Consider the following 72,016-nt stretch of genomic DNA (forward strand, 5'->3'; position numbering starts at 1 on the left):
TCTACGTCAAATACTTTTGGAGCTAGGCACGACATTCCCGAAAGGACGGACAAGAACAAATCTATATGCCCCTACCACTCATGGGGGGCACAAAAAGGACAAAATTATATGTCTCCCATGATGGCCTGTCCGTGGTGACTGGGCACGTAACTTGCATTTATTTTCAGTATGGTTTAAATTTAAACTTTGACCTATTTGCCAAACACTATAGTGGTCATCTACTGAACATGGGTATTCATGCTATAATGCTAGATGATCATAATAAGTGAAAGTGTTCTCAAGCTTATATAACCTGAATCACTCTTTATCTAATTGTCAGTGACCATTAACTTCGATCTATTGACCCCAAATTATTCATCTGTTATGATTTAAAGCCTGATGACCATGGGCAAAATTATCATTCAGCTTTCCATAATAAAATACTTCAGTCTTAGGATCACTGTGATATTGACATTTCACCTACCAGTCCCTTAAAGAAAGAGATCATCTACTAAACTACAGTGAATTTTGACAATCATAAGCTAAAGCATTCAGCTATTATTGATCAGTTACTGCTTTCAGTCTTCTGTGGTGCATAATCATAAATTCCATTTATTGCCTTGCCTTTCCAGTCAGTCATTGAAGGCCAAATATGAGATATGACAAAATGCTTACTATTACTTTAGAAAATAAATGCAGTGCATTTTCAGTTGTGTACACAACTGACATTAGAATTACCTGGCTATCTTACATGAAGTTAAAGAAAGGAAATATGGAGCTAGTTCCAGTCATAATTATGCAGCTTACTAGAAGACTCTAGACTGTATATATCAGCTTTTTTTCTCATAACAAATCACCATTCAAAAAATATATGTTTATCATATAGCTGCATCATACCTAATCAATATTATTGCCAGTAAGTATTAATTGATTTATATTTGTAAGGCCATACTATATTAATTGTTAGATTATCATCCACTCCCACTATATTTATGCCTCTCCTTACTATTTTTAGTTTCCAAGTTTTCAAGTTTCATGTATGGAAAATTTCTATAAAGAATGTTATAAATTATTAACTTTCAGTTATTACTGCTGCTTATAATCAAATCCATTTGATAAAAATAACTATTACAATTATGTCATATTTTCTTTTTAAATCCTCATTAAAGCAAAAATAAAATATCTGATCTGAAATTAAACAAAATCCTTCCCCTTCAATGTGAAGAAAATTTAATCTAGCAATTAATTTATGATAGTCCCAGATACAAGTTAGGAAAACTATACAATGTTATGTATATTCTGCTATTACATGAGCTTGTGAAAAGTAACTGCATAACTTTTCATCAGTATTGTTGCATTTATAATAACTTTTTGACAGATGATGGCCACAATCATTTTCATTTTTCAAAAAGCATGATATTTACACAGAAACAAAATTTATTACCATTTAACCTGACATATATTATATAACTACAAGCATTTTATATAAAATAATGATGTAGGAATGTGATAAATTAAACCGTTTGATAAATAATTAGTATTCATAAGTTATTAAAAACACTTGATTATCAAGAATTTAGAATTAGCATCCACACTGTAACTTAGACTGAAATGTAACACTGGTAGTCTCTTTCAACACTGTAACTATTACCCCCAAGTAAATGTTACAAACATGGATGTTGCACTTTAACATAAACATTAGTCACTTCTCAGTAAATGTGTATTGTGCAATTATTTATTCCAAGTCTGTAATTTCTGATGCTCCAGCATGCACCTCCAAATTCATTGTCCATGGCTGTTTTCAACCTAGATAGTATACCTAGAATGAAAGAAATAAAAAATATATTTCTGTGTGAAAAAAATGTAAACATTTTGAAATGTAGATGCAAATTACTAGAAAAAGACTTAGTGTCATGACTAATTGAAATGAAATATTCAATCATAAGGTTAAAAAGAGAAATCAAACATTCCAGTCCATAGAAATACAGCTTAGTCTTTCAACATTTTGGGAAGCTGTATACTCTGGTCTGTAATGTAATATATACCAACTTGATAAATTTTAATATATCCTTTTGAAATGAAGTTCCTGAAATATTGAATTTTGTTATGACATATATATTGAAAACTGTCTGCTTTTGTCATAGTTGATAGAAAATTGATTCTGAATCTTGTGCAGAAACAAATATATACATGAACTATCTTCTCATCTTTATAAAAATAAAAATGCAAGGTACAATCTGTGTGTACATCAGAGTATAATTAGTGTTTTGAAGTTTTATTTATCAGATCTTCAATAGGTAATTCAATTCCTCAGTCTGGTTTTGTAATTTTGTGAAAGGCAAGGAAAAGAGTTCTAAATTACCTTCTTATCATACTGGTTGTTTTGGGGCATTCAATGCTTCAAGACACACAGAAATACTCCCTGAAATAAAAAAAAAGTCAATTAATATTTTATGACATAACCAATATGCATAATTGTGTGATTCATCAATTAATTTAATTACAGAGGTCATATTCATAATGTTTCTCATATTTTAAATTAGAAAATATTTCAACTTCAGGTCTCTAACAAATCACTGAATATCTTAGATGAAAATAATCTTAGAAGCTTTATGAATATGACCTCAGGTTTGTAGATAAAAAGCCACAACATTGATTTAAAAGCAACTTTCTTGAATTAAAATGTAATGTTCTGGCAGGTACATGTTTATGACCGGCATTCCACAGCAGTTGAATTTTCATTGTGTCATGAGAACAAGTAAGTCACACACAACAACTATATTTTGGGTCTCAGTTGATCTGGTGTTACTCTTGCATAAATATGACAAGCATTTTCTTTTACTCTAGAAAATATAGGTCACAGAAATTTCAAAAATATCATGTGATACACTGCAACCCTGGATATACAGAATATATAATAGTTATTTTAAAGTGTTTATGCTTTCAGTAGAAACAAAGTAGATAAATGGTAAGAACTGTGGAGATTAACTTGGGAGGCCTATAATTATCATAAGAATAAGTGTGTAAGCAAAATTTTACAATTATCAAATAGACATACCTTTTGACCACTGACCAGTTGAAGGTAACTAAATAATCATCTCAATATTCATACTATTATATCTGAAATATAATACAAAACAAACACTGATTAGTGCAAGACATCACAATATATCAATAATAAGAAACTGCATTACTAACCTTTATAATTTCAATCATATTCTGTTGACCTTGAAGCTTTCTTTTACATCTGAAGGATTAATTGTCTCATTTGTGAAGGACACCAAAAAAAAAATTCCATATTTTAATCAATGAACAATATCTCATTCATTGCTTGTATTTGTCAAATTACTGCTTCATTAATTTCATATACAGTACATGTATTCAATGAGTACACACCATTCATCAGGTTGAATCAGAAAAATAATGCAAAATGTAAACACTGTCACTGTGTCAGTAGATTTTTTGTCTTCCTACTGCAAATTATTGTGAGTGTCACAGATAACATTAACAGTCTGTACCGTTGTGCCACTTGTGTGTCAATAATTCTGCTCCATTTCCATTGAAATAGAATCGAATGAATACTTCCCTAGTTAATTTAACACAACAAAATGACATTTTATCTACTTACCTTAAAATTCAACGTAGAAGGGTAAAATGTTGTAATAATTCCTAGATAAACAATCTACTTTCGTTTTCACATGCACATGTTGCCAGCGGCGCCACCTATAATATTGCCTGGCAACGAGAACCTGGCTTCAAGGGAGGCCACTCTTATACGTGAGAAAGGCCAGACAAATAATATCATTTTTCCAAAATTCATTTAGCAACCCTTGCTTCAGTTTCTGGTTAGGAAAATATTGAATAGAATTAACAAATGAAATAGCTGTTATAAATTGTTAACTGAAGAAAGGGTTGCTAATATGCGAATTCTGAGTCTGAAATGGCCGAATTCAGCAATTTTAACGCGAAATGCCTGTACCGGTCGTACTTTAAACTCATTTTACATCAATACTGGGAATGTGTTATTATTAAAAACGACACAGTTCGGTAGTTTAAAGTTTATTTTAGTGAAAACTGTCGGTTTTCAACACTGTCATCGATCTTATTATTTTTCAAAAATTGGGGGCCATCTGCCTATATAAATCCTACGTACGCCTTTGCTTAAATTAATCTATGCTGAAACAGACATCTCTGAAAACAAAATATTACTAAAACTGAACAACATGTTGAACTAAACTGTGACCAATAAACTTGTGTTATTCAAGTGGAAGCACATGAAAATATAATGTAAATACATATTTGAAGGAGGAATCTGTTTGTAACATACTTTACACATGTTACGTTACCATTCTAGTAATCTTGTTTTATTGTATCATTATTTTCTCAGAAAATGGTAGAGGAATATTTAGTTATCATGTTGTTAAATACTTCTACAAAACAGAACATTCTTTCTTCACTTTTGTCAACAAAGAAATCATCTGAAACAGCCATTACACATTCAATGTTCCTTTTTCTTTTCATTTTGAATTAATGCATCAATCTTTTTAATTATACTAATATCTGTTTCTTAAATATGTTGTTCTTTGATTTGATGGATTCAATATTATTGTCAGTACATTTTGAGTTGATTATATATTTTCATGTATATATTATGTATATATTAATAATGTTTACATCCCTGCTAACATTCATACACTGATAATAGGGTTACAATTTGGGGCTTCCGTTCATGGAAATCGTTTTAATGGAATATTTATCTCGTTTTGTGTTATTGTGAAGTGCATCAGTGCAGTTATTTACGTGAGAAATAAAGCATTTTGTTTTTTAGCTTTAGAAACATATGAGTTTTATTGAGATATGCATGGGTTTATTGATGAAATATTCACTGTTGAAAAACTGCACTGAACAAAACTTAAAAAAATGAAATTTCAGGTACTTCAAGTAATCTTTAAATTTAAACTTATAAAATTGGAAAAAGCAGGAAAGAATATGATATTAAGTCTGTGAAAACCAAATTGTTAGGAAAACAATCACATAAAACTATTCCAAACGGATAGAAAGATACTGAGTGCTGTATGAACGGCACTTCTGAGTTGCTGAAAACATTTTGCAATAGACTTTAAGAAGATCGTTTTGAAGCAAAGATTGCAACCAAGCAAATAAATAGCAAACTCAGTTGGATCATGGCTGTTTATGAGAGGTAAAGAAGTGTGAAAATCACCTAACGCTCGCTAGCACTGGCTTAAGAGGAATTCTATTTTAGTACAAAAGGACTCGAAATCAAACAACACTGAAAGTGTGAACGAGGAAACTATTTAAAACCATCAACTTAAAGGGTATTTAAAGGATAGCAAATTGTTTTTAAGCTCATCCTTTTGAAGCATAACAACACAATTGAGCAAAATAATAATTGGCTTGATTTGATTTTGTCTGTTCGTTGGATGTAGTGAAATGTGAAACTGCCCTCATACCCCTAGCACTAGCTCTACTAGTTCTATTATAGTGTAATAATTTTATGGATTACTTAAAATTTGAACTTAAAAGCAGATGAAATGTCTGAAAAATATGGAATGCATAGATTATGAGGCAGTAGTGTTACAAGCATCAAATTCTGCACGTCTTGATTAAGATGTTACTTACGATGTTTTCACTTTAATGTTACCTAATATAGCATATTTGCTCTCTTGTTGGTTATCTGTTATGAATAATATGTTGCTTTATAGCATATCATTCATAAATTAGAAAGCAAATGACAAAAGAATATTATAGGCTCTCAAAATTACTTTATTTTATGAATGAAATTTGATTACACTTTGATTCTGAAGCAATTTGTATCATACTCTTGAGTTTCTTGCTACAGTTTGAACTTTTGACAAAGACAGGTAATGTCTTTGTCATAACCTTTGGTATGTAACTTAATTGATAATCAAACTTTTTTGTAATGATTGATGCATAGTTACTCTTAAAAGTGTTTCTTTAAATGTTACGGTATTTCAAGGAATATTCCAACATATTTGGTCCTTGTCTGAACAATTTAGAATACCAAAAAAATATTTTGTACGTTCTGTCATTCTTGTAAATGTTTCAAAATGACTACAATAATCTTCTTTTATAATATTTATGAAGTTTTATATATTTCTTATATATTATTTTGGTAATTGTGCTAAAACAGTTCTGTCCAGCTGGGTTTAGTTTTAAATCTAAAGTTTTTACTTTAAATACCAGTCTATTTTCTTTTGTTTATTAGTTTTGGTTTAACACCACTTTGCAAAAGAAATTCAGTCATGTAATGTTAAGCAGTTAACCTAACAAGTGTCCATGGATTCTGTACTGGAACTACTCAGTTCTCTGCAGGCAAATGCTAAGTTCTCCGTATTGTACTGGTGGGTGTAAGTCTACTTCTACTAAGCCGACTTTAGACACAATGTCTTTATCTAATCGTCACGGAGAGCAAAGGCCTCATCCAGATATCTGACTCAGGACCCTATGATTCATTCTATAAAGCTAGGGTTGTTTTTGTATATGTTCTTTTAATGCTACTTTTTCTAAAATTCAAAAAGTACTTTTTATTAAGCTTGACTTTTACTAACAGGAAAACTGAAAATATAAGCTGTATGATCATAATATTATGGATGCAAAGATGGATATTATTGCGTGTTTTATTGAAATTCCATCTAAAATTAGAGTTACCTGTATGGTGCAATATATATTTGAGGCTATATCTGAAATAACAGAAGAAAACCTTCTTAAAACTAACAGCTAACAGTTTAAAGAAGTTAGTATGCGACAAGGCAATTTGGCTTCAACATTTTTTAAATATCTTTTTAAAAAGCAATGGTAGTGGTAACGTATTTTAAAGTGTGTCATGGGAAACATATCACACTCTCTGAAAAGTAAAGAAGTAAATTGTATTATTAAAGTACAAAATAAGTAATAGTAATCATGTTTATGAGATATTTTCTAAATAATTGATGCAATACATCAAAGTTGTTGAAATGTTAACGTAACATGTGTAATGTATGCTACATTTTTATTCTTCCTTTAATAAAGTGTTAAGTCTATGTCTACAAACATTATAGACCACATAAAATTTGGTTTTCCATTGCTAACAATTAATTATATCATTTTATTCAGTTTTAGGGGTTTCAGAATTTTATTCGTTGTTTGTGACACTGGTTCATTTTATGCAAATTAGCTGAGCACATCCAGTTTTGAGTAAACAAATGTGCCATAAAAGTAACAAAGTGATATATTACAAGACACTGAGAGACTTTAAGACCAGAACAAAGCTGATTAGTATATTTAAATTGATTTGAAACTTAGAAAATGTTATCTTTAACAAAATTTTGTTAATTTTTAACATCCACATATAATATTCATATTAGTTAATTAAAATAAAAATGCTGCCTTTTAAAGGCCAATGCGTTAGCTCCGTTTTGACACCATTTTTATTGTTTTATCACTTAAACTGACCAAGAAATGACTGATAATTATTTATATTATCGTCCTTTTCAAAAATGAATGATTGCCACGGAAACAGTGAATTACAGTATGCACAAAATGTTTTTACATAAAAAGGTTCTACAACATGAACCTTCATAGAAACTGGATGATGCAACTTTGTCACCACTGAGCATTTTGAAATATTCAAGATGGCCACCAAGATGGCCGCCAAAAATGCAAATTTGACTTATCTCTAAATTATGGAAGATTTAGACAGGATTATTTATGTATATATTCATTTTGTTGCCAGAGATAACTAGATAAACATTAAATGTATATAACAAAAAATCCAAAATGGCCGTCAAAATGACCACCAAAACGGAAAATTACTATAAATTGGTTTAGGCACTCTAAATGTGCATGTTTTCCTACCGCATATTGGTACTTCTAATAATAAGAAGTGTTTACAACACTTTCATTTTTTCTTCAGCAATTTTATAACAAAGAAGTCGATAAAATGGATGTTCTATTTCAAAAAAATACAATTTGAACACAGAACATATATATATAACTTGGTATGATTTATGACCAGTTTGCTATAAATAACAGTAAGGATAAATTCAAGGACTTTAAAAGGCCTCATCTATGCATTTGTAAACTTTCATTCAAGAAGATGCAGATGTATAATAGATTACGGTATGATGGTGCTAAACGAAACGTGAATACTGTCTACGAAGCTCATATTCGGATAAGTTTTATTCGGATATCCGTTGTCGTCGCTGGATAGGAATAGCTAAAACCTGTTTGTCTTTACATTGTTAAATGAAAAACAAAAATAGCCATTCTGTCCAATGGTAAAAGGGTCAATTGATTTTTACATCCAAAAGAAGGTGACGTTGACGTAATGTTAAACGCTACAAGATGGTGTTAAACAAGTAACCCTACAGCCACAGCCTATCCAATATACGTTTCGTGATTCTCCCATACTGATATAAGTGGTTGGGGGTTGATATTTTTGATTTTAATAAGCAAAAGTTGGGAAATTCCGATGAATATGTTGCTAATGAGCTAGTTACCGAAGTCAACATGTAATAACATTTTATTTTTATAAATGCGCGCTGTGCATTTTGTATTAGGTGTGTTACAAACGCATAGGCGGCAACGGTCACACTTCAATTATCATGTGTTAATATTAGAAAACAATTCCAATACGTTATATCCAGTTGGTAATTGAACCCTTCAGGTTTCGGAGTCGCTGTCAGAATAACTAGAATTACCATCTGCAACACTGAATATTTCGCCAATAGACTTCGTCCATCTATATTGAAAGGTACAAGTTTTATGGCAGTTTCACCACCGGGATGTTGCAAATAGTTATTTTGATGCACAATCACAACAGATTTCATTTAAACATGAACTCTCTGTTTAAATACTCAAGCTATAAAGGTAATAAACAAATTCGTGAGTTTGAGATTCTAGCAAATATTGGCTTGAATTAACTGGAATATAGCCGTGGTACATGACAAGAATCTCCTCAAGAAACTGCCAATTAGAGAGAAATTACCTGTAGCGTATGCTAGTAGGAAATTGCTACCTAGGGAGCAAAAGTACTCAGTGATAGAGAAGGAATGTTTAGCGATAGTATGGGCAGTAGCTAAGTTTCACCGGTATTTGTTCGGTAAAGACTTTGCATTAGAGACAGATCATCAGCTGCTCACTTTTTTGAATAAAGCGAAACTTAGCAACTCCAGGCTGATGAGATGGGCATTGGCATTACAGCCATATAGGATCAGTATTGGAGCAAAGTGCTACTACATGTTTTCCATTGTGACAAGACTGGCCGTACCGGCGACAATAACTATCAGAACAAATCAACACCCTTTACAATATTTACAAATTTATTTACATGAAATGAGTATTAACAATTAATAAATGATATATAGAAAAGAAACTGATTATAAGAAAGAAAGAAATAAAAATCAAAGTTCAGTATCTTTAGATACAAAGTTCTGACAGTTCCATTTTAATGTGACGTGGCACAGTTCTTTCATTTAATTGCGAACTTTAAGTAGCACAAAAAATATATAACATATCTTCAAATCAAGTCCCTTTAAACCGTGAATACGTTGATTCCGTTTAGACCCCCTATGGTGGTAGGTGATTGCATCCCTGAGCTGACTTCAGAGAATAACACAAATCAGCGTCTTTGCGGTTTACGGCACAACCATGGGACGAAAGCTCTGAGCTGGGAAAATCACATCCAGGCGAGTGAAGACAAGTGAACCTCGGGTATTGTACTTCCGGGTTATGACATCACCAGGTAAAATCGTCTGGCGGAAGAAGCTAAAATATATAACATATGGTAAGCACCATAGCAAAACAAATACGTCAGGGCATAAAACTGCTCCTTTGGGTACACCATACCTCCGTAGGCTCCCATAAATAATACGTGCTACTTATACAAAATATATGTGCTACTAAGTTCAGACGTCACGTGATTAAAATATGCCACTTATTACTTCCCTTATTACAAAAATTACTTACTTAAAAGACTAAAGTTAAAGTATGAGAAAGATATATAAAAAGTATATGATGAAACAATATAGGTACGGACATGATAAACTGCAGCTATTATTTATAACTACAAATTAACAAAATTCAATGTAAATCAAACGTTATATCATAGGTGGCATCCATATAATATCTAATGCCATACAACAAAACGGACATTGTATGTATATGCAACAGACTGGCACAATATTTCAAATTACGATAATACATTACATACACAGTACTAGACTTGCCATATAGATTTACACATTACAGTGCAATACAATATCGGCGTTCTATAACAACGAAATGTTTGACATAAGTTTTTGAAACATGTTACAAATTTCAGTACAAATCTTACATCTTATATAAACGAAATATTTTAGACTCCTCTTTCAAAATAATTTACAAAAGTCTGAAAAATTTAATAAATTATCCTGACATACCGAAACTAGCTAAAATCACATGCCGAAAAGTAAATGTTACAGAATTCTGTAGAATGCACAAAAATTTACCAAATAAAAATGGTAATGCAAAAGTCATACAAAAATCTAACAAATAAATTTCTTACCTCGATCGAGCATACATTTCTAGCAAGAAAAATTAGTCTGACATAGATTCGTGTAATGTCGGAATGTGGTGTGCGCAAGGCATATCTAGTCCAGTTTATTTGTAGTGTAATGTCCCGCCAAATACTAAATTCAATGGGACTCACGGCTAATCCGTGTGCTATGACTTTTTTTTCACGGGATTAACGATATAGCCGGGAAATCTGACTATTTTGGCGCGGATTGAAATTGACAATTTGAGGCCCATTATAGTGGTTTTGGGGATAAAAACATGAATTACTGAAGTTTATAAAATATCAACTTTCTTATTACTGAACCGAATTTAATGAAATTTACATAGAAATTTAAGTAATGAAATACAGAAAAACGTATGGTGTACCCAAAGGAGCAGTTTTATGCCCTGACGTATTTGTTTTGCTATGGTGCTTACCATATGTTATATATTTTAGCTTCTTCCGCCAGACGATTTTACCTGGTGATGTCATAACCCGGAAGTACAATACCCGAGGTTCACTTGTCTTCACTCGCCTTGATGTTATTTTCCAAGCGCAGAGCTTTCGTCCCATGGTTGTGCCGTAAACCGCAAAGACGCTGATTTGTGTTATCCTCTGAAGTCAGCTCAGGGATGCAATCACCTACTATCATAGGGAGCCAAAACGGAGTCAACGTATTCATGGTTTAAAGGGACTTGATTTGAAGATATGTTATATATTTTTTGTGCTACTTAGAGTTCGAAATTATCTGAAACACCTGTGCCACGTCACGTTACAAAGACACTGTCAGTGATAGAACTTTGTATATAGAGATACTGAACGTTGGTTTTCTTATTTTTATTTCTTATAATCAGTTTCATTTCTATTAATCATCTATTCATTGTTAATAATCATTTTATGTAAATAAATTTGTAAATATTGTAAAGGGTTTTGATTTGTTCTGATAGTTATTGTCGCCGATACGTCCATCTTGTCACAATGTAGCATTTTAGACACCAGACTCAGATGGACGCATACTTATACTAGTAGTGACCTCATCGCATTGTATTTTTACCGACAATTGGATTACATCTCATCATATGTAGCTTTTTACCATATAGGAAAGGAAATACGTACTAGTTTAAAGAATATTGACTGTGTGTTTATCTGCAACATTTAGTAATTATTGAAGTAAAAATGAAAATAAAAATGTGCCAAGACTGCAGTCGCACTCAGCGTGCGTTGAGCTCTTTACAGAACTGTGCGATATTACTAATCAAGGTGCTGTTTCTAAACTATTTGAAACAAAGTTGTGTAATAAAACTAAATCATACTCATTATAATTGTTTTATCAACGAGTTCAAATCCCTTTCTGGGATATCCAAATAGAAAGAAAGCAAACAAAAATGGAACAACGAGAGTCTGATCGTGTGTTCATGTCATATCATGATCATGCAGGATTTCTTTATGTTGAGACGACCTCTTCATATGAGGGTGGTAAAGGTGGTGCACCGGGCAGTGGTTGTCCGGATTGCCTTTGGCGGTCATTTGTGGTCACATGAAACGGTGTCGTTATCCCTGGTATATGTAGAAGAGGCCCGTTTGGTGCCATAAACTGAAGCGGAAAAAATAATGGTGTTGGAACTTGTCCATGTTGGGTTGCATCAAAAAGTGACGCAAAAGGAGTAGATTTGTCCATTTTGTCTTGTGAACTAACTGTTGCCGTTGGTTTTGGAAACCTCACCGGAAAAATTGGGTTTGTTTCTAAACGCTTCTCAACAGGGTTTTTTAGTTTACAACTTTTACGAAAGCTGTTATCTTTCTGTGCAATGACAGTCTGGAAATAATGCGACTCCCGTTTTAAGTAACGTGGTACTTTGCTACTGTATTGTTTCTTTAAAATTGCAATATCAGCCTGCAATTTAATGTTTATCACTCCTGGTCCGGTACCATTTACCAAATATTTCTTCGGATTGCTATTAATGACATAGTCCCTAATCTGTCTCTCAAACGTTTTGGCTGTAGAAATGTGCGCCTCCTTTTTCACTTTCAGCTCTATGTCAATTGTTTTCATATCCATTTCAACATTTTGTTTTCTTCTAATAAGTTCGTTAATTACAGTTTTTTCCTCATGATGGAAATCCAGCTCGCAACACTGGCGAACATCCTCACACTGACCCAAATTACAGACTTTTCGCGTATGATTGGTTCTTAGGTGACATTTTGTACAGTTTTTCTTACTTGTATATTTTATGATGTTTAAATTGTACATTTTGCATTTCTCATCATATGCTTTCTCTAGACTACGAAGTTCACAACGTTTCAGTTCTAGTTCCTCTTCTTTCAGGGCAACATCAATAGCAACAGGAGATTTGTACGTGAACTCTGATGTACCCGATATTGTTTCTGTAAGGTTATAATTGTTAAATACTACTCTTCCAACGTCCGTCGTGAGTAGCCTGAAAGAAAATCAGATAATGATCATCACCATCATCATCACCACCACCACCACGATGAAAAGAAGAATGGGAAAAAGCACCATTTTAAGGTTATTCTGCACGTTATTTTTTACAATGTAGCAATTTGATTAAACTGAATTTTCAAAACTTCAGAATATACCTTGAAAACTCAGCAAATAAAAATAATACGGTCATGTGCTCTTTTTTTTTTTTTTTTTTTTTTTTTTGTTTGCTAGACTGATTAGAAAAATTGGACCTCGTGCAATATTTCATATGGAAAATCGTGACTTTCATACCATTTTCGCGAATAGAACATTTTCTACAATACAAATTTTAATAAAACTTCTCACAGTTATAATGCCCTATATTTTAGTGAAATAGAATGTATAGGTCCGTGTGCTAATTTGTGTGCGTGATTTGTTTTATACGATGGTAAAATTCAACAACAACACGTGAATATTTATCTTTTATCAACGTTTCGGCGCTTACGCCTTCATCAGGATAAATACATAATAAAACAACGGACGTGACGTCATGAAGTAAACGTTACGTTGAATGGCGGAAAAACGTATACTGTTTCTTTAAAATATTACATAAATTAATGTGAATAACAGATAGCAAGTTTAGTACATTACGGATATAAGAATACAGGATTTCCTACAGCAGTATATATAAAAAACCATAAATAGGAAAAAACGCAATAGTACTAAACAAACACATATACATGTAAAATTCATTACACATTAAACAATGTTTTTGAATTAAGTCCATCAGGATTGAGTGTTTTTAACTTATGAATCCAGAATGTTTCCTTGCATAACCGGTTAATTTGATTATTTACCACATCAATAGGCATAAATGTGAAGTCATCAATACTATGGTCATTCTGATTAAAATGATCAGCAACCAACGTGGAATATGCAGGATCTGTAAAATTAGATATGTCAAATTTATGGCTATTCATACGCCGTGAAACCTGTTGCATAGTCTGCCCAACATATTGCATATTGCATCTTTTACACTTTATTAAGTATACAACATCTTTAGATTGACAGTTTGTATCATATCGTAAAGTTTTTTGATCTGTTTTATATCATATTTCGACTTTAGAAATGTAGGTTCATTGCCATTGTATTAAATTTACTCACAGGTTTCGAATAATTCATAAAATGGTTTTCAATTCCGCCGAATCCAGGCTTTATTCTACGTTTTTTGGATAGATGACGTGTCGCCATGACTTCCAATTTATCAAACGTGCAGAACTACCTTAAGTGCAGTGGCAACAATCCGTAAGTTGATATATAGAACAATTATTCGTTAAATGAAATTTGATTTCTGGCAATAACTCTACATCAAGTGTCTCGAATTTCCATCAAATATCAATAAACATCTGAAAAAGCAATGGCCTCGGACAAAGTGTGGAAAAAAGTGTTTCAGCGTTTTGTTTTCTTTTGAAGCAAGATCTTATACCAGACTACAAGAATATAAGTGTTTTCTGTCGGATCTTACAATTTTAAGCATTCGAGTCTGAAATTTGATTGGGCATTCTTGCATAAAAACTTCTTTTTTCACTGGATCCGCCCATGTATAAACGGGAGAAAATTCGTGTGCAAACAAGGCAATTCACGTGCTGTTAATACATGATTTTTATTTTTGAAATGCTTTGCCAGGGACGTATGTATGTATTTCTGCGCAGACTGATATTTGGCATCTGCATCTTGTTTCTTCCATAATAACCCCTTCTTGTAGCATTATAGATACAGTGTAATCCATAGTATGTTTAGCTGTATCAGTTTCCAACCCCAAACGTACTGCCCCCATCAATGTACGCTCTAGCTTCTCTTAGAGTTTACTCCCTTTACAAAGCGTCTGTTCAGTTATTGTAAATAACTGTGAATAAATAAGTATCGCGTGTAACTTGTGCTATTGCCCGTTTTTAGGTATTATATTAATGATTTTTGTTAGTATCAGTCGGTTTGTTTTTACCTGATTGTTCGCAGAATTCATAAAATAAACCTCGAAAGCTAGTCACTAGCTTCGTACTCATCCGTATGTTTGTTCGTACTCAAAATAATTCGAATGTAAAGTTGTTATTCTTAAAATAATTGTGTTCCCGTTTATCAATTTTTTTAGTTATATGCAAAATTATGTGTAATGTAACGTTTATAATAACTAAAAATAAAAATAAGATGCTCAAAAACCTTCAAATCACGCTTTTAGTAGTGTTGTTGTTATGTGTGCCCCGGTTATGGATATTTAAAACATGTTTACCGTTTCCAAGAACAACAAGAATGGTAAATAAAAAATGTACCGGAATCACATATAAAAACAATGCATTTAGTCGTCGTGTAATGTTTTTTTATGCAAGAATAGCGACAATACACGTTTGTTTTGTGTATTAACGCCTGCAGAAGCCCTTGGGATATGTTTGTGACCTCGACCTTCGGTCTCGGTCACAAACAAACCCGCGGGATTCTGCAGACGTTAATACACAAAAAAACGTGTATTATCCCTACAGTCAAAACCGAAATTTGATCACTTAGCATACTTGAAAAATATCCTTTACGAATATTTGAGTTTTTAACTTTGCTTGAAAAAACAAAACTGAAAATGGTAAGATTTCTGTTTTTCATGTTTTCTCCGCAATAGATTGATTAAGAATAATAACGTTTGAAGACGAAAAGAGACGAATTTTGTTGGTACACTACTGTAGCATTGTATATATTTTCTGTACACAAGCAAACATTTTTGTCCCGCCGTGCGAAACACAAAGAAGGAATTATATTGAAAACGTTCAAGTCTTAACTGTCACATCCTTTTTTAGTGAAAAATAAGTTTGCAATATTCTAAAGTCGAAATAAATATCATTCACTTCTAGACTTGTATAAACTACTATCGAAGAAATGTAGTTTATTTACAGAAATGCACACTATATGAAACAGTACCAGAGTAGTGTAATTTTAAATGCAAACGAGCTCTGTCATGAAAAAAACTAGCACATGCAGATTTGCTGTTAAGTACCGACCAGGAAAAGCAAGCACATCCACGAAATAAGAGGAACTGTATAGTAGAGTAAGAGCATCGGACTCTAAGAAGGAGGTCACAGGTTCGATGCCCTTATTATAAAGCGGAATTTGACCATGAATTCAACGGCCCCTTGTTTCGTTGCCTTTAAATGATCCACTCTTTTCGCTTCAGACGCTGAAAGTTGTAACTGAAATACTGTTGCTCTCCAGAGATAAAGAGTGATCACCATTTTATTTCGAGTTTAAAGCAACAAAGCTGTTGTTTTGATGCATTTGTATTGGTATAGTGCAAAATAGGTGATGAATCAAGTGTAAAACTAAGAAAGCGAAATTAGAAACTTTGCGCATTTCCCGTGCAGCACAGCATTTTCACAATAGTTTCATTTTCACTATGCATTAAGGAAATTTTCTTACCATCGGTTTCAATAATTTTTTGTCGTTTTGCAACGGGAGTTGCCGGCGAAGCTCCATCAAAGACTTTTACATTAAGTTTCGGCTGATCAGTTCCGCCACAACACGTTGTAGCTTAAAAGAAAATCCATGAAACATTCATCTGTCAAATTTACCCGCACTTTATCTTCATCAAAATACGAAAGCCTAAAAAATCAATCGACGGATATATTGCACATTTTGCTTAATTAGCGCAACAAATCCACACCTTTCCAAGTTTACTAAGCCGATTAGAGCTGTTGGAAATGGCGAACACCTAGGTTCGCCATGATACGAATAATGTCCTTTTACGGTCAATATCTGCCTCCATTATAATCAGAGTCCTAGGTAAACGTTCTGCATTACACGCAGTGTTAACTGATTTTAGTTTTGCACTTACTCTGCATTTTACCCAATAAAATGAATGGTTAGTTTCATTTGACCCTCCATATGTTATTACTCGGGGTTATTTCCAAACAAATAGGGAATTTATTGGTGTAAGCATGGGACATGTAGTATTTAACTGCATTTGCATAGCCTCAGGCGCGTTTGATAACGTCAGTTAACACCTGTTGGCTGTAATTGTCAATCATTTTTAACAAAATCATTCAAAAGTAGTCAAATACGTTTTCTTTTTGTCTCGTAAAGATGTCAAAAGAATGCGCAAAGAAAGTAAATGAATATGGTAGGGAATATATTCCTGGACAGCATCTAAGCAAAGACATGCACTATCTCATAAAAATCGTTATTATGGAAAAAGGTGGTAATCCATATTCATAAGAAATTCCAAGATGCATATTCTCGCAGGTATCCTTACAGCTGAAAGTGTCTCGTTCAACAGTAAGAACAGTCTGGAGGCAATACTGTGACTTTGGGACAGTTGAAGCCCACCCGCACAACCGTGGACGGAAGCCCATAATGGGTGACCAAGAACTGGAATATGTCGAGTACTTGGTAAACGAGAAGCCATCAGTGTACGAATTTGATATCAAAAGAAAACTTCTTCAGAATGCTTATGTTGACATTTCGCTACCTACAATAAGCAGAACTATACGGCACAGATTTGGCCAAGAGTGGACTTACAAAAAATGCAAAGACCATGTAAGGATTGATTTACACTACAAAACTTGGTCTACACTCAAGCGTTTTTAGATGAGTTGCATGAAGCAAATCATTAAAAACTGAAATTTTTGATGAATCGGGTTTTAAACTTCCGGAGGCAAAAACGACAGTATATGGTCAAGGGCCGGTTGGTGAAAGAGTCATCGAAGTACAGGATCGTCGTCAGAGTAAAAACGTCACACTGAATTTACTTGTTGGAATGACGGATGTATACGCAGACGTTGTTCACGGTCCGTCTAATACCCAGTCCTACCTGTAGTTTTGGGAAGATGCTGCTGTCTACGGGACTGGCATTTACGGGACTCCTATTGTAACCGCCGGGGACATAGTTATTGTTGACAACTGCCCAACGCACAGGAATGCCGGCGGTCGAGTTTTGTCACAATTTTTGGACAACCTTGGCGTACAATATGTGTTTGCTCCAAGCTATTCACCGGACTAAAATGTTGCCGAGTTTGTTTGTTTTTGTTTTTTTTTTTCACAACTAAAATCATAACAGAAAAATGAACCTTAAAGTACAATGTGTAAAGACAACATGGAGTATGCTATATTTTCCGCGATTGAACAAATTTCCATGACCATTTTTACATTATGTCAGAAACATATTTCACATTTTGAAGAATTTATTTTTTACGAACGCTTGTCTAGCGTTAAAGACCTAACGTATGACCAACTTAATGGTGAATATTTCAACTGTTCAAAACAATGTTACAGCAATTTACTGTTTGTATGCAAAATTAAAACATATTTACCATGCCGATTTCTATAAGTTTTGTATAATTCGTGATATTTCCTCAAGCTTAAGTGGAGAAAAAAAATCAAGAGATGGCCTCTGTCCAAAACGTTTGCAGAGAGATCATTATTCCATTAATTTGATCAAAGAAAGGTCAAACTATTTGGTAAACAATTATCATGAAACACAAAATAAAACTTAATATCATCAAGTAAAGGGATTTAATGAGACTGAATTCTAACAATTAAGGTCGAGTCCTTTAGGACTGTTCTAAATTTTTGTCACTTCATTAAGAAATAAAGTTGGGACAGAAGTAAAACCTACCTTCATTTCTTACACAATATGTAATCTAAAGAGTTAAGGCAAAATAGAGAACTTTTACTGCATGTACCACAGTTGTTTCAGTGGTGGTAAATTCACTTTGAACAGCAAGAAATCAACAATTTTTTTCACTTTTGTACAACAAATCAATAGCAACATAAGGAATATTCACGAGTGCCAGGTCAATAATGACGGACAATATTATATACATATTTCATTTCTGAGAGGGCGATATGAATGGTTTTCACCGCAAGATATATGAATTTCGATCGAGGCGCCAGTCGAGGTCTTTTCGTATTTTGAGGGGTGAACACTTTTCTTAGAACACTTTTTATTTAATGGAAAATACATACAGGTCCAAACATTAATTTCTGGAAAAAAAATATAATGATTTATAAATAAAACAATTACAAAACGAATAAAGAAGTCTTCACGTGAGGCGAGTTTGCTGATTAATAAAATAAAACTCTTTTGATAAATTTACAAATCGTTGACCTCTATATTTATGCGCATATCTTAACATTTGGAAAACGGCGATAACTTTCTTATTTCTAAACAAAACATTTAAAAAAACAAGGGAGAATATCCAACAGGGAAAGCCACGTTCAAACACGCGACCTCCCCAAAGACACACACGAACAACCCTCGCACACAACACAGAAAATGAAACACCAAAGGACAAAACAAACAAATATAGGAACACAGTGGGGCACCGCCTTGGAACGGTCAGTGGCAAGACCACTACTGGGGAGTTTAAACCGGTTTATGGTGCACCTAACCTCAATCTTACCCCCACCATGTTCCAAAGTTACAAGACAGTGTAAATAAAAAGAATCCCTGCCAGGTGAAATCCTAACATAAAGGCAACAGAAGGTATGTTATGTAAAACACAAAGATGCCCTTGTAAATATAATATAAAAATGCAGTCCTTAAGAACCTAATACGCATGTACTCAATGCCTTTGCAGAAGACAGAGCAACAAGGAAAACACCCTTAAGGGCCCGACGAAACAGGCCAGAAGACGGAAATCAAAATAGCTCAGTCCTGGTGGGATTTAAGAACTACTAATCATAGAGTCCTCTACCTGAGACACAATCAAAGAGGAAAGCGTAGCGTCTAACTGTAAAAGGGTTGAACTCCAAACATGCGGTGTGTCTCAAAACAGTTGGGTCATAACCTCTTGTCATAAAACGTTTAATTACTTTACTAAATACAAATGGAAAATTGCCATGACCCAAAATCCTACGAAGTTTGTAAACCACACCCCTATAAAAAGCGGATTCTTTGATATACCTTCCCGCAGAAGTGATTTTAAATTGCTATTGTATTTTAAAAACCAAATCTGAATTACGATAGTAAAATTTAGAAAAGTATTTACGTAATTTATAATAACGGTAGCCTTGCTGAAGAAGCTTATTTGTAATAAATAAGTTACGTTCATTGAAATCTTCAACATGACTACACGCTCTTGCAAACCGAATTAAGCATTAGCACACGTGTTCTTAGTTAGATCATTTCCAGTCGGATGGTGATAGTTTCGATTCAATATTAGATAGAAAAAAAAATCGAAATGTTTGGCACGTAGAACAAATCAAATCATTAAATATGATTCAATCGGATTAACACATGCATGAACACTAGAAAATGTAGTTTAGTCCTAAAGTATAAGCGCCTCGCCCGACAATTTATCGTTTTAGTCCTTTAGTCAATGCGAAAGTACCAATTTGTCAACAGGAGATATGAAATAAATGATGTCACATACGCAGAAACAAAAACGAAATAGCGCTGTTGCGCATGTGATATGAAATTATGGATGATATCACATGCGCAGAAATGAAATAAACGATTTTGCGCATTAGATATAAAATCACCGGAGAATATGATATTTTATTCAAGTTAAACTAATGAGAAATTTTGTATCTGACATTAATCAGAGGTAAAATTAATGTATAGTAATGTAAACTATAGTAAAGTTTAGTAAACTATAGTAAAGTTTAGTAAATTTTTCAGTTGTTGTATTCCGTTTAGTAGCTTCCACAAGATTATCGTGCGTTCAAGTTTTATATACTCCAGTTATTGGTTTATTAATTCGAAGTCTTCATATTGTGTAAATGTTACGTACATATAGATACCATACCCTCCCTCCTATAACTGCTTCATTTCCAGTATATTACGTTTGATAGCTATGTATCCTTGATAAGCCCAGGGGTGTTCAAAGATAATTCGTCATAAAATTACCTTGGGGCTATATTGCAAAGTAATTATTCGTTACCTGTATTTGAAAGTAAACAGTGTCGATTGTATAAGAGACAACTGCCACATTATCAAAGTTTATTAATAGTCATTAAATTTACAAATGATTTAAGTGATCGTTTACAAGAACTAGGAAAACAAATGATGGATTGTCTATGTTGGGCTATATAACGAGAGTTGTCATTCTACAATTTCGATACTTGAATTGTGCTAATGTAATTTGGAATGAACATTGAAAGTGTTGACACATGATTAGGTTGAAAGACACATAGATCTAGTTTTAACAAACAGACTGAAAACTTTTTATACAAAACTTCGTTTTTTTTTACACTGCTATTGGTATATTTATAAAGAAATATTGTTACGGTATAATACACATTACGAGACTGTGCCTACTCAGTACATCACGGTGTTTGTTGTTACTTCGCCGAATGATTCGGTTTGAGAGAATCGAACTAAAACAATAGCAGTTTTGTTGTATTTCGTTTAGACTTCAGACAGTTCAAATCTTGAACCTAAATAATTATATGTGTATATGCTGCGGACGTGTCATGCACATGTATTTATGCATTATGCAGGAAAATCTTGAAATAAATTTCTCGTAATATTTTACTTATGTGCCTAACCCTTTATATCGTTTTTCTTGTGTATTTAAACCACTGCGATCGATAGAAATATATTTTTGGGCGGAGCAAACTACAGGCGTGATCCTCTCAACGTTAACTAGAGTGACAGCTACGTCGTTTACTACCTGCGTTTAAAGTAAACGCCCATTCGGCGAGCTTTTCTGAAATTGGCAGTAATAGTGTACTTATAATGTACTTTTTAACATACATAATAGGAAGACAGAACAAGGATCATTTAATTTTATGAAGTGACATTGTAATGACACTTGATATATTATTACTGGCATTTATAGCAAATTGATGGCAAATCATACCTACTTTTTATGCATTTTATGTTCAAATTGTTATGATTCTGAATAAGAATATCCATTTTATCCACCTTCTTATTATAAAATTACTGAAGAAACATTTAAAGTGTCAAAAACATTTGTAATTATTAGAAGCACCCATATACCGTCGAAAAAGTCTGCACATTAAGAGTGTTTAATGCAATATATAGGGATTTTCCGTTTTGGCGGCCATCTTGACCGCCATTTTGGATTTTCCAAATGACTTTCTTCTCTAAATGTTACATCTGATGTAAATTATGTCATTTCTAGCGATAAACATAATATTTACATTGCAATCATGTCTTAATATCCTGTATTTTAGGAGATATGTCATCTTTGCATTTTTGGCGACCATATTAAATATGTCAAAATGCTCAGTGATGACAAAATTGCATCATCTACTTTCTATGAAGGTAAATGTTGAAGAACCTTTTCATGCAAAAATATTTTGTTCATGCTCCAACTTTTTTTTGCTAAGCATACTGACTATTTGCACTAAATATCAACTTCAAAAGGATATGGCTTTATAGTAGTAAAATGAGAACAAAAAGTTATTTTTCTCTTATGAACTCATAGAATCGATTTACCTAAACGGTTTCATACTGTAATATGATTCATTTTATGAACTTTTACCTGTATGAAAATGTTACACAAACACATTAATGAAGAACGAATCAAAATGTAGCACACTTTATTCATGTTACAATATTATTTCACTAAACTAATTAATTCAAATTACATAGAAATGTTTTAAATATAGACATATATAAAAACAAATCACTCTGCATTTAATTTACAAAACAATACCAAAACTTGTTAATAGGATAATTATATTTGTTTTGAGGGAAGGTTATGTGTGCAACTTATTTTATACATACGTTTCGCTAGTATTTTACTACACTTATCAAACTGTATCAATATATTTATAAAAGTAAGTAAGTAAATTACTTTGCATGTTTTTAGTATTGTACGTATGAAATATACAAACGTACTTGTCGAGTAGTGTACTTTTTCTAACAACACTTTTAAATGGGTTATGTTTAGATAAGGTTATATTTTAAATTTGTAGAAAAAATATTGAACTACTGAAACCAAATTATCAAGGATTGACTTTATAATAAATTTGAATTTTAATTCCGCCAGTTAACGTAAAAATTTGTAATTCTTATATAATATAAATCTGTGTTGATATTTTACTCTTTATTTCGAATTTTCGGACACTTGTCCTTTTTCAAGAATATGGAACTATTTTTCTGACTAAGTAATATCCATGTAACATTTATATGACAGGAAATGAATGATGTTGACGTCCTGTCTTTAAGACGACGTCACGTCATTTCCTGTGTAAGACGTGACGTCATTTCCCACAACATCATACATAACCATAGAGCAAAACACAATACTAAGTGCAGCAAGATATACAAAAAAATAATTTATATATATATATATATATATATATATATATATATATATATATATATATATATATAATAAAATAAATAAAATCAGCAAAATAACTGTCCAATTCATTTTAAACCCCAAAAATTTAAAATATACAGGATCTCTTCGCAGTCAGTATGGAAACACTAGAAAAGCATGCATTGTCATTTAAGTGAAAGAATACTCCATGTTTTTTAGAATTACACAAAATAAGTTGAAGAATCCAAGGGTCACTACTGATGACGATAATGAACGAGGTAAGTGACTCTACTGAATGCATTTTAAATATTAAGTTTTACGTTATATCCCTGGGGTGTGTTCGAGCCTAGCTTCTTTATCCATTCCTCTTCAACCATCTGTCTGTAAATGCGTCCTTCATTAAACACCTTTTGAAGTACTGCAACCTTTACATCTTCTGCTGTATGACCCTCGAAATGTCTCATAATTGGTTTATCTGCTTGTTGACGGACATCTCTAAGATGTCTTCTGTACGTTCTTTCAGGGATCTTTCTGTCTCTCCCACATAAACTGACATGTCACACCGTGAGCAGACCAGAGCATATATTAAGTTTCTGTCAGTACATTTTGGAACTGAGGCTGTTTTGTAGCTGTTGTTTTTGTTTGTGGACCAGACTTCTCCCATGTGAAGAGACGAACATATTCTGCATTTACATAGGTTAACCGACTGCTTTAAAGCCTTGTTTGTTTTCCCGTGCACTAGAATGTCACACATAGTTTTGTCTCTTCTGTAGGCAAAATGGGTGGAGATTGAAACACTTCCATCATCTTCTCAGATCTATATAAAATGTTCATATGTTTCCTAACAATTGAGTATAATATGTAAAATATTATACTGTAACGGTTTCGTATTTATATAATATATGTACAAGGGATATGCTACAATAACATAGACTTCTTTTCATACAATTTTATAAAGCAATAGTCTACAACGAAACCTTTACAGTATATTATTTTACATATTATTTATTTTCAGCTTCCTAAAAAAATTTATCATATCCGTCAAATTATTATTTCTTGTAATAGTAGCAAGTAAACGCTGATTGGGAACACCTCAAAATATGTGCAGTCACTTTCGAATTTAAATGCTCAGTATAATAAAAATATGCTAGGGCACATTTGTGTAAGTTGATCCACTGAATGACTCATGTCAGGCTAATACAGTCATACGGAATTTCAACATTATACGCCGGTCTTCATGGAAGTTTTAAACAATGCATATATTTGTACCGTGATTATCAAAACCTTAGAAAAGAAGACATCAACATTACATGTATTTTAAATTAGAAAAAAGAAATGACAACGTTATTACATTTTTGTTTGTACTACACTTGTCCCAGTTTCCGGCACTAATATTTTGCGTACGTTAGAAGTGAGGTTTTATTTAAGTAACTATTCTCATTTTTGAGTTATAATAAAAGTCTAGGAGGCATAGAATGTGACCATCCAAAAAACGAATTTGATTTGTTTATTGGTGGTAATGAAATATATAAACCTCTTTACAGTGTAGCAACAGATTTAAACGGAATAGTAGTATACGTCCAAATTGAATAGACTCTATATATTCCCATAGGATTAGACAAAATAAGTGTCCTTCTCAAACACTTAGTTATTTAAGTACTGTAATAAATGTTAAAAATAAATATTATTCAGAACATTCGGATAGATTCTTACTAGTTTCGGGAGATATTGAAACTTAATGAAAAAAATCGATGCAACCAACTGATAAAAGTAATACCCATCAGTTACATTTGATTGAACATTTTTCATAATCTATTGAAAAATTGACTCGCATTCATGAATTGTCTGTTGCTTTATACACTACGCTTTATATAAACTTCAGATTTTATAACACAAAAAGAGCTATATTTAAGATAAACAAACTTTATTTCAAAGTCAAATTATAAGAAGATGCTTGCAACAAAGAGATGATACTATATATTATGCTTAAAATGTTGAACTATATTAAACAGATGTATTGAATGAACTCCATGCTCTAAATGGACCAGATAAAAACAACCCGGAGTACAAGCATTAGGAGTTGTTTAAGACCGCCAAACAAGACTTTAAGAATGTTATGATAGTTTCTCAAAACTTACTAATAGACCCTTTAGAAGCATGTGATGGAACAATAAATCTTTTTTTTTAAATTGTAGATGTTTTGACCCAAAAAAAAAAAATTCAGAAAAAAGAGGCAACTATACAAACATATTGATAAGGGTTTATGAGCATTTCAAAGGCTGTCTCACAGATGTATGTAACCTAAGTTACAACTAATTTGTTTAACATCTACAGACATATTTTACTTAAGGAAACGAAAATACTTCAGTATAAGATGTATCAATAATGTGTGTGTCTTCGGGTTTAACGTCTTTTTCAACAATTTTCAGTCATATAAACGACGGTGTCTACTTGTAGCAGTGAGCACAATGCCCAACTTTATAGTGCTGCCTCACTGGAATATCACGCCGTGGACACGTGGCATACCCCACCCAGACACATAATACTGACACCAGGCTGACCAGTCCTAGCACTATCCTCTTAATGCTGAGTGCCAAGCGAGGAAGCTACTAGTACCATTTTTACGTCTTTGGTATGATGCGGCCGGGGATTGAACCCACGACCTCCCGCACTGGAAGCGGACGCTCTACCACTAGGCTAACCAAATACTTTTAATAAATAAACTTCTTCAGCACTTGAACTCAAGTCTACCAAATCACTAGACCATCAGCCCAACAATACGTCTCACATGATGTCTACCAGATTTTTAAAGAATTAAATCGAGGTCTGCAACAGATGTATTGACTTTTGATTTGCACTTAATATTACCATTGCGTCTAATTCCATGAGACCTAGATTTATTTTTTCTAATATTTAAAATAAAAAAGATATCGATATCAGTGTTTTAGAGAAATTAATTTCTTGATAAATATTATTATTTAAGCCTAACGGAAACGATGACTGTAAATTTTTAATCCGTTTGAATTCTGCTAACTATCTGGCTTTAATTTTAAAACTAGATGTGGAATTTAAATCGTTTGTTGCAAAGGCAGAATCAGGCGCGTTCAGCATGATAAGAGTTAACATTTTTTTTACTTACTGTTTGCGTTCTTATATAGTCTATTGATTGCTTACTTGTTGTGTATGGGTCGTATAATCGAGCAGATGTCCGAGCTAGACGCGTTCGCGTTTCACTAGTTAACGAATCGGGATGTATTAATTTGGTATGAAAAATAAGATCAATTTGCATCCTCGGCGTTAATATCAACCACAGTTACACCTGGACATATATCGTACTCGCACACTTAAACGAGAAGCAATTAGCGTTTAACGTTCATTCAACTATATATTTTGTATACCAATACGTGTTGAAAATGAAAGTTTAATATGCGTGTAGAGTTTATTAAACTAAACATCAACGGATCAATCGAAGTAAAAAACAAATAACATAAAGACTAGCAGATCAACTTCAAGATGTCAACTACGACGAAATCAGATTCGGCTGGTTCGTCAACAGCAGGTCTGAAACACTGGGGAGATATTCTAGTTGTTGTTGCGTATTTTATACTTGTGTTAGCAGTAGGATTTTGGGTAAGTTTTGTATTTTTGATTTTAACTTTTTTTTTCTATTTATGCGAATGCATGCATTTTGGAAGTTGAACTTAAAATATATGAATTTCCTGTTGTCTGATTTTTGTGATAGTTTTCAACGATATTCGTAATTGGTCACGGTATGTAATCAAAAGAATAGAAATTATTACTGAATCTACTGTTTCTGATTACAACGCCCCTAACCCCCTATGGTTGTGACTTGAAGTTCATATTTAACATCAGAAGTATTTTTCTTACGTTGAATTATGAATAGTACTCATTTGGACAAATTTACCTCTTTTGATATTATAACATTAAGAACACTTTGTAGAGGAAAAAAAACAATCACCAGTACATTCTAAAGAATGTAAGGCGTAGATAAAAACTTTAAATCCGATGACCAACAGAAAAAAAACGATATTTAACCTATCAGATAGACCGTTAGTAACATTAGTTATATTAGTCATTAATTCAAATTTGTAAACTAGTATCAATTATTTCCTATTTTATATTAACTTAATAACTAGGGAAACCCGTAAGATCACAGTTCACGTGATAAAGCCATACACCAAGACAAAATACAGATAAGAAATATGCACATTTTCAGTATATGTCGCTGTAATAAAAATATTTTTGTATTTCTTTTGTTGATTTTCAGTCGTTATGGCGACCAAACAGAGGCAGTGTTCGCAGTTACTTTCTGGCCGGAAGAAGCATGGTATGGTGGCCCGTATGTATCTTAAGTCTTAATAAATCTATCCCGGAGCCGTCTATGTTTGAAACAGCGTGAAAAAATATGAAAGTTGTCCCTACCAAACAAAGATAAGGAATTGTTGGCTTGTTGGTCTAGTGATAACCCACTTGACTGTCAATCCGAAGGTCCAGCGTCAAATTCCCGGATCGGACACTTGAAATGTCTGAGATACCACCCAATCTATAGTTTCTAAACAAATCAGTACAGGGTCTTTCTATGAGGAAAAAGAGACATCTCGATTATCAATGCTTTACACTGCCAATGTGACTATTCTCAAAGAGCAAACGTATCGCCTTGATGTCTTTGTCTGTTTTGTATCTGCACCATTCAAAGAAATATCTGAAAGAAAGACATAGATATCTCTAAGTCAGTAATCACTAAATTTTTTTTGAGTAAGAAATAGAACCTATATATTTGCCTGATTATCCATCTAGATGGGATTCAATTTTACTTGACATACACCTTAATAATACTGAAAGAATCCAGATACACTGTTTCACGCCTCTTTAACTATAGTTTGAGTTTGCCGTTTGTGAGTTCAATTTATAGACTCGTCTGCCGATAAGGAAAATCAGCATGATTTACATTGCCTTATTTAGGTATGTACCACCTATCGTACTGAATTGTATGTACCACTATCGTATTGAATAACACTACCTAAATAACGGACTAGTCCATTATTAAAAGTACAAAAACATCAATGATCTCGAAATTAATATTATAGATATAATTGCTTAATTATCATCACAGGGGGCGGGAGAGGGGGTGGTGAGAAGAATTTATTTTCTGTAATTGATTTTTCCTGTATAAAAGGGCGCAAAATGTCGACTAGATTGGCATCAGTCGTTAGAGTCATTAAATGTAAAGCACCTGGCAATTAAATCAATCCTCACTAGTAGCACTTTCTGAAACAAATACAATATCTCTGACTTGCCTCTATCTCTAACGAGCGGACAAATGCGATTCTGAACCGGACAGCTTTTATACCTGCTTATATTCACTATCTCATTAGCAATCATTTCACATGTGTTCATGATGTAATGTAACCTTTGGCCGACTGCCCCAAGAGTTCAATAAGCAGTGCTTTGCTTTTATGACTTGGTGAGTAAGACAGAGAAAGAAATCAATTTTCACTAATTGTAAAAGATCCCAGTAAGTATAAATAAAACACATTTTAAATTTGAAAAATATAGAAATTGTATATACCAAAATACTGTCGATTTAATTCTATTGATGAATTGTTTGAATCCTTGATAAGAAGAAAACGGAGAGAAGAGATTGGAAATTGAAAATAAGGCATTTTTTTCAAGATGCCTTAAAATCATTTTTGTGAATAAATTAAATACAATTTACATATACATCCCAAGATTTTTACTTATGTCACAGGGTATATAGATATCTGCAATAATCAAAAAATTTATTTTCCTATCTACAGTCCCTTTAGTGGTCCTTGTGAATGGCATGGTGCAATGTATTACATCAATTATGATGATTAGATAGTAAAGACATGCTGTGCACCAGGGTGCTATTTAATAAAATGCAACATATGGCTTGAAACCAGGACTGAACTGTTTTGATATTTGTCTTCTGGCCTGTTTCGTCGGGCCCTTAAGGGTGTTTCTCTTTTTGCTCTGTCTTCTGAAAAGGCATTGAGTACATACGTTTTTGGTTCTTAAGGTTTGCTTTTTATATATTTATACACGAGCATTTTTGTGTTTTACATGCCATGCCTTTTTGTTTCCATTACGTGTGTTAGAGATTCACCTGGAGGGGATAACTTTTATTTACACTGTCCCATGTCTTTGGAACATGGTGGGGGTAAGAGTGAGGTTGGGTGCGCACCATAAACCGGTTTAAGCTCCCCAGTGGTGTTTTTGCCACTGACCGTTCCAAGGCGGTGCCCCACTGTGTTCCTTTGTTTGTTCGTTTTGTCCTTGTGTGTTGACTTTGTGTGCGCGCGTGTGTGTATGCTTATTGTTCGTCTTGTCCTTATGTGTTGGCTTTGTGTGTGTGTGTGTGTGTTGTTCGTTTTGTCCTGATGTGTAAGCTTTGAGTGTGTGTGTGTGTGGTGCACGCGTTTGCGTGTTGGGGGGTTCGTTTTGAGGAGGCTGCGCTTTTGGTGCGTGGCATTCCCTGTTTGATATTTTTCTTTGTTTTTTTTTGAAAACTGACCAACATAATTGTAGGTTGTAAAATATAAAATCATATCAATCTGAAAGGTTATATGTCATGTGTGCAGACTATTTTTTTCAATCATAGATAAAATTAAATTAATTTAATCAATTAGGTTGTTTAAGGGAAAAACAATATGAATGTGATTTCAACATTTTTCTGTAAAAATATGTATTATGGAATAACATTATAAATGTTTAAGGAAAGTTTGTTCCAACTGAAAAAGTAAATCAGCGCAGCAAAAACACGAAAAGCAAGACATGCATAGTTTTCAGTCATGTACTACATGTTGAGATGCTAACTTATGATGCTACAGATTTTGGTTAATTTCAGTTTTTTATTGGAGTCTATCTACTAAGTTTTTTTAATTCTCATATTTTGAAAGTAATTAAACATTTCTTCCTCGACTGATTCTAACATCAACTTTTTATAACTATTTGTGTAAATTCAACTACTTTACTGTAAAATAGAACAAATTACTTCTAAATAGATTGCAACTTAAGTATGCTATCAAGTATAGAAGTAGCATACCCCTACCATTTTATACAAAAAATTACAAATAATTTTCACAAAATGTGATACATTCATCTCACCTTATCCAGTAGTAATACTTAAAACATGAACATTTGTAGTCTTTTAGCGAATATTTTACTTTTTTACTGCCTTTTACATCTCATTTAAATGATATAGAAGGAAAGCATTTCGTTTACAAGAGAAGATCAGAATGTAAATATTGTAAATATATATTTTTAGTTTCATTTTTCTTGAACATATTATTTTTAAAAACTGTAATAAGCTACATTGTTTTGCTGAAATACAAAAATAATTATTCTTCAAGTTTGTATAGTTATATTTATGTCAATTTTTACAAACGTTCGACCGCCTCAGTAGCCTAGTGGTAGAGCGTCCGCTTTGAGTGCGAGAGGTCGTGGGTTCAATCCCTGGCCGCGTCATACCAAAGACGTAAAAAATGATACAACCAACAGCCAACAGATTCGTTTCTCACAGCTTCCTCGCTTGGCGCTCAGCATTAAGAGGATAGTGCTAGGACTGGTCAGCCCGGTGTCAGTATAATGTGACGGGGTGGGGTATCATGCCACGTGTCTACTGCGTGATATTCCAGTGAGGCAGCACTATAAAGTTGGGCATTGTGCTCACTGCTACAAGTAGACACCGTCATTTATATGAATAAAAAATTGTTGAAAAAGACGTTAAACCGGAACACACACAAACAAACATTCGAAGTATTCATAGTGTCAATTGTTTTTAAAATAATGATGAAAATGGTACTTCTGGTCTGTTTTACATGCAAAGGTATCCACATAATTATTATACAAAGAATGAAATTCTTTATGATGCTTATTTTTTCTACTGTAGACCGAGACGTGTTACGAGTGCAGTTTAACTGGATTAATTATTTATGTTTAATTGGAAAATTTTTCAATATAGAAATATTTATACCAAGACTTTTTCGCAACCTACAGTGGTTAACGTTAACACAAAACCTTCTGTGAATCTACAGCCAACAGATTCGTTTCTCACAGTAAATACAACATGCAGATGAAACATTTTTAAGAGTTATTTGTCATAAGAATTAATTGTCTGTTAAAAATATGCATCTTGTCATTTGTTTAAGTTAATTCCATTACCCCTGACTGCAAACATTTTATAAATCACATTTTAGTCGCATTTATAAAATTGTTCACAAACATTTTGTTATGTAAAACACTTGCATTATTTTTTTCTGTGCAAAAATAAACACGTCTACAGTATTTGATAAGTAGTACTTTTATAAAAATTAAGCTCAACTATCGACAGAAATAAATGAAAATTAAGTGGGCTAAAGAATTGATGCAAGAAATATTTACATGATAAATGCACATACATAAAAAGCACACCAATTAAATGTTGAAATCCTGTTGAGATAATAAAACCTGTATAAAGATCCTTTGGAAGCAAAGAATGCAACCAAAAAGAATAATAGCAGACTCGGTTTGATTGAGTCTGTTCATGAGAAGTAATGAAATGTGCAACACCTCTCACGCCCCCTCGCACCGGCTTAAGCGGAACTCTATTACACATATGTTGAATGGACTCCATGATCCCAAAGGACCAGAAAATATAACAACACTGAATCCAAGTACGGGGAGACTTTTTACACACGGCACTTAAAGATTGCTGTTGTGATAGTTAATGAAATCTGTAAAAAGATCCCTTGGAAGCAAAGAATGCAACCAAAAAGAATAATAGCAGACTCGGTTTGATTGAGTCTGTTCATGAGAAGTAATGAAATGTGCAATACCTCTCACGCATAAGCCACAATAAATGAAGGGGGCACAGAAAGAGGAAAGAGGATTTTGAAATGGGTCTGTGGACATATTTTTTTTTTAAATCTAGAATGGGAAATGTAGGTTATAGTCTGATGTCTACCCATTTCGGATACATTGCCTGGAACTGCACCTAGGATCTTCCTCTACCATTAAATGCGGCCACCATATGACCTTACATTTCATACTTAAGAGTGAGGTTGGGTAAGAGTGAGGTTGGGTGCGCACCATAAACCGATTTAAGCTCCCCAGTGGTGTTTTTGCCACTGACCGTTCCAAGGCGGTGCCCCACTGTGTTCCTTTGTTTGTTCGTTTTGTCCTTATGTGTTGGCTTTGTGTGTGCGCGCGTGTATGTGTATGTGTGTGTGTGTGTGTGCTTGTGGTGTACGCGTCTGCGTGCTGTGGGTTTCGTTTTGGGGAGGCTGCGTGTTTGGTACGTGGCATTCCCTGTTTGATATTTGTCTTTGTTTTTCTTTTATTTATAAAATACATCTCAGGGTATCAAAAAACATGCCCATGTTTTAACTGCCATAATATTTACTTGAATATTTGAATTGAACAGAACGTCTGGCTACATAGATTGTTCCACTGTTGCTAATCAGAAAAAGAAATTGATAGTATAAAAATAAAATTGTTTTTTGTAAGTTCAGTTAGTAAATCGTAAGTAGTATAATGCACAACTGTAAACTAAAAGTAGTTTTAAAGGTCCATAATGATTTATCATGTTTTATATCAAAAACAGGACGAAACAGCTTTCGGTTTCCAAATAGATGTTATGTGTACTTACATGGTTAGAAAAGCACTACTCCTTATATTGCATATGAACGTATATAATTAGGGGCATAAAGGGAGATAATAAAAATATATTCAATAAAACATTCTAGTATATTCAGCAATATTCAAACCTTTGACAAATGTTAAAGAAAATAGTTATCGGGAATAGGATTTAACAATAAACTAATGTATTTTATATTCATAACGGAAAATGTGACAGCCACATTTAAAGAAAGGCATTATGGGCCTTTAATTTTTTTTACTAACTGTTGAAGCAGAATATGTTAATTGCAGCCTTGGTTTTTTTTTTTGAAAAAGTACTTTTCATTTATAACGATTTCACCAAGTCCAGCTAGCGATTTCTAAAGCAAGATTAATGTTGAAAACATAAACTCCTGTCATGTTCTACAGTAATGTAAACAATTAAAAAAAGTCATTACGAAAGATATGAGTGTTAAAAAAATTAGCAGCAGCAATTCAGCAACTATTAACACCTAACCATACTTCTGCAGGAAATTTACAATGTGGTAAAGGCTCGACTTTCACTTCTAGAGCAAAATCAAACATTTAGTACAGGTAATTTGGTTAAAAAAAAAGTGGTAAGCCAATGTGATATTGTTTTTATTTGAGGCCCCTTGCGGGTAACCCCGTTTATTTTTATAAATGATACTGAAACATACTGTTCACATATATACACAAACTTGACAATATTATGGTAAACATAGTCTTATATTCAAAATTAGTTTTAAATATCATGTATTTAATAATATAAAATGTAAAGCAAACTAATGATATTTTTATTGCTATACCACTTAAGGTAAAGAAGGCATAATGAGCGGGCATTTCAAAAACATGTTGCATCATTGATAACATGTTTAAATAATAACATATGCTGATCCACACCCGATGTACAATTATCAAAAAGGTCTAATGCACACTTTCTTACGCAAATGGCATCGAAAAGTCACGTTTTAGCCCAGCCCTAACTAGTTGTGACGTTGCTGTTCTTACGGCGATTAATTTAGTTTCGGGAAAAAATAATACTTCTTATTAAACATTTTACAGCTCGTTCTGTCCTCCATAGATTTTTTTTTAATTTTCTGAAAATGTTCCTGAAATGTTTTTGAATAAAATAAGATTATAAAACTTCTTGACTACCGAGTTCATTTTCAAGCTACGATACTATGAAAATTGGGAAGTTTAAGCACTGTTAAAACGTTACGTCTTTTTCCGCGTTTTTAAACCAAGTTCACATTGTTTGTAGGATTTATTTGCAGCCTTTATTGAACGGCTTTTGCATTATTAATTGGTTTCAATCCATTTCAGCTGTTTTATAAATAGTTAAATACAATTTTCCCGGAATCCAGAGATGTCAGTTCAAGCTAGACTAGCTATGTACAGCGTTCCATGAAGTGGAAAAAATTTCTTACCGATAGAGCGAACTGTTTAGAAACTATAAAGACAGGCTGTGTAAGCAGATCACCGTGATGATTAAATCCAGATAAACTACTATAGTAAAATTAAAATCTGAATCTGTTTGTTTTCTTAGTGTGCCAGATTGGCCTTTTCTATAATGTTTGATTTTGGCCAGGGAGTATTTCTGATCTGTTTGCTAATCTGCTCAGCCATACCTGTTTATCTACACTTGATAAGTAATGGCATTGCTCAATATGAGATTTTTGTTTCATTTTGTTCGTGCTATATCTATATATCTGTCTGTAAGCTACAAGTTAACTATAATATCGTTGTAGGGAATCAGGGCCATACATCAACATCTGTAGATAATCTAAATGATAAATAACTTTATCTTTAAAAAGTGAAAGCCAAACATAGATAAATGTATGTTTCTCCTATTTGGAATTGGTAAAAATGTAGTTTGTTCGCAAAGGATGAAAATTCTACTCAGTATAGAAAAGTCATCTCAGGCAGCAAGCCCACAGATAGCAGCAAGCAAAATTTCTTACACCCATGGGTGGGAAACAGTATGTAAATGCCAATGAAATTCAGTAGAGTGTAGATCAGTCCCATTCATAGACTGTTCAAAATGCAAATTCAAGTGTGATGAAAACATATCAAAAGAAGACAAAATGTGTTTGAATCATTTTGGTCAAACTCTTCGTATGAAAGAAAAAATACTTTAAGAAAAATACTAGAACTATCATCGATGAATCAAAAAGCTCTGTGCAAAAAAGGATGGTTGCGAGAACATACCCACTTGTAGTGAACAATGTAAGACATAACGTTTGCAGGAAATTCTTGTATGCAACTCTTGATGTTGGCAGTAGTTATATACAGAATGCTTTAACATGTAAATCCGAAGGACGATTCAATGGGTCAAACGGTCGTGGCAAAGATGTACCACATAATAAAACAGCAGACGCAAAAACTGAAGCAGTACGGAAACATACAGAATCTTTCCCGAAAGCTGAAGGACACTACACAAGGAAAAGCTCCAATAAACAATTTGTGGGCGTAAAACTTAAAATTACAAAAAAAGTATCAGCTTTATCAAAAGAGTTGTATTGAAAAATCCCTGGCACCAGTGAAACATTCTTATTACAGAAAAATTTTCAATGAGGAATACAATATGTCCTTTCATTTGCCGAAGAAGGACCAGTGTAATCTCTGCAGTAGATATCACAGCGCAGTACAAGATGGAACACTCTCTGCAGAATTTGCAGATAAATACGTGGGGCACCAAGCTCTGAAATTACGTGCACGAGATAAAAAAGAAAAAGACAAGTTTATAGCCAAAACATCAACAAATGCATATGTTGCCACATTTGACTTAAAATCTGTCCTATATACCCCATGTTTTCTTGTCAGCGTAATGTATTACATGAGGAAATTATGTTGCTATATTTTTTTCAGTATATGGTCTTGGAAACAGTCACGGAACGTGTTACGTTTAATCTAAAGTAGAGGGCAAAAGAGGGTCTTGTAAAATAGCGACATGCCTAAATCTTCACCTGTTGTCACTTCCCCAGAATATTGAACATGTCATCTTGTACTCCGATACATGTAGTGGGCAAAATCGAAATCAATATATAGCGACATGCTTACTGCATGCAGTCAACACAATTTCCCATATCAAAATTATTGATCACAAGTTCTTAGAAAGCTGCCATTCTCAAATGGAATGCGATTCAATGCACTCTGCAATTGAATTTGCAAAGACGAGGACGGCTATCTTCGTTCCTAGTCAATGGACTACCATCATTACCATGGCAAGGATGAAAAATCCATACACGGTTGTACCACTGAAGCACACATATATTCTCGATTTCAACACTGCCAAAGAACAAACTATTAGAAATTTGCGCATTAATGACCAAGGCAAAAAGTAAAATGGACCGAAATTAAAGGTTACGTTTCATTAAAGAAGATCCAGATGCCGTTGAGTATAAATACAACTTTGATGACGACTTCAGCCGAATCAAGCTTGCGAGTGAGGGAAAGAAGCGAGGAAGAACACCATTCGCCCAACTTAAGCAAACATATGAATCAAAAATTTCAATTTCCGCTGCTAAATAGAATGACCTTGGTCGCATGTGTAGCTTAGGAATCATTCCATCAGAGTATCATGACTTTTACAAAAACATTCCTGACGATACACTTGTACATGATAGATTGCCAGAACCAGACATTGAAGATGAAAGCGACAGTGATAATTAATGAAAATAAGAATTTTGATTTGTTGACGGACTTAAGATTTCTGACATTCCCTTAGTATTGTTACTGTAATTTAATTCGAAAGTAACCAGGTAAGCAGTATTCTATTTTGCAGTCAACAAATACGTTGCAAATCACATTTTAGTTACAAAGAAAACTATTATTTTCAAAATAAGTCTTAAAATTTAAGTACATGTTTTTTTTGCAATAACATGAAACAAATTACACAACTGTTGAATACATTAACTAGTGTCTAGTATTTGGTGCTGCTCATAAACAATTTATTGAACAAGTATCCTCATCAAACGTAATTATTAATTCTTCTTTTCTCTCATTAAGTTGATTCATGTTTCTAATGATAACGTCAAGGACACAGTGAAGTACTAAATGTACTATGTCTTGACAAGCATAAAAACGTTATTCTCAAGTAATTGAACAATACCGGTACTTATTATTTTATTAAAATAATTTATTATGACTACTTATGTAAACTTAAAAGGATATGTCTCCAGATATACGCGAACAATTCAAAATACATAAAACAGATAGCAACGGTAGATAAAACAATAATTGTTAGATTTTAGAAAGTGCATTACAATATCAGCATTATTAAAAAAAGTAAAGATTTTTACACATTACCAACACTGTGTCAGCGATTAATGTTTCTGTAGCATAGTTACATACTGTAAAATACCGATAATCTTTTAACATAATTGTGTAAATATCCAAAAGAATTTGATATTTGCATGTTTTAAAATTCATATTTCTTTAATGACTATTTCTTTTGTCTCTTAAAATATAAAATGATGTTCAAAAAGGATGCATATTTGCAATAACCGTGTGTTTATTCTTTTACACAAAGTTTGTTGAATGTAAATATTGTAAAAACTTTGTAATTCGCATGTATTTTTTTTTTCTTACTTAGGAATGTATTGAATTAAACGAAATAAAGCATCCTTAATAGTTCGAAGAGTTGTGAATTTAAATAAACTTCATTTATTATTTGCTGTGTATTTCTTCTTAAATATAACAGCCTGATCTTACCTGTACCGGTATCTTAACTATTGCAGGAGAGTAAACACTTAAACATATCAAAATATGCACGTTACTTATCCTACAGGTGTTCTGTACTACAAAAGTGATTCTATTGTGACATTTTGATACAAGCAAAACTGTATTATCTGCACTAAAAAATATTTACAAGTATTTCATTTTATCATCGGCTTGTTAAAAGTTATTTTTTCACCATAAGTAAGTTGACAAAATCATAAAAACCAGGTTTTGCGGGGTAAATCAAATACATATGAATAAATCCTAAACGTTTTTGTTGTAAAAAAAAAGAATCATATTGTATCTTAAACCGTTTTCATTTTCCACTCATTTGTGTAATTGCAAGGGAAGTAAATTATTATTATACCAAATTAACAGATATCTCTGCTTATAAGTACTAGCCCAAGGCAAGAGTTGTCATTCTTTGCGGATCACAACTTCAAATTAAATATTTAACTTCTGTAATTGATATTATCAAAACTATCATAATTTTCACATTTGTGAAATCATTTTTGGTTATTTCAAAGACTTTGACATCAATTTCTAGACTTTATTTAATGTGTTTCTATCATTGAAAATTTTAGGGTTTATCTCTAGTTTATGTCGTGTTATTGGTACATTTTCGTTTTTGTTGTGTTGAGCGACCTGTGGAGTGTCCACTTTTTCTATTTTACGTAAGATTTGCAAACAAATTACAGGTGACAGTAAGACTCTAATTGTGTCATGGATTGAATTAATCAAATAGTGTTAACAGGATTAAGAAAGCATTTCTGTACAAATCAGTTTGACAAGATTGTCTTGTGATGTCTTGTGTTTGTTTTCCCCCTTACTTTAAAAGTGTGCAATGTTTCTTTTATCATGTAGTTAATGATATGATTATTATATATAATCTATTCTTTTTACTGTTTAATTGATATTTAACCAAATTATTAAAGATGTTAGAATGCATAGTATACTGATATCAGTAAAAAGCGTCTTAAATATGTTATAAAATGGCATGCTTTTGGTCTTTAACCTAAATGTTTATGTATTTTATGTATTTATGTATTATGCATGTTTATGCAGTTTAATTATCTGATCTAGCTTCATTTTTCAAATGTTATTCATATCTAGCACACTGACATTACTGTAAAATAACAGCTGGCGATAAAACCACAATTGTTTATTTGAATATATTTATTTTTGGCATGATATTAATCAGTGAATTGTATCTTGTAAACGAAAACCATATACAGTGATTTTCTGTTGTGGCATTTCATCGACACTGCTAACAGTGTAAATTTCACTAGCCATAAGCGATTATTGAAAAATGTGTTTTTCTGGCCGAAAGGATTACATTCTCTATAAGACCATTATGAACTGCCGTAATTGTTTATCTATCTTTAATACATACTGGCACTTTGGTTTATTGCCAAAACGCCTTAATTTGTGGAGCTAAAACTAATCTCTAGAAAATACTCTAATAACTCTTATATTTAAGATGATTTTGCAATGTAAACCACTGGAAAAGATAAAATCACTGATGTTTTATCAAAATACTTCTTAAGTAAATAAATAATATGAAAACTTTATTTGATACTTTTTTTCAAACCTTAACTCCCATTTTCTCGGATTTATGAAAATAGCACGTAGCCACTTATTTCTCTGACCCATCGATATATTCATCTTGTAATTCAAGCATAAACTTATCCCGTTGTACCAGCATGAACTTTCTGTATAACTAGCATATACTTATCCCTCTATCCCAGGGTATGCTCAATCCTCTATACCAGTATGTACTAATCCCGTTAAACCTGAATATAATTATCACGCTTTACCGGCGAATACTCATCCCCTTATACCAGCATAAACTTATCCTGCTATCACAGTTTATCCTCTTCCAGTTATTACAGCATATACTTAACTTATGTCAGTATGTACTCATCCCTCTATCCCAGCTTATTCTCATCCCGCCATCCCAGATTGTACCCAACCTGCTATACCAGCGAATACACAATCCCTATTCTAGCGTGTTCTTATCCCGCGATCCCAACGTAATCCCAATATTTTCGTATTTCAGAAAGCATAGGAAGTTTAAGAAGTAAAAAACTTGTTGTCAACGCCTCCATAAAGCAACATTAGATACATCAGTAAAGCGTCATATATAAGATATAGAATGATTACGTTGAAATATTATAAGTAAGACATATTATACACAATTTTCTTCCTTTTTTATTCAAATATTTATTGTGTGACACGTTGCTATACAACACGCGTTTTGTAACTAAATACTGCTTACCTATAACTTAACGACTCGAGTATGTTTTTCTTTTATTAAGAATATAATTTTCAGCACAATTATAAATGTGCTTTGCAAATTTTAAGAAATAGATAAAGCGAAGAACTAACTCCAGAAATATACTTTTTACTTCAAAACTAACATGTTTCGTCCATTGGACTTCATCAGAGTATAATAACAAAATAGTATGACGTCACAGGAAAGTACGACGTCAATGACGACGTCAAAAGACATTACCCATTTTGGCGTAATATTCACATATAGTATAGGATCAAAAATAGATACTTATTCCCTGCAAAAATTGCAAAGCAAAAATAATATTAATACAGGCAAGGAAAACTAACTTATATGCAAAAATACATTAGGAAGAATCTGTGTGAAAAAATGAAAGACTAAAATAATATTTTAGCATTCATGCCATGAGGCCAGGCTGTATTCAATGTATGAATCCAACGAGTCTCTTTCAAGAGCCTAAACCAGTCATTTTTTACCAAGTCGATTGGCATGAAAGAAAAATCACTAACAGAGTGATTTTCAGAATTGAAATGTTCAGATACATTTGTAGGAGTATCAGGAAAATGTCTGATATCAAATTTATGACTGTTCATTCTTTGAGAACATTTCTGATGTGTTTGTCCCACATATTGTAACTTACACTTTTTGCATGTGATTAAATAGATAGCATTTTCAGACATGCAGTTAAGATTTTGTTTAACATCGTAAGTTTTTAGAGTTTGAGAGCTTGTAAACTGTACAGATTCAGTGATATTAGCGCAATGAGAACACCGTGTTCTATTATATTTAAGAACACCACCATTTACATCCGAAGACATCAGACTACTGTGAACCAAGATATCACTAAGATTTGTAGGTCGCTTGTAAGCAATAATTGGTTTGCATTTAACCAGGTTGCGTACACTGCTTTTCTCAGATAGTTCAAAAAGCCCCCAATATTTATTAAGGATCTGACCAATGTTTGGTAGGGATGGGTTGTATACGCAAACAAATTTTGAAACTTTGACATTGATATGTTCCTTTTAACTCTAAAATTAAAAATTTCCTTGCAGGTGGGTGCATCCATATTTGCCAGTAATATTGGAAGCGAACATTTTGTCGGTTTAGCTGGAACGGGTGCAGCGAGCGGAATTGCTATCGTTCTGTATGAATGGTTTGTAAGTAATAAACATTAAATTTCATTCAGGTCTTAACCACACTTTTGATTGCATTTATAATATACCACGAGTGTCAAACGTTGATTACAATTAAGTTATCATCTTCAAAGTTAATAAACATATTATGCTTATCAATATTAATAAAGGAATTTAGGACATTGATGTCATTGGTTTCAGCATATTGTTTCCAGCACATGAAGGTAGACTTCTAAATTGTTACCATTTATTTTCAGTTCAGGAATATGAAAACTACTTGATTACATGTTTGGTTGAAACATTTTCAATTTTCCCTTTTTGCTTTTTTAGTCTAGTGCATCAAACTATTAATCCTAACATAAAATTCCAATCAGTTTTCATGGAAAAATACACCCTACGCAATTTTTGCGCTGGGTTCATTTTGGTTCACATGATAAAATATTTGCTTTTGCATAGGTTCAAATTTTGCGTGGGGAGCAGAATTTGCGCGGAGTACAGATTTTACGTGGGATGTAGATATTGCGCGGGATGCAGATTTTGGGCGGAGAGCAGATTTTAAACATGTGAACAACGCTTAGATGGTACTCATGCTAACTTAATTGAATCATCTTTGATACATAAAACTAAGCATTTAAGGCGTCTGCACATTATACGTACCGTTGAGAGAATTTCGCGATTACGGATGCAACTCATTAAGGAGACTGCCACCTCTAATGCATTTTACCGGTTCCGGTTCAAAAATTGCCTAATATGATAATACTTGAAACAGAATTGCATTTACTTATATCTTCTCGGAAAATAAACATAATACTTAATTGGAAGAAACACGACAAATTCATTTTCTATTATCATATCGTCATAACAAAATTTAAGGTAGTTCTACATGTTTGGTAAAATCGGTAAGTCAAGGCATGAAACATATATCAAGGTTGACGCGTGAATTCCAAATGACATCATTAAATCAGCTCATAGGTAAATATCCCAAAAACTATCACACATATCTGTACAATGTTTTTGAACATATGACAGAGTATACCTTAATTTACAACTGTGAGAAGATTCATCAATATGTGCATTGTATTTTTTTTCATACATGAACTTCCCATAAAAATCTTGAAAGATCTTTAGTCTAGCTAAAAGTGTGAAGTACACGACCGTATTATTTTCATTGCTGAATTTCGTAGCGTGCTAGTTGGGAACTACTTTCTCGACGGAAGCAGTCTTCGAAATATATTCTGATGTAAAAATCATCGTTTACAAAAGAGTGAACATGCAAAAGTACCTTAAACAATATCTCAGACTATATAGCCGTAATAAACCGCCAGCATCGTCATCGCAATGAAATTATAATTTTCAAATTCAGTTTAAGATCCATACATTTTGCCACATTTTACACACGAGGTTAATCACAGTTCGTGTCATTTCCATTATCCTGTATTAAGTCTGTGGCTTTCAAGTGACACATTAGCACGTTAAGTTTATGACGAATTCTTTCAGATAACTTTGAATGCTAACATTAGCTTTTTCTGTATTCAATTATCGTTCAGAAAGAACATGAACCTAATGAAACTTCTGCAACTTAACGTTATAAAGTTTGTTGGCGAATAAACGTTTCTAACAAATTAACTGGGATATATGCTGTAAAAATAAAAACTGTGAGCATAATTGTCATAGTGAAAAAGTATTGTTCAGAACAGCCTTATGTAGAAGACGTTATATCTTTGGAAACTTTTAGAAAACTGAAGTCTACATGCACGCTTTCTCCGAATATAATTCCTGACAAATAGAGGGAAAGTTCAATGTTACAAAATAAAAAAAAAAGATTATTAAACTGAACAGGTAAAATCAGCGAACATGGTAAATATAACGAAGGACATACACTGAACGTAAATGAACAGATTCCAGATATAACAAAACAGAGACGGAGGTTATGGCTCAAGATGAGAATGTATTCAATATAGCGATTCACATTGTAACAGCTCGAGATATCAGAGAAATATTTGGGATTCACGGGCCAGGAAAACAATACAAAAAAAAATACGCGATGTTTATATGATCAACCACTTGTTACATGATATTGAATTTTAAAAAAAAAAATAGGGTGCGGATTTTCTCTTTTTTGTTTACTAAGACTAAATTATTTTCGCACGTGGAAATTACATGTACTGTGCAAAACTTTTACTTCTAGTATATAATATGGTTATTTTCTAATGGTTTTCATTTAAATGAAATAAAAATGTTAACTGAAGATGGGTCTATTGTTATTATACGCTTCTCTACTACTAGACTATTTGCGAACTAAGTCTACATGGACTGTGAACACCTAAGACGATCGATTTTTCAAGAGGACCGTCTCAACATGATAATTTTAATTTATGTTTGGTAGGAAAACATTACTATATTGATGGTAAGGTCTGGCTTATTATGTCACCGAACAGGATAAGATTTGGATTTGTCTTTCCGTCCGTCTGTTTACCAGAGAAATGTTTTGTTATACATATCGCAAAAAGTATTTAATCTAGCGTCATAACACTTTCCTGAAATGTTCTTTAATATTATAAATTGCGCATTTGCGACAAAGTTGAAAAGATGAGCTAGTCTGATCGCAATGTATCCGTATTCCATCGTCGTCGTCGTTCGACATGAAAAAATCTAAACTGGGTCAGCTGGGATCAAAATGTAGGTCAGTAGGTAAATCATTGTGAAAACTGTAGAAAACGTAATAGCTTGCGTCTCCATTCCTCTGTTGTTATTATACGCCCGAAGGGACGTATTTTGGGATACCACAGGTGTTCATCTGGCCGTCTGTCAGTCTGTGTGTCCGTCTGTCCGTTAGCAATTTCGTGTCGACTCCGCTCTGTAACTCGTGAACCCCTTACAGGATTTTAAACAAACTTGATACAAATGTTCTCCACATCAAGACGACGTGCAGAACGTTTGTATCAAGTGGCTCGCTTTAAGGTCAAGGTCATACCAAGGTGTCAAGGTCATATGACTTTGTTTCTTGTCCGCTCTGTAACTCTTGATCTGTTTGAGGGATTTTAAAGAAACTTTGCAGAAATGTCCACCACATCGAGACGACAAGCAGAGCGCATGTTTTGGATGGCTAGCTACAAGGTCAATGTCACACTTCGGAGCCAAAGGTCATATAACTTTGTTTCGAGTGCGATGTGTAACTCTTGAACTGCTTGAAGGATTTTAAAGAAACTTGGCACAAATGTTCACCACATTGAGACGACGTGCAGACCGCATGGCTCGCTTCAATACTTTTGGCGATATGTGTAGCATAACTTCTCTCTGATGGACAGAAACACAGAACAAGAGCTGTCCGTAAGACAGCGCGCTCGACTTTTCTCACTGCTTGACTCTTAATTAGAGCTTTACCAGTAAAAATATTCCAAGTTAAAACGGGACATAACTCTGACAAAATTCAAACCAGAGTAATGGGGATTGTTTCTTCTGGTGTAGACTTTGATAGTAAAAAAGTGTTCTAAAGTTTTCAAGTCAGAAGCTTTAATAGTAACAGAGATATTTGACTTTATAAAAATAATTAACAAATAATACTAAGTAAAAAGGGGGCATAATTTTGTCAAAATTCAAATCAGAGTTATGGGGATAGTTTTTCCTGGTGTAGACTTCGATAGTAAATAGCTATTTTAAGTTTCAAGACAAAAGCTTTCATAGTAACAGAGATATTTGACTTTATCAAAACCTTAAACCAAAAATTCTAAGTTAAAAAGGGGCATAATTCTATCAAAATTCAAATCAGAGTTATGTGGATTGTTTCTCCAGGTGAAGCTTTTGATGGTAAATAAGTATTTAAAGTTTCAAGTCAATAGCTTTGATAGTAACAGAGATATTTGACTTTATCAAAAATTTTAACCGAAAATTCTAAGTTAAAAATGGGCATAATTCTGTCAAAATTCAAGTCAGAGTAATGAAGATTGTTTTTCCTGGTGTAGACTTCGATAGTTAATAACAATTTTAAGTTTCAGTAACAGAGATATTTGACTTTATCAAAGACTTTAACCAGATATTCTAAGTTAAAAAGGGGCATAATTCTATCAAAATTCAAATCAGAGTTATGGAGATTATTTCCCCTGGAGAAGACTTTGATAGTAAATAACTAGTTTAAGTTTCAAGTTAATAGCTTTGATAGTAACAGAGATATTTGACTTTATCAAAATCTTTTACCAGATATTCTAAGTTAAAAGGGGGCATAATGCTATCAAAATTCAAATCAGAGTTTTGAGAATTTATTTCTCCTGGGGTAGACTTTGATAGTAAATAACTATTATAAGTTTCAGGTCGATAGCTTTGATAGTAACAGAAATATTTGACTTTATCAAAAACTTTAACCAACGGCGACGCCGACGTCGGAGCGAGTGCAATAGCTCTACTTTTTCTTCGAAAAGTCGAGCTAAAAACAGGCACAAGGATCCGAATTTATATCATCTACCGCATACTGATGATATAATAACCCAAACCCTATTTTCTTTATAAACTCTTTTTCCTACCGCGCATAATATAATCTAATTATGTTGAGACGACCCCCTTGAAAAATCTATCGTCTTAGGTGTCCACAGTCCACGTAGACTTAATTCGCAAATGTCTATTACTACAATGAAATGAATTTTATAAACTGTTTCATGAAAATTCTGGTGAATAAACATCTCTATTTTTTCCCCTCGTTTGTCTTGAATAAAAACTGTTGTTTGTTTGCAGGCGATGCCGTTAGTTTTACTACTAAGTTGGCTCTTCCTGCCAGTTTATATCTCGGCTGGGGTAAGAACTTCTTTCTCTCATTTTTCAATATAATTTTCATATGGTGTTATGTTATCATTTCAACATTAAGTGGATGTTTATTTTTTATATGTATTATTTGCATTATATGTTATTAGCGAGTTTAGTGCATGTATTTAATTTATAAAAGGGATTTATATGAATGCAGGTATTGACGTTCCGGAGTGTTTTATATGAGTGCAAGTTTTTGCATTGTCAGTTTAAATTATTAGAGTGTTTGATATTAGTGCAGATATTTACACTATCAGAGTGTTTTATCAAAGTGCACGTATTTACGTTACCAGTGTGTTTTATATTGGTATGGGTATGGGTGTTTTGTATGAGTGTCATTATTTACGTTACAAGAGTGTTTAATATTAGTGCAGGTATTTGCGTTACGAGACTGTTTATATATTTGCATGTATATGCTTTACGAGAATGTTTATATTTTTGCATGTATTTACGATACGAGAGTGTTTGTATTAGTGCACGTATTTACGCTACCAGAGTGTTTTATACGAGTTCAGGTATTTACGCTTCCAGAGTGTTTTATATGGGTGCATGTATATTTAATACCAAAGTGTTTTAAATTAATGCAAATATTGATGTTATCAGAGGTTTTATATTAGTGCAGCTATTTACGTTACCAGAGTGTTTTATATTAGCGCCGGTATTTACGTTATTGGAAGTTTTATCTTAGTGCAGATATTTATGTTAGCAGAGTGTTTCATATTAGTGCAGATATTTACGTTCTCAGAGGTTTTATGTTAGTGCAGATAATTACGTTACTAGAGTGTTTTATATTAGCGCAGGTATTTACGCTATCGGAACTTTTATCTTAGTGCAAATATTAACGTTAACAGAGGTTTTATATTAATGCAGCTATTTATGTTACCAGTGTTTTATATTAGTGCAGATATTTACGTTATCGGAAGTTTTATATCATGATATAAGTGCAGATATTTATATTATCTAACTTTTTATAATAGTGTAGGTATTCGTTTAAAATCTGGAAATTAGATCCCTCGGAAGCATCGAGAACAAGGCAAACAGTGAAAATTGCAGACTCGGTTTGATTGAGTCTGTTCATACCCGAGTTTCTTTTACTAGTGCAGAATTTTTTGTTAACAAAGTTCTGTTTTGTTTTAGTTTTGTACGTTACCAAAGTACATCCAGGAAAGGTTACGTTACATAAGTGTTATATACTGTTTTAGGTGTTTACGTTACCAGAGTACTTGCAGAAAAGGTTTGGCGGACAAAGACTAAGAATCTACCTCAGTGTGTTGGCAATAATTCTTTATGTAATCACTAAACTTGCGGTGAGTACTTCTGAGGAAGAAAAATAGATAACATCCATTAACCTCGTTTGAAACCATTTAGAATACTTAACTGATATAACTTTGTTCAGATATATCGATCTTCATATAATTTTTGAGGTACGTAAATAAAGACCAACATAGATATGATATAAAGTATATTGTTTTTGTGTGATTGTAGGTGACGATATTTGCTGGTGCTTTATTTATCCAGTTATCACTTGGATGGGACATGTATCTTTCTATAGTAGCTATTCTGCTTGTCACGGGATTATATACAGTTCTAGGTACAGATAAGTTATTATATTGTTGTTATTGTTGTTGTTGTGTTTGCATGCACAATGTATTCATAAGTTATTTTTAGTAACGCCAAAACCAAATGCTATAATAAGAGCACCTGGAATAATACCCATAAATACAATATGAAGCACCAATTAACCTAGAGTTTGAATAGGAGTATTAAGTAAGGTTACCAAAGGTAAGGAAAATTGAGACCAAATTGTATTATTTGGATAGAACATAACCCAGATTTATTGCGATAGAGATGTTAAGCGCATGTATTAAGGCTACAGTATCCAACACGAAAATAGTGATGAAAATAAGGCTACAATATCTTACACGAACAAAAAGCGCTACAACATTCAACATGAAAATAAAGCCACAACATCAAACACGAAAATACCGTTTCAACATCCAACACGAAAATAACGTTACAACATCTAAAAAGAAAATAACGCTACAACATCTAACGTGAAAATAACGTCACAACATCTAACTCAAAAATAATACTAAAACATCCAACACGAAATTAACGCCACAACATCTAACACGTAAATAACGCTACAACATCCAACACGAACATAACGCTACAACATCCAAAATGAAACTGATGTTACAACATCAAACATGAAAAAAATCGCTACAACATCCCACACGATAGCAATGTTACAACATGTAACACGAAAACAACGCTACAGCATTCAGCAAGATAATAATGCTGCAACATGTAACCCGAAAATAATGCTACAACATACAGTACGAAAATAATGCTACAACATCCCACACGAAAATCCAACATTAAAATAACGCCACAACATCCGACTCCGAAAAGGACGGTACAACATCCAACACGAAAATAACGCTACAACATCCAAAATGAAAATTATGTTACAACATCCAACACCAAAAAAAAATCTTTACAACATCCGACACGATAAAAACACTACAACAACACTCCATAAAATCAAACACGAAAATAACGCTACAAAAATAATGCTACAACAACCAACATGATAAAAACGCTACAAGATCCAACACGAAAATAACGTTACAACATCCAACTTGAAAATGATGATACAGAATCCACCAGGAAAATAACGCAACAACTGCCAACATGAAAATAACGCTTCAACATCCAGCACGAAACGTTACAACACAAAACACGAAACAGCGCTAAAACATCCAACACGAAATTAATGTTACAACATCTAACACGAAAATAACGATATAATATCAACAAAAGAAATAACGCTTCAACATCCAACTCGAATAAAACTCCACAACATTTAACATGAAAAAAATGCCACAACATCCAACACGAAAATATCGCAACAACATTCAACACGAAAATAACAGCACACCATCCAACACAAAAGTAACAGCGCAGCAATCAACACAAAGATTGCGCCTAAACATCAAATACGAAAATAATAATACAACATCCAACACGAAAATAATAGCACAATATCCAACAAGACACTAATGTTGCAACATCCAACACCAAAATAACGCTGCAACACAATGACGCGACAATAACAAGCACAAGAAAAGGCCACAACGTCCAACATGATAATAACAGAGCAATATCCAACACGAAAAAAACTTTACACTATTTAACACGAAACAAAACGCTACAACATCGAACTCGGAAATAACGACATCACGAATTAGCGCTACAATAACAAACACAAATATTACCATAACAGCACAGCATCCAACATGAAAGTAACAGCATAAAAACCAACACAAAATTTGCGCCATAACATCTAATACGAAAATAATATTACAACCTCGAACAAGAAAACAACTCTACATTATCCAACACGAATACAACGCTACAACATCCAACACGAAAACAGCGCTGTACTATCCAACACCAAAGCAACGCTACATCATCCAACATGAAAACACACTTCATTATCCAACACGGAAAAGACGCTATAATATCAACACGAAAACTTCACTATATTATCCAACACGAAAAATATCGCTCTGTTTTTCAACACGAAAACGACGCTGCATTATCAAACATGAAAATAACGCTACATTATCCAACACGAAAATATCGCTACAGCATTCAACAAGAAATCAGCACCACAGCATCCAACACGAAAATGATACTACAACATCTAACACTAAAATAACGCTACAACATCCAACAAGGAAATAACGCCACAACATCCAACACGAAAATAACAGCACAGCATCCAACATGAAAATAACAGCGCAACATCCAACAGGAATATTGCACCTAAACATCCAACACAAAAATAATGATGCAACAACCAAGACGAAAATAACAGCACAATGACAACCACGAAATAAATTTTACAACATCCAACACGAAAATAATGATGAAATTGGTTACAACAACCAGCATGAAAATAAGACTACTCCAACAAGAAACTAACACCATGACATCTAACACAACAATAACAGGACAACATCCAACATGATAATACAGCACAATATCCAACACGGATAAAAACTTAAGAATATCCAACACGAAAATAAGGCTACAGCATCGAAGATGAAATAACGATATAACGAAAATAGCGCTAAAGCACCCAACATAGATATTACCCTGCAACATCCAACACGAGATTAAAGCCACAACATCCAACACGAAAACAATGCTGCAACATCCAACACGAAAACAACGCTATATTATCAAACACGAAAACATCACTATATTATTTAACACGAAAATAACGCTACATTCTAACACGACCCGATTTATTTCCTATTAATTCTAACTCGATCCTGATTTTTACTGGATAAAGATGACTGAAAAAAATCAACAATTCACAGTTTGTACACAACAGTTGTTACGTCATAGAGTCAAAGGGCATAGCGGCGCGCTGGAAAAGAAACCCAAGCAAGAGGCAAATATTTGGTGGATATCGTCAAGGATGTACATAGTTAACCTTGATGACCGTGTTAGAATGAAAATGATATATCGAAAACAGTAATTTTTTAGCGAGATTTGTATTTTTATATCACTTGGACTGCGCCCGCGTGATATAAAATTTAATCATCGACAAATCACCGTTATTTTACTTCTCTTAAACTTCATGACTGAGTAAAATGTTTGATATTTTCAGGTGGTTTAGCAGCAGTTATATATACAGATACATTGCAGACCGTCATCATGACGATCGGTGCCTTTGCTCTCATTGGAATCAGTAACGTATTTTTGTTTACCACAGTATTTAGTAACATGTCACATTGTCCGTAGTGCTTGCTTCATGTCATGCGAGTGTTGGAAATGGAACCCACACGATATATCGTAGACAGTAAAGGAATATGACCGTTCGGGAGGTTGAGGAAACCCATAGACTGTTTCCCGAACGGGAGGTTTCCCCCTTACTTGTATAGACATTCACTAGATTATAGACCTTGCAGAAGAGGATATTGCAAATAAACCTCCAAGTCTTAATGCAATATGTAAATCCTTTTAAAATTAATTGATTAACTCCTAATTCTTATTTGTTTAAAAACAAATGATTGCTCAATTGTTACAATCTTGCTGTTGTATTACAGGGAATAGAAAGAACCTAACAAATTAGATTATAAAAAACAATCTAAACAATAATTCTTGTTGCTGATATGTAACACTAATGATTTGGTTATTCGAAGCATATTATTTAAGATTTTCTTATTTAATTTCAATGTAGCTGCTCTTGCAGATAGTCCTACCTTTCAAGTCAGTCCCCAATTATACCTAGATTATTTCGGGAAAAACTTATCTCAAAGCAAAAAAGTAGTCAAATACACGATTATTATGTGACATCGGAAAATGTTTTAAGTCTAATAAAATAAATTCATATCCACTGTTTAATCTGAAATATAGACAAAATTTCATTCGTACCAAATCATAAATAAAAACAGGAAAGAACTCTTCAGTATTTACCATGAAAATTGACATTACAATGAAATGACTTATCACTAAGCTTTAACCATACATTTACTTCATTATTCCTATTAATTTATGTCATGCATGTAGGGATAGGATTAGTATTTGTGTCATTGATTGATCTCTAGTACTATGTCTATATAGGGTCATCTAAAATATCTTTTTCAAATTTAGGCATGGATAAAGTTGGAGGGTATAACAAACTAAAGATACTCTATATGGAAGCCTACCCGTCAATACGTGAGAAGAACAGCACGTGCGGTGCCCGCTTACTGACGCATTCCACCTTCTACGTAACCCGGTGACGTCAGATCAACCCTGGCCTGGATTAATTCTACAAGCGTCACTCGGATGTCTTTGGTACTTCTGCTGCGATCAAGTAAGTTTGCATGGGTTATATCATACACGTATTGAATGGCGTGTCGGTCAGTAGCAAATACTATTGCCTGATTGAAGTCCTTTGGATCTTGGGCAATAATTTTGACTATGTACCAGTATGCCATTTCAATAAGTGTTTTATAATATGACATCGGTAATGAGTTTTCATTATTTTTAACTTTAGTGCAGCAAAATGTATTATTGAGCTATAAACTTGTCGACTAATAATGGCAAACATTTTCGCTTGATTATTTGAATTCACAAGGGTAAAACAGATACATAAAGATCGCAAATCACTACCTACTTGACTTTTGACAGGCGGATGACACGACCAAAACAATTTACCGTTCTCTTAAGGATTGGGAAAGCATAATTATACAGCATTTTATTTCAACATTACACATATTCATTTATGTTTAAGGTGATAGTACAGCGAACTCTCGCTTCTAAAAATCTTGCACATGCGAAAGGCGGGGTAATTTTGGCAGGATATCTGAAGATAGTTCCACTGTTCATCATGATATGGCCTGGAATGATTAGTAGGGCTCTGTATCCAGGTAATCTCTCTTTTATAGGACCATACTCTAGCTTCTGTGAAATCGTTTTTGTAAGAGAGGCCAAAAATGATATTTATATAACATTATGATGAGTATAGACTTGATCAGCGGCTTAAAACCTTTTTAAAAATAAAAATCAACATTTATTCAAATGTATATAATAGTTTAGCATAAACACGACGGACTGCACTTGATATGAATTTAAACAGGATTTCGTTATAAGCTGCTAGATAATGTATTTAGCCCTCAAATAGATGTGTTCTATAGGTTCTTGAATCTAAAGTGTAGAACAATATAATTTCTTATATTCTAGTTGGAAAAAAATAGAGACATTATTTACCAGAATTAAGAAAATACTGTCAAAATAGTTGCTTAAGGGTATTTTGAATCCTAAGTTTACGCTGTCGTGCAAACAAAATCACTGCCATTTTATATCAATATCAATCACTTTAAGCCCATTAAAAAGCTCATTGTCTTAAAGGATTTTAGAAAAACCATCTAACGAAATGAATATGAGCACCTTTTAAAAGAAATCCGCTGTAACGTCTCGGAAGAAAAATTAAGCATTCAACTGTTCGAAAGTGTTTTAACTTGCAGAGGAGGTTGGGTGTGTAGACCCGGAAGAATGCAGAAGAGTATGCGGTAACTCTGCCGGCTGCTCTAATATTGCGTACCCAAAACTTGTTCTTTCCCTTATGCCTACAGGTAAGCGCTTTGATAAACAGCTTTAACAGATACTTCACTTTGAAAATTCTTTCTTTTCGATTCTGATGTTTAGCGTCATTTTAGGACTTAAATTTAACAATTGTGAATAATAATTTTTGAATAACAATCTAGAAACGAAAATATATGATAAAAGACACGATTTTAGTTTTGAAATTGTCAACTCCCCCCACATTGATGGAGATGTCCATCGAGCAACATCATACGGTGTCTATATTTCACGACATCATCGTTCTGCTTGCTCAAAGATAGAGGATTTCAATGATAAAAATTTTCATACCACCAAAACATTATTACAACAAAGTTACCGTTATCATAAGCTACGGAAAGCTTTCAGTAAATTTTACTACAGATCGTCCGAACTTTTAGAGAAATATAGTACTAACCTAAAACACTTCTAAAACTTGGACTTACACACCCGCAATTCTATGGAGATGTAGTTTTTGAAATTCGGAAAATTAAACATAGTCCTCATTTTAATTAGATATTTGTAAAATGTGTTAAAAAGTTTATCAAAAGAGGATTCGAAAGTCGTGAAGCACAGTGCATGTTTAGTGATTGACCCCTCTACAGTTAGTTGCTACTGTTTCCTATTTGATGGTGCGATGACTAATAAAGTGTAAAACTCCATGATGTTTTTTCCTAAATCCTACGTAAAACGGACGGAGGGAGTGGAATTTTGTCTAGCAGCTTTCTTAGTCATGCCCTTAAAAGTTAGGCTCTTGGTGCTCTAACTTCAGATTAGTTGTTGAGTGCATTGGTGTAATAATACCATCTGTTTGTTTGTTTTTTTCGCTAATCTTCTAGCGCTAATCTGTCTAACTTGTTGAAAATAGGGTAAGTGCGAGTTTGGCATACCCTAAACGCGTTTAAACCCCTAGTTTCCTTTATATAGGTTACTGACCGTTCTAAAGCGGTGCCCCTATTTTCAACTTGTTTTCTGTCTGTTTTGTATTTTGTGTTGCGTATGTTGTCTTGTTTGTTGTTAGCGTTTCTTTCCTCTTTCTCCGCACTCCCCTTATCGCCCCACCCTTTCCCCTTGCAATTGCGCTGTCTTGTCTTGGCATCCAATCACCCTTGACTATGAGTAAGTTATCGTGTCCATCTTATCTACCGGAATCCTAAGGTGGTGCTCGATTGTTGTTTTATTTTCCCTGCTTACATTTGTGCGTTTATGTGCTTGTGCGTCAGTGTGTCTTGGGCGGTGCCATATCTTACTTGACTGTTTATCTATGTTAAACATATTTTAATCGACTGGGTGGACTTTGCTACACAACGCAGTACATATTATGACGTTAAATCTTTGAAAGAGTTATTTGAAAACGTTTCAGTCGGAAATATTTTATCGTTTTTAAAGCAGATAGGAATATATATATAAAAAAAATCTAACATTTCATATTTTTATTTACATCTTGCAATATTTTTTATGTTTGCAGCTGATATTTTAACACATACGTACATACATTTTTACATAACTGATTTTAGATATGCTTTACATTTTTACATGGATATTTTTGATATGTTTTACATTATTCATAGTGTTCTTTATATTTTACATGGATGTTTTTAGGTATGCTTTACATTTTTACATCAATGTTTATGCTTTACAGTTGCCGTTTGCAATATGACTTCTCGGCGATATATGACCATTTTGCGTCCATTCGCCGTAAAACCCAACCCGTAAAACCCAACCCACCTCATCTCACCTTACATATTATCAAATGTCCGTCTGTATATTTCCTGTCTCCATTTACATTAGTTGCTTGTTTGTTCGATCGCAGTTTATAGCTGAGTTTTAGTCCGTACTGCAGTTATGTAAAGGAAGTCCGCTAAGAACAGGCGTTCTTGAATTCTAGTAGAAAGTATTGTTTTTTATCGCGCACACATAAATGACTACCTGCTTACTTAAATCGGACAAGTGGGCGTGGGCAGTGTTGCATTTTCCATTACTGCTCATGAACAGACTCAATCAAACCGAGTCTGCAATTTTCACTGTTTGCCTTGTTCTCGGTGCTTCCGAGGGATCTACTTTTCAGATTTTATTTCCTCTATCAAAACGTCTTAGAATATATTTGCCTCGTTCGCTAGAGGATGGAACACGTCGCATCCCATATTTTAGTTATAGTCTTGAGTCTACTTTAAAGCTAATCAGGCGAGGTAGGGGGAGGACTCTATGATAAGCAGTTTATAAATCCTACCAGGACTAAACTGTTTTGATATTTGTCTTCTGGCCTGTTTCGTCGGGCCCTTAAGGGTGTTTCTCTTGTTGCTCTGTCTTCTGAAAAGGCATTGAGTACATACGTTTTTGGTTCTTAAGGTTTGCTTTTTATATATTTATACACGAGCATTTTTGTGTTTTACATGCCATGCCTTTTTGTTTCCATTACGTGTGTTAGAGATTCACCTGGAGGGGATAACTATTATTTACACTGTCCCGTGTCTTTGGAACATGGTGGGGGTAAGAGTGAGGTTGGGCGCACACCATAAACCGGTTTAAGCTCCCCAGTGGTGTTTTTGCCACTGACCGTTCCAAGGCGGTGCCCCACTGTGTTCCTTTGTTTGTTCGTTTTGTCCTATGTGTTGGCTGTGTGTGTGTGTGTGTGTGTGTGTGTGTGTGTTCCTTTGTTTGTTCGTTTTGTCCTAATGTGTTGGCTGTGTGTGTGTGGTGCACGCGTCTGCGTGCTGTGGGTTTCGTTTTGAGGAGGCTGCGTTTTTGGTGCGTGGCATTCCCTGTTTGATATTTGTCTTTGTTTTTTTACAGTCCGGCAAGGCTTACACCATAAAACGGTTTAAGCTCCCAAGTGGTGTTTTTGCCACTGACCGTTCCGAGGCGGTGCCCCACTGTGATCTTATGTTTGTTCGTTTTGTCCTCGTGTGTTTGCTTTGTGTGTGTGTGTGTGTGTGTGTGTGTGTGTGTGGTGTGCACGTCTGCGTGCTGTATGTTTCGTTTAGGCTGCGTTTTGGTATGTGGCATTTCCTGTTTGATATTTGTCTTTTGTTGTTTTATAACAGTAAGGTCGGGCTTGCAGTCACATGGGGGTTACGCAAAGATTTGGTTTATGGTCAGACGAGTTTACAGTCAGACGGGGTTTCCAGTCAGTCGGGGCTTTTCGAGAATTAAAACTATTCTGTTTATTATTTTGGCATCATCTGTTGACCGTAATAAACATATTCCGCGCATAAATGTTTCAGAAATTTAGGGAAGTTACAATTTTTATTTGCTGTTTGTTAGGATTGCGTGATTTATTGATGGAAGTGAGGTTGTCAGTGATTATAAGTTCTCAAACATTTATTCTCTATTGTCTCTACATTGTTTATTGAAAGCAGCGGTGATGTCAGACATTATGAGTTCTCTAAAGTCCATTCTCTATTGTCCGACAGATTAATGCTGAGAATGGTAGGTAATTGATAGTAGTTGTGAGTTATCAAGCGTCAAATATACTTTAGCCGCCAAAGCGTATTTTGAAGATAGTGATCTAAGTCATGTTCTGTAACGTCAATTATTGTCTGACAGGTTTACGCGGTTTATTGATGGCAGTGATGTTGTCAGCCATTATGAGTTCTCTAACGTCAGTTCTAAACTCATCCAGTACCCTGTTTACAATGGACCTTTGGAGACGAATAAGGAAACACGTAACAGAACGGGAACTTCTTATCGTCGGAAGGTATTTTAGTTTTAGGACCATAATGCCGGGCAAATTTTGAACATTTTGACAGAATGAAGAACTGGTAATCAAGCTTTTCTCTCTGGTATAGAAAAATGTAAAAAAAAAAACAGTTTTATACTGTATTTTATTTATCTTGGACAGATAGTTATATTATTATACATGGTTAAAGCAATTTTAAAACATGTTTGACGGTGTGGGATTAAAAAAAAACAATTACATAATTTTTGTACTACACTAAGCTTAATGCAATATATCGTTGACGTTGGTGTCGTTTTAAGTATAGGAGACGATGGCCGAATTGTCTTGGTCTATTAAGTGAAAGAAAGACAAAATGTTGATGTTCCAGCAGGAAAAGCTCACATGTGATAAAAGAATATTACAGGTGTGTCTTTTCACAGTGAATTCATTGAACTCATTGAATTAAATTGATAGCCTCGAATTCCATCATTTTATTCAACTCTTTTAATTAATTCAATTTTGAAAGACATTCGTAATATCTTCTATATACTTATCCAAATTTTCTAGAAAAATACGAAGAAAGGTGTCATTTAAACTTTGAACGTAAAATTTAGATAAATTCAAGTTAACACATTGTGTTATTATATACTTTCAGGGTGTTTATTGCTGTCATGTGTGGCCTCAGTGTGTTGTGGATCCCGCTCGTAAAGTCCTCACAGAGCGGTCAGTTGTTTGTGTACATACAGGCTGTACAGGGATATCTGGGCACGCCAATAGGCGCTCTCTTTCTCTTTGCTATACTGTGGAGGCGGATGAACGAACATGTAGGTTTCGTATGCTTACTAACGGATCGAATATATCAAAATTAAGCAGCATCCGCCGGTTGTTCTCCGAATTTCGCCCTTGGATATGTGATTGTTGCAATAATGTCATTAAGGTTTCTTTTCCAGCTAGATTAAGACTATCTGTCAAAGAAAAGTTTCACCTTTTTCATAGACGTATATGGTGTTATATAATATTAAAATAAGAGAGACCGTAAATGGCAATATGCTGTGGTTCTAGCCCTGCTTGAACAGTTAAAAATGTATCCATGCGAACAAAAAAAAACTATACAGTCTTGGAAAATATTAAGTAAATGTTGTGACATGAATATATAAATTTAAACTCTAAAGTGTTATTTTTCTTGTGCAGAATTCAGCGATACTCGCCTATGTAAAACTGTAGATTTTAAGTCGAAATTCACTGTTTCAGGGAGCATTTTGAGGAATCGTAATTGGTCACGTGTGCGGAGTGATACGAATGGTGTTAGATTTTGTATATCCGGCGCCTAACTGCGGCGAACCGGAAACACGTCCATCTGTTGTACTTAACGTACATTATACATATTTTTGTCAGATAAACTTGGTCATTACATCTTTAGCCATTATAGTAATAAGTCTTCTGACCAAGCCGCTTGGTAAGGAAAAGGTAAGTATTATTTCTTTGGTAAATAACTTTATGAAAAATATGAAATTTCCAAGCTGACATTAACTACACTTCATACTTTCTATATGTAATTTAACGCTTGATAGGCATGAAATGGTCCAACAATGTATAATTTTCTTTTTGTATGGGCATGTTTGAAACGTATGGGCTTACATACTCGTTTTTTATAATCGAATGCAGGCAAGATCGAAGGCTTGAAAGTTGGATACCAAGACTATCTCGATCATATGCTACATTATTAAAATCACTTTTATTCAGATAGACAATGTTCAGTGATATCAAAGTGAAACAAAATGTTTTACATACAGAATTTTCGTACATAAATGCTTCATACCGAAATGTTTCGTATAGAAAATGTTTCGTACAGAGTAGTGTATCATTAAGGTCCTGTTTTTATTATCAAATTACATCATGTGATGGGATTTAGTTAGATTATTGTTTTCTGATTTCACAGACGATAGGACTGACATGGTGGACACGTTTTAGAGCAGACGATATAGATGTTACTGAAGTGAATGAAATAACGCTGAAACCAAGAAAAAATGGTAACTTCAGTTGTTTTTTTTAAAAACTGGCTCTATAAGAAGTGTGTGGTCCATTGACAACAATTTCACGGATAACACTCAAATGTATTAACCTGAAGTCAGTTTTACTTTAAAAAAGATATTTTACGTATTTTTTCAAGGTAATATAAGGATAGAAGAAGATGTATCAATACAGTCGTCAACATTTGACGCCGAGGCGGAAAGTGACGAAGCTTGTCGAAGATGGGCGGATTGTGTATGTGGAATTCCGACAAAAGCCGAGGAACAGAGTTTAGAAGAACAAACCGTCCAGAAGAAAGTGTATCTGCAAGAGAATAAGTTCTGGTCGAACATTTTAAATTTGAATGCAGGAATAGGTCTTGTGGTTGTAGCATTCCTCATCGGCTTCTTTAGGTAGGGTATAAGACATTATAAACATCAACTTAAAATAGATATAGGATCACATACATTGTATCTATACATTTATGTTCAGTTCCACTTATTACACTTGATATGTAGATATCAATGTAAAAGTCAAAAGGATAAAGGCAATGGGATCATGTGAACTCGGAATATGCTTTTTAGATAAGATAACAAATGTTATGTGAACAAAATAATAATAATAGATAATAATGATAATGATAATGATAAGATATATGTGGTATTTGGTTTTATTTTGCACAGTATCACAAATGTAAAACTTTCAAAACATTGACCCTTTGAGTGACCAGATTGTGATTTGTTGAACTAAGTCACATGCATAAATATTAGTAAGATTACTAATGGAGGCGATGCTTTCTTACCCTTTGACTATACGGATATATTGGAGAGATTTGTATAGAACTCCAAACAGAAAGAAAACGGAGAAAATGAAATAAAGCAACCAAAACATCAAAGGATTTACAGATACCATAATTTTACCCTAAGACCTGAGTAGTGCTTTTTTGATTCACATTTTAACAACTGAGCCATGCATCCATGACTCACCTTGTAGCAAACGAGACATGCCTTTTGCAATTGTGCTTGACTCGCATTTTGACAAGCTCTAAGCTACAGAGCCGTGCCTGTACGATTCACATTTAGCATCTGATTCATGCAATTGTGTTAGATATTGATTACTAAACTTTTCACCAGGCATGACATATTACGTATTGCATGCAATGTACGACAGTTATAGCTAGGTATAGACAACTGATGTAATCTTATACAGGTTTGGTATCTTTAATATGAATTCTTTCCCTTACGTTATTCCAATTTATAAAGCCCCCCCCCCCCCCCCCCCCACTCCTAAAAAAGATCGGAATGATCGGTGTAATAAATGGTTTTTATCACGTCACAAAATGAGCTAATGAATCGGTAACAATTTGTATACAAATCGGGTTAATAAATTGGTTTGTTTTGCTAGACTAGACAATTGATCGGTAACAAATCGGGTGTGCTGAAATTGAAATGAAAGAAATATGGAAATCTGTAGAACTAATAAATCGGTAATAACCGTGGTAATGAATCGGTTATAAATCGATCGTGTCAGTGCATGAATACGAAACAAATGTATAATGCAAGTACGTCATTTAAATATAAAAATTTCATTTCATAAAACACTTATCAGAAATTTAAGGAACCAGAATACCGTGGCAAAAATTAATGTGTATTAAATGTAATAATTAAAGCTGATGTAATATATCATTTTTTGTTAATGATACTGCTTGGGGTTATGATTTGATTCTGCCCATTCTGCTCAGTTTGTTTAAGGCTTAGAATTAGGCTTTGAGAAACAAAAATCAAACAACACCAAATCATAGAAAGAAAGAGTTGTTTGACACGAAAATTGAACAGCATGTAAAACATGTATATTACTTTACGAAACAAATGTCAGTATACTGATATAAACATTGAATTCCGGAAAACGACTGCCTAAAGGGTCCACACTTCCGGACAGTCAAACGCCTTTAAAAACTCACCATTTTCAAAGAACTGTTACACATGTTCGTTTTGATGCATTTGCAATAGCGTGCGAGTAGTGAAATTTTACATAACAAGGTGGAACACAGTTTTCAGCAATTGTTTATCTTTTTTTCTTTACAAATGGCGTTCATTTTCAAAGGGAGACAATTTTTTCCGAATATTTTAAGTACAAATGGCATTTATTTTCAAAGGGAGACAACTTTTTCCGAATATTTTAAGTATCAGTCGAGAAAAAGTTTTCTCCCTTTCAAAAACTTGCGTGAACTCCCCTAATGAACATCCGGTCTGGAGCACATGTTAGACGAAATGTAAACAAACAAAAACAGAATGCAAAATATTCTCAGTTTAACAATAACTCGAAATGATGAATGAAATTCATCTTATTTATGATTTTGAATTTGAAGTCATACATTGGTATACATCTGTACTGCATATTTAATTCATATTGCACATTTATGCTGCATATACACATATTAGCGAACACGTGTAGTTAAACTACGACTGTTTTCACATCAGCCAATCAGAATCAGTTTGTAATCTAGACCGGAACTTCACTAGGGAAGTTCAACAAAGTCTTTTGTGTAACGTTGAAAAACTATAAACTACGCGTTGTTTCTCTCAGATAAGAAATACAGAAGAAAAGTGACCGGTACACAATGGAAAATAAATTACCACTTGTTCAATATCCACAGTACACATTTACCGAACTGCATGTGTTAAGTATAAAATGCGCGATTGAAATGGGTCAGTATATTTTCCCGTTCACGACCATGGTTCTTATAGAATACCTAGGGGTACGGTATAACATGTACATTTTCTTTCTGGTCTGGTGCCAGTGGTCAGACATCTGTCAAAGTTGGCGAAAGTATTCAACAAATTTGTATTTTGTCAGTAAATGTTCCTGGTGCTAAATCATGATCTCATATGATGTAACAAACTTTATTAAGTAATTTTGCTACATAATGTCTCAAAATCCGATGTATAACACTGCTAATTGTGATGTTTTTATCACAGCGCACGTGTTATCTTTGCCATGTTGATCTTTACGGTGAGCAGTTGCTACGCAACAGTCAAGCTTGTGGGACGGCTTTCGTACTGTATTTTACTCAATATTTACGATGTTTAGATTTAATATGTCAAGGAAACGCAAATATGAGATTCTGATCATACCTCGTTATAATTCTGCAGTATTTACAATATGTATTTTTGTCTTTTAAGGCATTTTTGCCGTTCCCACAAAGATCTGTGGTCCCAAAAAATTTCTGTGGGGCGTTCTTTTCACAGTCCCACAGTGTGTCGTTGTGGACAACCCCACCAAAACTTTGTGGTACCCCCAATTTTTCGGTGGAGCGTTCATTTTCCACAGCTCCGCGCTGTGGGTTGTGAGCTGATTCTGTAGGGGTATAAATGGGCTCCAACGATTTCAGTCGTGGTCTCCAACTTCAAAATTCGCACTTGCACACCATTTAGCAAGTTATTAAAATTTTCCGAAATTTTAACTTGGACTCGAAATGTGAAAGGAGTGCTTTTTTATTTCCCATCTTTGGCAGTAAATTCATTAAATAAAATAAATTTAATTACTTAACTTAGAATATTCTTTTAGTAGATATTTTAGTGTCATACACTTGATCATTGATTGAGCATTTTATCTCGGGTGCTGACAGTTCGTGTCCTTCTTGTGGTTACGTTGCGACTGTTTTACCGTGCATTTTTTATTGTTTAGATGTATAGTTTCACCCTATCTTACATGTGTTAAGATTAAACTATCTAAATTTTAGAAAACCTGTAGTAGTCTTCCGTGGTATTTTCCTAGTTATAACTATTTATCAAGGTTCATTTTTTTCTTAAATAATACACTAGATATTTATAGGATAGAACCATTCGACGTGTACAGTCTACAGAGGTCTGGTCAAGTTGGGCAACCTACATAGTTCCTGTCACAGTTGGCAGTCTACGCCGTTCAGTCATGGTGAACAGCCTACATAGTTCCAGTCATTGAGAGCAACCTAACAAAGTTCCAGTCACGGCGAGCAGTCTACAGAGTTCCAGTCATAAAGAGCAACCTTACAGGGTTCCAGTCACGGCGAGCAACCTACAGAGTTCCAGTCTACATAGTCCCAGTCACTCTGGGAAACCTATAGAGTGCCAGTCACAGTAACCATTCTCCAGTCTATTTAATTACGGTCAACCCTGAGCAAATTGTTGTGTGTCCAGTCACGTCTACCGTACTTTAGTGAATCTGAAGGCGCATTAATTAATAAGAATTTAGCTCCAGGTCATACTTCACGTGCCAACACCGTTAATATACATATACTTCAAACTGACCAACAGTATAGAACAGTCCAGTTCAGTCCAGTCCTAGATTACAGCCAAAGGCTGCATTCTGTCAGCCTTTATTGGCATATGTGTTTAGCGGCTAAAAAAGGCTGACTGGGATGGTCATAGGTGGCATGTTTCAGAACTCCAAAACTCCATAGCAATGTCAAAGTCCTATGAAAATGTATCAATAGAATATCTTTGGAATACCATCGCCAGCTCTATTGAAGAAGGAATTAAGAACTTTATCCCGTCTAAAATGTCATCAACCAAAGATAAATTCCCTTGGATCAAGGTTAACCTAACACGACTCTACAGAAGACGGGATAAAGTCTTTAGGAAATATAAGACAAACAAAATTCCCAATGAAACTTACCTTAGTCTCAAACATCAATGTAGGAAAGAAACTACATTAGCATATGAAGAGTACCTTGAAGATATCCTAAATGTGAACGTCGAAACTGATCAAATGCAAGCACAACAAAACAGACCAAATACCAAGAAATTATACAGCCTTCTCGACCACTCAAAACAAGATTCCACTGGCACTCAAACATGACAACAAACTTCACACACAATACCCTGAAAAAGCCACAGTACTCAATAAGCAATTTCAATCAGTTTTTACTTCAAAATCTCCCCTCTCTCTCTCTCTCTCTCTCTCTCTCTCTCTCTCTCTCTCTCTCTCTCTCTTTGAAATCGTTGAATGAAGGTCCTGGGTATCATAGATACAGGTAAAGAGATCTCATGAAAAGAAACGTACAGCCCACATAAACCTATGCCAGTTATTGAAATTTCAACACAAGGCATTGAAAAACTTCTTAGCAACCTTATTCCCCATAAAGCTGCAGAACGCGACCAAGTAAGACCGGTCGTACTTAAAAATACTAGCCAAGAGACCTCTCCTATCCTTACAAGACTCTTCCAAAAATCCCTGCAGTCCATCTTTCTGCCAGATATATGGAAAATGGCGAATCTCGCTCCTATCTTTAAGAAAGGCTCTAAGTCAGACCAAGCCAACTATCGCCCAATCTCTCTTACCTGTATCTTGTGTAAACCCCTGGAACACATTGTATCCTTTAGCATAACAAAACACTTCACAAAGAATGATATGTTCTATAAATTGCAGCATGGTTTCCCAGAAAAGAGGTCTTGTCAAACTCAGTTACTAATATTAGTAGAAGATATCCTTCAATTCTTGAACCTGAAAAGTCAAGTTGACCTCATACTCCTTGACTTTTCAAAGGCGTTCGATATGGTCAACCATGAAAAACTTCTCCACAAGCTGCATTTCTATGGTGTAAGGCGTCAAGCTTTCATCGATAACAGGTCACAGTCAGTAGTAATTAATGGGTCCACATTAGGCACCATACCAATCTCCTCGGGTGTTCCCCAAGGGTTCGGTCCTCGGGCCTCTCTTATTTCTTTTCTATTTCAATGATCTACCTGACTTTGTTAAACACTCTAAAGTTCGTCTCTTTGTCGATGACACGGCTATCTACCTTTCTCTGTTTGCTCTTCCCATTCAAGCCTACTACAACAAAAGATAATAGGTAAGGGTAGATTTCTCGGAAGCACAGAACACCAAAAACCGGCCCAAGAGCCACGCATTTACATAGTAGGCCCACAACAAATAAAAAGCTGTAATGGAAAAATATTTCAGATGGGTTGCTTCAAACATCCAACAAGTACATATTAATATAAGTTAAGTATTGATAAAGGGGAAGGAATTGGTAAGGGGCGAAATGGGGTCGTTGGTGGGGAAGGATCCGAAGGGGTAAATTGAACAAGGACGAATATACAAGGGAATGCAATGTTCTTTAAAAAACAGTAGCACTACAACGTAAACCACAATAGCGCAGACACTCACTTACCAAAGATAAACACACAACGACGATCAACTGAATAACATAAGAAAAACGAACAAGCAACACATAAGAAAACAGTAGGGCACCGTTATAGACTCACAAGGTTACAAACGCACCCACACAAGTAGGAAAAAACAATCACGTCTCTACCGTCTTGGGATTCGGCTGCCAAAACAAAGAGGAGCCACGAAAACTTACTAAAAGTAAAGGGGAGGGGATGCAAAAGGTAGCGTACATGCAAGGGAAAGGAGAGGGCAAAAGGGGGAGTGTGGCGGAGGAAAAACGCTTACAACAAACAAGAAAACATACGCAACACAAAATACAAGACAGACAAAACAACCTGTTGAAAATAGGGGCACCGCCTTGGAACGGTCAGTAACCTAAATAAAGGAAACTGGGGGGGGGGGGGTTAAACGCGTTTACGGCATGCCAACCTCAGACTTACCCTATTTTCAACAAGTTAGACAAGACAACACAAAATACAACACGGACAGTTAATAAATTCAAGCATCAAACAAGACAACATACGCAATACAAAATACGAGACTAAGGGAAAACAAGTTGGAAATAGAGGCAGCGCCTCGGAACGGTCAGTTACCTATATAGAGGCAACTGGGGGTTTAAACTCGTTTAGGGCATGCCAACCTCGCACTTACCCTACTATCAACAAGTTAAACAACACAAGAGAACCGCTGAGAAAGGCTCTAACATTAGTGCAAAAGTAACAGATAAATAAAGCAAAACATAAAATTAAGATAAATGTACTCAACAACTTATCTGAAGTCAGAGCAACAAGAGCCTAACTTTTAGGGGTACGACTAAGAAAACTATAAGACTTACAGCAACTGGAACTCTGGGGAAAAATGGGACATGAAATTCAATCCATTTCAATGCCAAGTATTACAGATCACCATGCGCAAAACACCTATACCAACACAGTACCTTTTACACAATACCATCTTACAAACAGTACCATCTGCAAAATACCTTGACATCACTATATCACACAACCGTATATAGAAATAAAATCTGAAAAGTAGATCCCTCGGAAGCACCGAGAACAAGGCAAACAGTGAAAATTGCAGACTCGGTTTGATTGAGTCTGTTCATGAGCAGTAAGACCACATTGACAACATCACCAAAATGAGAACATCAAACATTTGGTTTTCTAAGACGTAACATCAAAGTGCACTCAGAAGGGCTAAATTCCCAAGCAAAATAAAACACATTTGTACGACCCCAGCTGGAGTACAGTCGCACTTTGTGGTTCCCCCCCCCCCCCCCCCCAACCCCTCTGATACTCTGATTGATCAGCTTGAGTCTGTGCAGCGCAGGGTGCACGCTGGGCCAAGCGTGATTACGGCCGAACATCCAGTGTAGACAACATGCTGACTTCTCTAAACTAGTGACACCTTGCATTGACCAGCGCCTGGTTTTGTTTTATAATATCTCGCATAACCAGGTCGCAATCCCACTATCGGACTACCTAACACCCAATACTAGATCTTTCAGAACCAGAACCACTCATTACCAGGCTTTCGTTCAAGTATCACCCTCATCCAACTATCATAAATTTTCATTCTTCCCTCGTACAGTTTATCAATGGAATGCCTTGCCTTCAGATGTTGTCAACTCGTCTGGGCCAGTGTTCAGTCAGGCTCACTTTAAATACACTTGTCATGTTTTTAACCTTGTTTTTAACCATTCTCCTTCATGCTTTTTACAACTACTTTTTACTCTTTTAACATTTTTGCTAGTTGACGCGCAAAGTCTAGGTTCCCAGCAGGGGTTTGACTAAATGGAAGATAGATAGCGGGGACTAATCAGTGTCCTAGCATATAGGCCATATAAAAGTATTTAATCACTGAAGCGTTACACAGGGGCAGGAGCGTAACAATAGAATAAATGTAATTATTTAAATATCAGTTGTCAGAAGGACTTAAAATTGTATTGACAAAGTTTAACGTCTGTTTTACAATTTCACACATCTATATTGCTATATAAATGTGTGAAAGTACTTTTTTTCCAGCAAAGTTGTATTTGTATTTCAAGTTAATTTTTTATGAATAAATTATACTTACCTGATATTACGTTCAGGATTCTTTCTTCGGACTAGTTTAGAACGTTCCCACAATGCAACGCGCACTTTGCGAGATCGCGAGACGTTGCTTCCATTATTTCAATTTTCCTTTTCGGTGCTACAGTCACCATGGAATCTGAATGGAGCAGGTGGGAGGGTAAACATGTAATGTCAGGTAAGTATAATTTATTCATAAAATCAAATCTTAACTTGAAATACAAATTTTACAAATCTATTTCATAGATTTACATACCTGAGATTATATGCAGGATTCTTTTTGATTTCAAAACAGGTCTAATGGAGATGGGTCTGTTTCCATATCTACAATCTTTCTCCTACAGCCAAGATAATTTACACTTCTTCACAATGTTCTATATACAGTCCGAGACGGTCCAATACTTCTTGTTGAATGACCTTTGACCTTGACACTTTGGTCTTCTGTGTGTAAGCAAATTTGACCGCGTCACAAATCTATCTAGATATATGGTTTGAGAAGATACTGAATTATGAGGTTTTTGAACAGAAAGAAAATGTCTTGTTTCATCTTTGCCAGCTTCATGTGTAAATGTTTCAGTGTGTTTGAGATAATATGCAATACATCTGATTGGGACTAGAAGCTTGTTGTCAGGAATTGCAGGCATAAAAATATGAGTAGGTGTATGACTTGCTGTCTTGCTTTGACAGTCCTTGTCGTATAAAAGTCAAACCCTTGCTTTGAACGTTGACACAGATTTCTCGCAAGGTCATAGACTAAATATGGCTGCATCTTTGGAATGATGTGACGGCGACCAAAAAAAAAAATACATGTCTCCAAGGTCAGAAAATTCAACGGTTTATCTTTGAGGGGTTTAAAAGGTGATCTTCGCAAACAACCTAAAACGAAAGGCAACAGCATTCAAGAACAAGCTGTTTAAGTGGAGGACGAGAATTGAAAACACACCTTAGCAAAAGCACACCCTATAAAGAACTGTACCCCCCCCCCCTCACACACACACACATACATCCCTCTTCCTCTTGCGAGTGATCAAAATAATAAACTGACAGCTAAAAGTTGAAAAACAGCATTTTGCTTTGAAGTTATGTATATTTATATTTTATTTGAAGCAGAACATTTTCTTTTTTGGTTGGGTTTAACGTCGCCCCGACACAATTTTAGGGCACATGGCGACTTTTAAGCTTCGATGGTGGAGGAAGCCCCCCCAGTGCCCCCTCCGTGCATTATTTCATCACGAGCGGGTACCTGGGTATAACCACCGTCCTTCCGTAAGCCAGCTGGATGGCTTCCTCCTATGAAGAGTTCAAAGCCCGAGACGGTCCAATACTTCTTGTTGAATGACCTTGACATTTTGGTCTTCTGTGTGTAAGCAACTTTGACCGCGTCACAAATCTATCTAGATATGGTTTGAGAAGATACTGAATTATGAGGTTTTTGAACAGAAAGAATATGTCTTGTTTCATCTTTGCCAGCTTTATGTGTAAATGTTTCAGTCTATTTGAGATAATATGCCATACATCTGTTTGGAACTAGAAGCTTGTTTTCAGGAATTGAAGGCATAAAAATATGAGTAGGTGTATGACTTGCTGTCTTGTTTTGACAGTCCTTGTCGTATTAAAGTCAAACCCTTACTTTGAACGTTGACACAGCTTTTTTTTGCAAGGTCATAGACTAAATATGGCTGCATCTGTCGCCTGTCACAAACGCCGATATTTTACACTAAACTCTGCAATTTGTTTATAACCGTCAATGAAAGAAGATTTGGTGTGAAGACCCCGACTGTATGCATGCCTGCTTTAGTACTGTACAAGTGCTTGCGACTGTCGGAAAAAGACTGTATGCCTGTTTGCGACTGACATGTGTAAAATATCGGCGTTTGTTACAGACGTCAACAATTTGACTGTTAACTGTAGAAGTCACAATTTTGGTCCAATCTAAATGAAGCTTGGTCAGAATGTTACCATCAATAGAATCAAAAATTTGGTGGTCACAAGTCAAATCTAAGGGAAAGCTTGTTAACACTCTAGAAGCTATACCTATGACCATTTCGTAATTAAACTTTGTCAGAATATTAATCTTGATAATCTATAGGTGACGTTTAAATCTGGGTCAGGTGGGGTCAAAAACTAGGCCACCAGATAAAATGAAAGGAAAAGCTTGTTAACTCTCGAGAGGCCATCATTATGACAATATCTCTATGAAACTTGAAGGGGCCATAACTCTGGAACCCATGATGAGATTTGGCCACTTTTCAAAAGGAACCGCGATATTGTGCAACTATGTGTGCAACTTTTATAAAGATCACTTACAAAATGTGGTCTCTATCGTGTTCACAAGGAAAAGCTCACACTGTCACTACGTGTCATTTGAGCAAAACAATAGTATACGTGCGTTTACTACATAGTAGAGAGTTTGAGATGTCAACCTTCGTCTTCGCCTTCAACGTCCCTCATATATATTTGGAGTAAAACGTCACCGATATGCGTTTATTTTATTTATATCAGACGTTGCTACTAAAGTTTTCCATGTAATATCAAGTAAGCCTAAGACTTCTCTTTATTACTATGTGAAATAAAAAGCTTACTTTCAGGATTTCTGCTTATTATGTTATTCGATTATCCATATATGTAATTAAACTAAATTTGATGCGAAACACTATCAATAAGTATAAGAATAATGAAGTTTTGTATGGCTAATGATTTTAACTAAATACATTGAATTGAACCTGGAAGTATGAAGTTATCAACTGATTTAGAGAAACTTTGAGATTTTGTTCAAACTTTAACTTCTACGGCATATTTGTGTCTCCATGCGGTATCGATTATACTAGATGGGCCTTTTTGACGTATGAAATGAAGTTTTGAAAGTCCGAAGATGTGATATCACGAAAGTCAAAACTTCAGTCTTTTAACATCTACTCTGTCCACATACTCGGCATCAAAGACTGAAATCTGGATGGAGACACATGGCATGACAGTCATTTTACTTGAAAGATGAATAATAACGCGCGATTATCATTTGGTGGAATATTTTATTTTCACTTCCAAATAAAATCAATCCGTTTCTGTCGGACACTTAATACGACAATTGCGTTTTAATTATAAACATAAAATGGTACTAGTAAGACGGAAAATAATTCTTCTGAAGTATCAGACAATTTCAGATCTATGCATCATGATGCGAGAAATTTCCTGTTAGTCGTATGGGATAACTCCACTCTTTACATGCACGGACCCAGAGCCTGGCAGCGGGGCATTGTGGGTCAATCCTCCCTTTGATTCTTACATTTTACAAAGAAAATCGGTCTTGAAACTCGGTGTTAACACCCCCACCCCCACCTTTAAATGGGTGACCCCCTCTTTAAGTGTGGTGTCCCTCTAACCAAAATTCCTGGATCTGCACATGCTTTACTTATGAAATAGTATATTCAAACAAATACGTGTATATGCCCACATGTTTTTTTGTGCGACAATTTTCGTCTCCACCTAACATTTCTTCACTGTTTCGCTAGACAATTGGTGACTTGGCACGATTACATTGTGCTGTCTGAGAGTTTGGCATCATACAGAGTCATAGAGTGTCATGATGCCAAAGCGTATGATATCACGAGCGTATCTTACATTTGTTTCAAATCGCTTATTAAATGTATTCATAAATTGTGTGTATTGGCTCATGTTATCAACATACTCTTTTAAAAGGTTAGATTTTCATCAGGTACATTTTTATGAGAGTCTACAAGTAAAACGCGTCTTTTTAAGGAATTCGATGTACAGTTTAAAGTGAAAAAAAAAACTTTTAAGAAAACTATGAAGTACTAGTAAACAGCATGACGGATGAATCTGTCCTTTATATTTTATGGGAATGCCTTTTGTGTTTGCTTTATCACATATATTTAACTTAACTTCAAAGTATATCGAGAAATGCATTTGTAATAGTTGGTGTCTCATGTTTTTGTTTAAAAAATATTAACTGTATTATCTTTCAAGAACACCATCAACAATAGAATACGTTGATATGATTATTAGCTCGACTTTTCGATGAAAAAGTAGAGCTACACTCGCCCCGGTGTTGGCGTCGGCGTTGGTTAAAGTTTTTGATAAAGTCAAATATCTCTGTTACTATCAAAGCTATTGACTTGGAACTTAAAATGAGCCGCGCCATGAGAAAACCAACATTGTGGCTTTGCGACCAGCATGGATCCAGACCAGCCTGCGCATCCGCACAGTCTGGGCAGGATCCATGCTGTTCGCTAACAGTTTCTCCAAAGTCGCAAAGCCACTATGTTGGTTTTCTCATGGCACGGCTCAAATGGTTATTAACTATCAAAGTCTACACCAGGAGAAACAATCCCCATAACTCTGATTTGAATTTTGACAGAATTATGCCCCTTTTTAACTTAGAATATTTTGTTAATTTTTTTGATAAAGTCAAATATCTCTGTTTCTATTAAAGCTTTTGACTTGAAACTCAAAATAGTTATTTACTATCAAAGTCTACACCAGGAGACACAATTCCATAACTCTGATTTGAATTTTGACAGAGTTATGTCTCTTTCTAATTTCTGGATTTTTTTTTCATTGGCAAAGCTCTAATTCAGTCAAGCACTGAGAAAAATCGAGCGCGTTGTCTTAGGGACTGCTCTTGTCATTTTTATTTCCTCTCATGTATGATTTACAATCGTGCATTGTATACTGAAATCATTTTACATAAAACCTAAATGTTCGGAGCAACACCAACGAGTTTTACATTGTTCACATTGTTTCGTTTTTTATCATAATCGCAATAATATTCATGCGATGATTATATTAATTGAAATGTTTTTATCTAATTTTCTTTTTTAAAACCTCTTGTAAAAGTCCTGCCCTTTCGGACAATTGATATCAAAATGCACGAAAAAAACGATCATAATTACGGATAAATTGAATGGGCGGATTAAAAGAAGTAAGGTTCATTCTAAAGTTTGAAATCTCAAGAAATTTTAATCGAACTTCAACCTCATACGTTAACTTCGCAAGAGACGTTGAAGTGGAAGGCGAAAGTTGAAATCTCAAACTCTCTATTGTCCTAAATGTGTTTGTTAAGCATCAAGGTAGATGCAATCACAATGTACCTTAGCTGCGCCTGGACATACAGCCGTCGTGTCGACTAGGGTGATTTGATCGTTCTTTCTC

At 34.3% G+C, this 72,016-nt stretch overlaps 1 long non-coding RNA gene and 1 pseudogene across 1 annotated transcript; one reads left to right on the top strand and one right to left on the bottom strand.

The window, feature by feature from the left end:
• Positions 1 to 1,950: 1,950 nt before the first annotated feature.
• Positions 1,951 to 3,788, bottom strand: LOC123553618 (uncharacterized). Its single transcript, XR_006686808.2, has 4 exons — positions 3,608 to 3,788; positions 3,038 to 3,099; positions 2,342 to 2,401; positions 1,951 to 2,006 (listed from the first exon to the last, which is right to left on the bottom strand). It is a non-coding gene; the product is annotated as an uncharacterized LOC123553618 (long non-coding RNA).
• A 22,838-nt stretch (positions 3,789 to 26,626) lies between these two features.
• LOC123553114 (sodium/glucose cotransporter 4-like) lies at positions 26,627 to 59,158 on the top strand (annotated as a pseudogene).
• The last annotated feature ends 12,858 nt before the right edge of the window (positions 59,159 to 72,016 follow it).

Source organism: Mercenaria mercenaria, chromosome 4 (genome assembly GCF_021730395.1).
Source record: "Mercenaria mercenaria strain notata chromosome 4, MADL_Memer_1, whole genome shotgun sequence".
Lineage (NCBI taxonomy): Eukaryota > Metazoa > Mollusca > Bivalvia > Venerida > Veneridae > Mercenaria > Mercenaria mercenaria.